General features: G+C 35.3%; 3 protein-coding genes across 4 annotated transcripts; 2 read left to right on the top strand and 1 right to left on the bottom strand.

The window, feature by feature from the left end:
- Positions 1 to 7,252: 7,252 nt before the first annotated feature.
- LOC148876600 (glutathione transferase GST 23-like) lies at positions 7,253 to 8,481 on the top strand. Its single transcript, XM_088973510.1, has 2 exons — positions 7,253 to 7,841; positions 7,962 to 8,481. The coding sequence occupies exons 1-2, from the start codon at positions 7,530 to 7,532 to the stop codon at positions 8,322 to 8,324; spliced, it is 675 nt and encodes a 224-aa protein (XP_088829636.1). The 5' UTR covers positions 7,253 to 7,529; the 3' UTR covers positions 8,325 to 8,481.
- An 18,055-nt stretch (positions 8,482 to 26,536) lies between these two features.
- LOC148876599 (P-loop containing nucleoside triphosphate hydrolases superfamily protein) lies at positions 26,537 to 49,193 on the top strand. The gene is made up of 28 exons (XM_088973415.1): positions 26,537 to 26,673; positions 27,019 to 27,211; positions 27,359 to 27,505; positions 27,622 to 27,774; positions 27,897 to 28,150; positions 29,896 to 30,077; positions 30,166 to 30,290; positions 31,260 to 31,296; positions 31,441 to 31,532; positions 31,616 to 31,732; positions 31,818 to 31,931; positions 32,278 to 32,364; positions 32,466 to 32,676; positions 33,656 to 33,756; positions 34,440 to 34,538; positions 34,615 to 34,728; positions 34,807 to 34,923; positions 35,000 to 35,080; positions 38,414 to 38,485; positions 38,568 to 38,661; positions 38,736 to 38,767; positions 38,943 to 39,028; positions 40,122 to 40,193; positions 40,320 to 40,547; positions 41,275 to 41,419; positions 47,346 to 47,441; positions 47,539 to 48,126; positions 48,482 to 49,193. Exons 2-28 carry the CDS (start codon positions 27,050 to 27,052, stop codon positions 48,806 to 48,808), a joined length of 3,933 nt encoding a protein of 1,310 aa, XP_088829541.1. The 5' UTR covers positions 26,537 to 26,673; positions 27,019 to 27,049; the 3' UTR covers positions 48,809 to 49,193.
- Positions 49,194 to 56,033: 6,840 nt separating this feature from the next.
- LOC148876598 (uncharacterized) lies at positions 56,034 to 61,650 on the bottom strand. 2 transcript variants are annotated; one of them, XM_088973234.1, is made up of 5 exons: positions 60,349 to 61,650; positions 60,172 to 60,267; positions 57,323 to 57,363; positions 57,042 to 57,159; positions 56,034 to 56,346 (listed from the first exon to the last, which is right to left on the bottom strand). In XM_088973234.1, the coding sequence occupies exons 1-5, from the start codon at positions 60,532 to 60,534 to the stop codon at positions 56,152 to 56,154; spliced, it is 636 nt and encodes a 211-aa protein (XP_088829360.1). In that variant the 5' UTR covers positions 60,535 to 61,650; the 3' UTR covers positions 56,034 to 56,151. The 2 variants fall into 2 exon arrangements, with proteins under 2 accessions (XP_088829360.1, XP_088829436.1); XM_088973310.1 differs by lacking the exon at positions 60,172 to 60,267 and having other exon boundaries at positions 60,349 to 60,699.
- Between the last annotated feature and the right edge of the window lie 2,700 nt (positions 61,651 to 64,350).

The following is a 64,350-nucleotide window of genomic DNA, read 5'->3' as shown; positions in this document are numbered from 1 at the left end:
TGGATTAGTGTGTAGTCTTGTTGTTGTCTTTTCATGGTTACCGGGGAAGGAAGAAGAAACTAATCTATACTATATATAAAAGTGTGGATATATAGTGAAAGTTTTTTTTTTGACTAAAATTATCTTTTATTTCTTTGTTTGAGAAATAGCATGAAAATCATTTTATTATATATTTAATGTCAATTTTAATAGCTATTAAAATATCCATATGTGTGTATTTAATCCATCTCTAATTGTAACTATTGAAAATGTAACTTTAACTATTACTTTCTACTATATTTAAACCCCTCTCATTAAGTCTTACACTTAAGCTATGTTTAGTTTGAAGGAAAAAGTAGGGAAAGGAAATGAAAGCTAAGGAAAGATTTACAAATCTTGTATAGATTTTGATTCATTTCCCTTCCTTTCCCTACCTTTTCCTTCAAACCAAACATAACCTTATTGTATTAACTCCCATTTTCTCTTATTAAATACTATATCTAAATTATTTTTCACTAGTAAATGCTACTAATTAGATTTATGTAAATATTTTTTAATAATAAAAACACATATTTTAAAATGACTTAAAAAAAAACCATTATTTATCCAAATGGTAGTTAAGCAATTCAACCATCCAAATCAAATTGATCAACCTATGAAGTCTTAGTTAAGTAATAAAATTTTTAAAATATAAATAAATATAGAAAATTAGTAGCATTTATTTTCTTTTTCGATTCTAGATGATCAAAATGTATCCAATTTCTCAATGGTGTATCCAATTTAAATACTATCATAATTTAATTATTTCTTAATTTGATTAACAAAAATATTATTAATGCATTTCATTTAATTATTAGAAATAAAAGTTTTTTAAATAGATATAATTTAAAAAAAAATTAAAATGAGAATTTTTATAATAGAATTTAACGTACAAAATTAGTAGCATTTTTTTATTTCTAGATGATCATAATGTATCCAAGTAATAAAATTTTTAAAATAGAAAGAAATATAGAAAACTAGTGGCATTTTTTTTAATTCTATATGATCATAATATATAAAAAAATTTTAATGGTGCATCCAATTTAATTACTATCATAATTTAATTATTTTTTTAATTTGATTAAAATATATCATAAATATGTATAATTTAATTATATAAATAAAAACTTTTTAAATAAAAATAAAAAAATTAAATAATTTTTTTTAAAAAAATAAAAATAATAATTTTAAAATAATAAAAATAATTTATTTAAAAAAAATAAACTATTTTTTAAATTAAAATAAAATGTTTATAAATTTTATAATAGAAATAAATATAGAAAATTAGTAGCATTTTTTCAATTCTATATGATCATAATGTATCCAATTTAATAACTATCATAATTTAATTATTTTTTAATTTGATTAATAAAAATATCATAAATGTGTCTAATTTAACTATTACTATTATTATAATTATCTAGGGTTGCCACGTGAAAGCGTGTGCACACTTTCTAGTGTAAAGAAGTGGAATAGACTCTGCAACACAAACAAGAGACATAAGACTCATGTACTGGTCACTAGGGCAAGATTCAGGTATCCTTGAGAAGATTGATGGCATGAGATTCATCCATACTCCTTTACACATCTTTGTATTGGTGGGACTCACACACCTCACTCTCTCTAGAAATTATTAACCTGAAGCCTTCATTTGCTAGAAAGATAAACAAAAATGGACTTAACTTATCCACCTATGTATCTAATCAAGAAGTATCCCTATCTCCCATGTATTGATTGCGTCAATTTTTCCCATTTTCTTTTATTTAAATTTAAAAAATAAATATAGAAAGAAAAGAAAATAGAGTTCAAGATGAATAGGCATAACAGAGGGTGAAACAAAGAGAAACGGAGATTTTTATAAAAATTTTAAAATAAAAATTAAAATTTGTATAATAGAATTTAACATAGAAAATTAGTAGCATTTTTTTTTTCAACTCTAGATTATCATAATGTATCGAAGTAAATTTTTTTAAATAGAAATAAATATAGACAATTAGTAGCAGCTATTTTTTTAGTTCTAGATGATCATAATGTTTCCAAAATTTTCAATGGTGTATCCAATTTAATTACTATCATAATTTAATTATTTTTTAATTTGATAAAATAAAAATATCATAAATGTGTCTAATTTATGTATTATAAATAAAAGATTTTAAATAGAAATAAAAAGTTTAAAAATAAATTTTTTAAAGAATTAAAATAAATTTTATAATAGAAATAAATATACTAAATTAGTATTTTTTTAATTCTAGATGATCATAATATATCCAAAATTTTCAATAATGTATCTAATTTAATTACCATCATAATTTAATTATTTTTTATTTGATTAATAAAAAATATCATAAATGAGTCTAATTTAATTATTACTATTATCATCACTGTTTAGAATTGGCACGTGCAAAGCATGTGCACGCTTACTAGTAGATAGAAATGGGATAGACTCTACAGCTCAAGCAAGAGACACAAGACCCATGTACCAATCACTAAGGCAAGGCTCAAATATCCTTGAGAAGATTATTGGCATGTGGTTCGTCCATACTCCATTACAGATCTCTGTATTGGTTGGACTCACACACTTCACTCTTTAAAAATTATAAAGTTGAAGCCTTCATTTGCTAGAAAGATAAACACAAATGGGCTTAGTCCTATCCACATGCATCTAATCAAGAAGTATCCTTGTCTCCCATGTATCGATTGCATCAATTTATCCACTTTTGTTTTGTTTAACTTTAAAAAGTAAATATAGAAAGAAAAGAAAATAGAGTTCAAGATGAAGAGACATAACAGACATAGCAACAAAGAGTAACAGAGATTTTTATAAAGAGTAACAGAGAATTTTATAAAAATTTTAAAATAAAAATTAAAGTAAAAGGTTAACAAATTTAAAATAAAAAATTTTATAATAGAATTTAACATAGAAAATTAGTAGAATTTTTTTTCGGTTCTAGATTATCATAATGTATCCAAGTAATAAAATTTTTAAAATAGAAACGAAGATAGAAAATTAGTAGCCTTTATTTTTTTCAGTTCTAGATGATCATAATGTTTTCAAAATTTTCAATGGGGTATCCAATTTAATTACTATCATAATTTAATTAATAAAAATATCATAAATGTGTCTAATTTAATTATTAAAAATAAAACTTTTTAAATATAAATAAAAAGTTTAAAAATAAAATTAAAAAAAATATAATAAAAATAAATATATAAAATTAATAGGGTTTTTTTTCAATTCTATATGATCATAATGTATCCAATTTAATTACCAACTCCGAACTTTGCTCGAAAAGGTGATTATCAGAAATATCTCACCAGTTAGTAGCAAAGCCAATCCATTAGAACCCATTTACCTTGTAATTCTTGGAGTGGTCTCACAATGTGAGACTCCTACCATAACACAAATACCCCTTTATCTATTTTCTTGTATAAATATATCTTCTAGGGGTTTTGACGTACCCAAAGCAATTTTCTCTCTTTTTGCTTTCGCTGCAAATCATGGGGGCGAATCTTGAGGCCCCAAAATCTTCTTCGTGAACCATCCCCCTGTTGCAAGGATTGTAGGCTATCATCACAAGTATTAAATCCTGTAACAATCGTTTCAACTGTACCTTGATATTCATAAAAGTGGGAGACTCACATACTTGGAGCTGTTGGGTGAGCCTAGGAGGTGCTTCTTTTAGTGGATTGTGTTGTACCTTGATAGCATGAGTCAGTGGGTCTATATAGCAATTCTTTTAATGGATGTTGCCATGAACTTTGTCCCAAAACAAAGCTATAACTGGTGGATGATACAACCAACTTAATGTATTTGATTAAACCGGTGAGGAGTGTAGGTCTCAAGTAGATTGTTATTTGTACCATAAAGTCTTCCAAAGTGATTGGTATCCTTTAATTTCTTGTAATTTGAGAAATTATTTTCTCTTTTAGTTCATGAACTTTCCTTTGCACGCAGACTTGCCTCGATCATATTGCTGCCCCTAGAGTCTATAAATGCAAGGTACCGTCAAAGCTACATTAGGTGATTGCGAAACTTGGACCCATTTATTTGTCACTGGATTTGATTCTTTTACTTGTAACCTTTCCATGTGAGATGAAATTTTATGGTCGATACTTGTTTAAGCAAAACTACATACACTCGATGCAAGTGTCATCTATTGTCAAGGTATCATGAATTCAAATTTATTTCAACTAAACACATCTACTTAGGGCTTCACCACTTGACACATTTGTATGATTTCAATAGCATTAGACCCTCATAGATCTTCAATGGCCCCGGGGTCCCTAGTTCTGGAGTTTCGTAGATTTTTTTTGTCTAAAGTCTCTTAGGTTTAGGGAATAGCTTGTACAAAACTTTTTCACCAGCAAGTATGATACACAAAGCTTTCTTCTTCACCAAAGAGCCTAACATGCAGAGCTTCATCAATAGCAAGCCCTCACAGACCTTTAATGCTCTAGGGTCCCTAGGTCTAGAGCTTCGTAGACTTTTGAGTCCAAAGTCTCTTGAATTTAGTGATTAATTTGCATACAACTTTTTTACCAAAGAGTCACAACATGCAAAGCTTCATTAGCAGTAGGCCTTCACAGACCTCCGATAGTTTGAGGTCCATAGGAGCAAAGCTTTGTTGTCATCTTTTATACCTCCTCTAACAAAGAACTTGCCTCAAAAATGAAGGTTAGCAAAGCATGAGTACCTGACCTTAAAGGGGTGATCTCTCCACTTTCATTGCAGAACTGCCAACACAATTTATGCTTGTGACTGGTGGAGTTTTGATAAATCCTTATTGTCAACACAGAGTTGAGTAGGAGGAGCTCGTTGGACCTCTCCAACCAAAAGGAGTTGTCATAGATCATGCAATGCTAGAGTCTTTTATTTCTTTTAAGAGTCATCTCGTCTTCTAGAAGATCATATAGAATGTGATCACTCATTTAAAATGAAAGGGATAAGATTGTTCTTGACTTCTTTAAGGGAGCTTGTTGTAAAGATTTCTACACACATAAGTGGATGTCTATGACCAAACTACCCATGGTAACAAGGTTCTTGAAAAGGTCTACTATCTTAACATGTTGTCGTTTGTCCAAGAGGTTGGTTCCTCGTCGTCATGTGGAGAAGAGTACCTTGTTTATAGAAATAGAGTTAAATATGCTCCAACTAAAAAACAGAAAGAGGTACAAATTGGCAGATCTAGTTATTGAAGTAATGCATATGAATTGAACAAGTCATTTTCCAGCAATCAAAGGATTCAAATCACAATTGACATGACTTTCGCTGACAACAAGAAACCCCACATTGATGTAATGTCTTATACCTTTAAGAAGGAGTGACATGAAATATAGGAGCAATAAAAGAATGTGGAGCAATGCTTTTCCTTAACCTCCAAAGACAATACTTTAGTAAAAAGTAGTAGGAAGATAATGAAGCACCTGTAGTGGAAAAACTCAACATGGCAAGTTGAAACAATTGAAAATAACCAATAAGCAAGAAATGCAAGCCAATGTTAAGTGACAACACAACTTGTAGAAGCACCCTTGCTCTTTATAATAGTATATTTAATTATGTAAAACTCAAAGAAATGGTCTTTCTCTTGTAAATGAAATCACTTCTACATTGTAGTCAAATAATGTTGGAAATGGACTTGATATTTCCTTCTTTGTCTTCTAAGAGAGAAATTCCGATATTTGACATTTATTTTGTCATTCATAGTTTAGGCTCATGTGGGTCATGAGTGTTACAATGCAAAAGACTTTCTTTTTTTTTATGTTTTGTCGTTCACAATTTATGCTCATGTGGACCAAGAGCATTACAATGCAAAAGATTAGGGGTAGTACCTTTTAAAATACTTTCCATTAATGGGCCTAAAATGTAGATCCTCTGGTGTGACAAGGAGATAAGCACCATTAGTGTAGACTTCTTCCACCACATGAAGCCCATCTAATTTAGGGTTAAATTTCCTTCCTAAATGGTGTGAGAGAACAATAAGACAAAATCTCCTTTCTGAAAAGAGTGAAGATGAACCTTCTTGTTGAATGCACGAGCCAAACGAGCTTGGTAACACTATTCTTTGTTGAACTTCTAACCTCTTCTCGTCTAGCGCTTCGAGCTCAGTTAGTCATAGCTTTACATTCTCATCTTCTGTAATCCCCTCTTGGATAGCCATCCTTAGGAAGTTCATTTTTCTCTCTTGGGGGAATACAACTTCTACACCATATATTAAAGCAAAAGGAGTTGCATTTATAGTGTTGCGATAAGATGTTCGATACGCCCATAAGGCCTCATCCAAGTTGGCAAATAGTGTGGGTGAGTGTAAAGTTCATGAGGGGTTTTTTGTTGAAAATAAAAAGTTCACGAGGATAATTGGCAAGGCCAAGGGTAGAGGTGTAAATCGGACTGAGCTGGTCCATGGACCGAGCCTTAGGCCAGGTTAGGCCGTATATTGGGCCATGCCATGTCGTCGTGTATTGGCATTGCCTGCTCGATTGTTTCGTACCGTGCTGGCCCATGGGCTTAAAAACCCAAGCCTAGCATGGCCCGTGTGCCATTGTGCTGGGCCATGAATGGCACGGCCCAATTTACAGCTTTACCCAAGGGTAGTAAGTTGTAATTTACCCTAAAAATAATAAAGGAGAGGTCAGACCAACCTTTTCTATGACCAGACCTGCTCCTCGTATAGCGCTCCTCACACCCATCCTCATAGTGTGTTCTGGCCACACACGGTGGGATGTAGCTATGAGGTGGACGTGAGGAGCAGATCCCACTTCACCTTTTCTATTTACAATGTGGCAAGTAGTTTAGCCATGTCATAGTACGTCCAATTCGCCTATGGATGGATGACCTCAAACCTCGTCCCCATTTGATAGAAAAGCTTACAACTAGGCCCCACTTGCACATCTCAGCGTGCATTGAGAATATATAGTTTGCCCCAAAAACGCCCCACATGCACATCTCAACATGCATTGAAAACATTTCCCAAATTTATCATTGGGAGATGTTCCAAATATATGGTTGAAATGTGTTGGGGTGTTTTTGGGGCACACCCTATATGGGGCGCGGTCACGTCTATGCCCCACAGAGCCCGCCCCAAAAAGCCCCTCATGCACGTCTCAGTGGCATTGGGAACATCCATACGGGTGTTAGAAGCTTTCAATCAGATTTCGGCCAATCTGCAATAACCAATTTGATTGACCACAGAGCGCCCCCAACTGTGTATTAGAAACATCTCCCAATGAAAAATACGAGAAATGTTTCCAATGCACGCTGAGATGTGCATGTGGGGCGTTCTCCGTGGGGCGCAGATGTGAACGCTAAGACCGTAAAGGATTAGCAACGCCGAATTTACTTCTGTCTTCTGTTTTGTCTGTGGCAAGAAGAATTGAACATTCAAACGATAAGCTTGGTATCCAAGCATAATAAGCCAGATTTTTTTTACACAAAACAGCACCCCGATCGACTTTGATCAGTATAAATGAACATAACAGGGTAGAAGACCTTCCATATTGATCTGATCCGAGAAATGGAACAAGTTAAGCTATTTGGAGCTTTTCCAAGCCCATTCGTTTACAGAGTAATATGGGCTCTGAAGCTCAAGGGTGTACAATTTGAGTACATGGAAGAGGATCTCTCCAACAAGAGTGCTTTGCTCTTGGAGTACAACCCAGTTCACAAGAAGGTTCCTGTTCTTGTTCATGGTGGAGTTCCAATTGCAGAGTCCATCGTTATCCTCGAATACATCGAGGAGACATGGCCGAATGATCATCCGCTGCTGCCACAAGATCCTTATGGGAGAGCCCAAGCTCGGTTCTGGATTAAATATCTGGAAGACAAGGTAAATTATCTCTTAGTTTCTTCTTCTACGACACACATAGACCACCAGATGTTTGATTTTAAATATAGTTGAAATGATCCTCTGTTTGCCTTCTAGTATTCTGATGTTTTGGTCATGTAGCAAGGAACCTTCTTTGCAGTGTTTTGGTCTGTTAGGGAAGAACAGGAAAAGGCACTCAAAGAGGCCCCAGAAGTGTTGAAAACCATTGAGGAGCGTGCTCTTGGAGAGAAGAAGTTCTTCGGTGGAGAGACAGTTGGAATGGTGGATATAGCATTCGGGTGGCTTGCTCACTGGATCGGACCGATGGAAGAGCTCACAGGCGTGAAGTTGGTGGAAGCCCATGCGTTCCCTCGCCTGCATGCATGGATGGAGAATTTCAAGGAGGTCCCAGAAATCAGAGACAACCTTCCTGATCGCCATAGAATGTTGGCCTATTTGAAGCGTAGAATGGAGATGATTGCCACGATGGGTAAATCGCTGTAATGAGAAAAAAGTCAGAAACTAAACGTAGATTGTTGTTTGGTCTTTTGTGATTGGAGTACTCATGGCTCCCCTCTCTTGGGATTCTCTGTTCTCGCTTGGGCTTGAGATAGTTTCTTTGTTTAATGTTCAGGAACGACAATAAAGAGGAGTTTCTTTCTCTGTTTGCCTTTAGTATTCCAAAGTTACAGTTTAAAGAACTGATAAAGGAGAGTTTCAAGGGGACTCTTATTTATTCTTTACATAGAAGTTCCAAAATTTTTTCCGAAGTTGCAGACTTGTTCTTTGCAGTTGTTGCATTAGATATGTATAGAGTATAGTCGAAGGTTGATTCTAGGGGTGTCAATGGGCCGGTTTTGGGTTGGACTCCCTCTAAATCAAAATCCATTTGGACTAATTGAACGGACCAATAAGATATATTGAATTTGGACGGACTGAAAGGATCAATATAACATATTAGATTGAACCTGGTCCGTTCATAATTGTGACACCCCTAGAATGGTATGTGCCATGCACATGTGCACGTAACTAATTTTTAGGGCAAAATACAAAAACCTCCCCTCAAGTTATTGACAATAATAAAAACCTTCTCTTTAGTTTCATTTTAACAAACACCTCCCTTAAATTTTTAAAAAATTCAACAAAAACCTCCCTTCCATTACTGACCCCAATGGAAAATTATAAAGTTACAAAATTACCCCTGTTAATGTCAGAGCGTTTTTTGCATTGAATCTTTCAGAATTACAAAATGATGACACTCATCCACGTGTATGGTCTAAAACTAATATTTACGGACATCAATGGCTCTCCCACCTTCTTCTCCTTCCTATCCAATTTCACAAACTGGATTACATCAAAACCACAATTTTTTATTATCTCTCACAATCACAACAGCGTTATAATCATCTCCAATATTTCTGTTACGATCCATTTGTCCCATGTTTGTAGTATGGGATGCTATTATGGGGTATATATGTGTTTGGATTCCCTCCCTCTAACAGCTATCTTTTAAGGGTGAATTCTCCTAAGGCACATAACAATTTCTACTAAACCCAAGCATAGGCTCCTCCTCCTCCGATAACCAAGCAACTAATCTTCAACAAGTATCCGCTTATCTGCAAGTGATGAACTCCCACAAACAACAAAGCTCTACGGTTATTCCATGCTATATCGCCTTTCCATTCCTTCAAGTCTCACCATCGGCATGTATCAAAAGAAATGGATACTGATTAATTCTTGATTCACAACTCTTGCTTCTTTATCATGTTAGATGAACTTTTTCTTTCTCCACTTTACTACAAAAGTTCCATCGTGACTTGCCTCCAAAGATAGTATTCGCGTATGGGACCTCCTAAATGGCCGCTACTGCTCCCGGTCCCACAATCGAGACTCTCGTAAATAACCACCACTGTTCCCGGTCCCATGATTGAGACACTCTGAGGAGTACCAACTTATGTGATGTGGCAAAATGATCTCCCTCAAAATCACATACCCCCAATGGGATCGAACCGTCCCCACTGCCTTTCCCAAGAACGGTGGCGTTCTCACTTTCGTCCGTCTCCATGGCATGTCCACGAGTCACAAAGTGACGGCAACACCTTTGCCCGGTTCACCTCCATCTTCAGAGACATCGGACCCGCCTCGTCCTAGCAGATTTACACACTTACCCCAATGTCCAACATTCCGGAAACCTCAGGTACCACGATCATGCGCTTGTCTCTATAATGACATATGAGCTTCAAGAAAGCATCATTTTCTTCCCGAATTATAGAGGAATAAATCGAAGAAATGCCAAGTGGGGAAGCTAAAGAGGAAGAAGGGAAGATAAGTGTGACGTCTAATCGTACAATGAGACCAGATTGATATATACTTCTGATAAACAAGTGAAGCTTGTCATTTGTAACATCCTCCGTGATATGAGCGACAACAAGGTCACTCATTGCTCTGGTTCCTCTCCTAAACAGAGTTTTCATTCCTTGCAGAGTGGCCAAAGAATCCCAAACCCCAGTTTTCATTGCTGTTCTTGGCCTTGGTACAGATGCTGCCAATACCCAGGTTAGAATGGGTATTTGAAAAAAAAAAAATTGATGCATCAACTTAACGTTTTCTGTCTAAGTTAGTGATGAAAGGAGGTATTTGTTGATTTTTTTTTTATTTCAGGGGAGGTATTTGTTAAAATGAAATTAAAGGAGAGGTTTTTATTATTGTCAAAAACTTCAAGGAGGTTTTTATATTTTATTCATTTTTTTATTACATGGCGTGCAAGTTTCACTTATTTGTATCTATATCTATATCTATTTATCTATGTGTGTGTGAGATCACATGATTCAAATTCCTGATCTAATTATAATAAATTGATGGGTGCTCAAATTCAATTTAACTGGATCAAAAAAAAAAAAAAAAACTCAGGCCATTTGCAACCCTAGTGGCTCTTGATGGTGGAAATGGATGACATGGCGAATTAAGCAGATGGAATGAGGTGTCCTATATTTTGAGTGAAAGAGAAGGGGATATGGGAACAGTACCTCTTTTTATATTTTTCGTGATGGGGTCACACTCTTGAGAAGAGGTGCAACTTGGATATTATCACCTATATCATTTGTGAAAGCTTCAATAAACCTGAGCACAATGTAGTTGAAATTCTTCAAAACCAGCAACAGTGTTTGGAACCAATGGTGTTTTATTGAAAAATGATGCCACATCAGCGCTATGTTTGAAATTTGTTCTTTTCAGACAAGGCCTGATGTTTGATTATGCATTTTTTGAAAAACGTTTTCTTATGCCACACCTTGGGAATTAGGAAAGGTGTGGTTTGAGAAAACACACCTTTGAAAAACCCTAACATGGCATTGAAAAACCCTTATGCAAACATGGCATTGGAAAACCCTTATGTGGCAACAGCAGCAATGGTCCCAAACAGGAAAAAACATTTTCTAAGTGGCTGTTTGGCACCGATGTTGTTTTCTGAGAAAACGATACCGCATCAAAAAAAGCAGTGCTTCAGAAAACAACATCGGTACCATTTTTTAGGAAAAAAAAAAGTTGCTTTAGACCACGCCTTAGAAATTGGGAAAGGGTGGTTTGAAGCAACACCAAATTCAATATTTTCTCAGAAAACAACTCATTGTTGCTAGTGTACCTCTAAAAGGTCCCTAAAACTGTCTGCTAGATGGTAATTTTCTCAACTTGTATATGTGAGTGGAGTTAACGGTTCCAAACATCCTCCCATTCTATTTTTTTCCTTGTTAAAATTTACATTAAAATTTTCTCTTCCTCTTTTGCTAAAAGCTTTTCTCAACGAATGGAGTTCGTGTTCTGTGCACACATGGGTGCACTGGACGAGTGAACCTACAAATTAGAGTCCTCCACGTCAATCAGGAGAAGGAACGCATACCGTTAACATTCCAAGTGTGATTAGTTGGGTTTAGCGGTTCAACTAGCAGCAAAATGACAAAAAACAAACCTCATTTTTTACTTTTCCCTCCATGTTTTTCTCTTGGAGACTGAACCATCCACACTATGACTCGAACCAGTGGACGTCAACGGCAACGGCAACGACGAGAGCTCCAATGGTACATTTCTCTCTTCCTCTTCTTCTTCTTCTTCTTCAAATGCTGAGAAGAAACGCATACCGTTAACATTCCAAGTGCCATTAGTTGGGTTTGGTGGTTCAACTAGCGGCAAAATGACAAAAAAAGGAGATCAAAACCCCTAACAAACCTCATTTTTTACTTTCCCTCAAACCAGTGGTCGGCGACGGCGACGGCGATGGTGAGAGCTCCAATGGTACATTTATCTCTTCCTCTTCTTCTTCTTCTTCTTCTTCAAATGCTTTGGTTTTGTGTGCATTGCTTTATATTGATAGTAGACCTCTTCATGGCCAGGCTCGACCACAAGTTTGTTGCCGACCAACAAGATGTCGTCCAAACAAATCCCATCAGATGCGCCGCTCACGGTTCGGCCCTACCCCAAGAAGGAAGATGAGAACAACATGAGAATTGTTACTCCAGTGGAGATAAAGATCCTGAATAGCACATGTAACCCGCCCTCTTGTGATGTTACCCAAGACTTCCCTACCGTTATATTCGCTATCATTTACACTGACAACATCTACCATGAATTCAACGATATTGCCATCCCCCTTTTCCTCACATGTCGCCATTTTCAATTGCGCATAAGGTTCATTGTGACTAATTTCAAAGCCCGGTGGGTCACTAAATTCAACCCACTTCTCTCAGGCTTATTGAGCTATCCGACCAACAACGACAAAGTGCACTGCTTTCCTGTAGCTGTTGTTGGGCTCAAGTACCATTACAAGCAACACTAGCAGAATTCCTTGTGGTTACTCTATGCTATACTTCAAGCAGCTCCTTTGAGAATCGTTCAACTTGAGAGTTAAGCATGAGTCTGAGATACAAGAGTTGAATATGGTCCTTGTTTCAAGCAGAAGGACGAGAATGCTCGTGAATGAAGACGATCTGGTGAGGGTGGCAGAAGGATTGGGGTACCATGTGATTAGAGCTTCGCCTGATCAAATGGCGAATTTACGAGAACTTCCTGGGTTGTTGAACACATGTAGTGTTCTAGTGGGGTCTCACAGGGTAGGACTGACAAATAATGTGTTCTTGCCGGAAGGAGTTGTGGTGGTGCAAGTGGTGGAATGGGATCTGGAATGGGCTTCCGAAGCTTACTATGGTGGAGTTCGCATCCTCTAACCACCTCTCCTCCTAGGGGAAATCATTTATCCTTCCTGGAAGGGGCGAGTTCTAGGTTTGGGTTCAGTAGAGGAGAATCGCAGAAAATGGGAGGGAGTGAGAAATGAGTTTCGAAATGAGGAAAACAGCTTGTAAACTCGGGTTCTTTGTCTTTTTTCGTCCAGTTCGACCGGACACACCCAGATAATGGCCAAAGTCTCATTAACATCTGGATCTCCCAGCCCCATCAACGTGTCTTTGTTTGGTTGGCAGGTTCATGCGTCCAGTGCACCCACGGGTGCACAAAATGCGGACTCCAACAAATGGGCATGAGACAAACCAATAGAAAACCACATGCCTGAACATTGCATGCCATTGATCTAGAACGGAATGCTTGAGACGAAATATACACCAATAAAAAATAGGAGATAAGGGTTTCTTCTTATTCTTTCATTCAACACTTTTTGCAAGGAACTGAACATATCTGAAACAAACCAACGGAAATCTGCATGCCTGAGCATTGTGTACCACCGATGGAATCATGAAGCAAAAAATGTTGTGCTTAATATTTGTTCGAATGGTAAGGCCCATTACAACTACCATAGACAAAACCTTATGTGTCAATGTACCTTCAAAATCAATGGTCCCTTGAAAACCCTAGCCGTGTGTGTCTACAACCCAACCTCCCTTGTCTTCTAGTGAACGCATAAACTGATGTTATTGAAATTTAGTGGCAATCCTTTGATTGAATGCACTTTCAGAGAGAAGCTGAATCTACAATTCCAAACGTGTGATAAAGCTTTCAAGATGGAGACTTCTTGTCCTTCTGCAACGAGTCCTTGTTCTTGCACGACAAGTCTTCCTTGAGGAACCTAGGTTTTGGCTTTATGTCAGGGACATGGATTTTTCCAGTAGATTTGGGTCTATCATCAGAGTTTGAAATTATACCCTTTGAAGAATTTTTGTAGGGATAAAGGGCCCTGCTTTGCACCTCAAGTATCCTGTTACCGGGATCCCTACCATTTTTCTTCCCAAATTTAACTTTTGACATCATAAACAAATTTCAAACCTTGAACAATAATTGACAATGGAAAAGTGTTCAACAATAATTGATTTATACTCACTGAAACTCCCAATTTTTTGAATTGATTCAAATATATTACAAAACCTAAACTACTCTCCTTTTCATAATTTCCACATCTTGAACATGAATAAAGGGAGCAGAATAAAAAATGTACAAAGATCCTCAGTCAAAAGTCAAAGCCTTGCAATAATATTTCTGATGTAATTTAGCTGGTCTTTCTCGTCGATGGCATTAAATATTCTCAAGAAGAAAGCCTTTAAACCTTGATCTCGTGTTTTTATTTGATTTAAAATGTTCGCTATTATCACTTCCACATGCAAGTTCTGCCCATATTACGGTGTTAATATGTCACCCTCTTATTTGATGTACATAAAGATCTACAGGATCAATGTTAGGAGATCAAAGTGAAACATTGTTCTAATATTTCAGCCTGGAAAATCTCCCATCTCAAATTGAAACAAATGCAGCCTTTTAATAAATAAATAAATATAAGTCCAGCCTTATCTCAAAACCGAAGTTAAAAAGCAATATTCCCTTCTTTTGGAAGAAAAGGGTCCATTGTTTTGAGCAAACATCCTCATTTGCTCTCACCAATGGCTAGAAAAGAAAATATATAGCTGATCTAGCTTTGAAATGTTGGTTTAATTAAAATTTAACATCATTATTGGACCCACTGGATGAGCTGAAATTAAATATAACAAACAGACACACGAATAAATAAATAAAATGAGAGAGGCTAATAAATGCATTTCAACAATTTATAGATGATGTGGGCCATTGTTGAATGGTCATTCACTACTGCCTAAAATATAGGGGAAATTCTCGATCATTATCTTGTATTTTGGCTTGAGTGATAATTTGGTCCCTAGACTTTAAAATGCAACAATTCAGTACTCAAACTTTCAAAATGTGACAATCAAGTATCCGAACTTTCAAAATGTGACAATTCAGTACATGTTGTATTGTTGTTAATCAGTCCATTAATCAGCCGTTAAGTGACATTTAAAAAACCAAAAATACCCTTTGAATGTCATCTAACTCTCTTTATCAACCATCCAAACATTGACAATAGACTGAACAGTCCCAAATTCTATATTCTTCTAAACAATCACCAACCTTTTTTGAATAGAAGATGCTAGGATTTAGGATTATTCATTTTTTTGCCAACGTTTGGATGATTGTTAAAGAGAATTAGATGGCATTCAAATGGACATTTTTGACTTTTCAAATGTCACTTAACGACTGATTAACAAACTGGATAACGGCAAGTATTGGATTGCCACATTTTGAAAGTTTGAGTACTGAATTGTCACATTTTAAAGTTCGGAGACCAAATTATCACTCAAGCCAAAATACAAAGTAGTGATCAGGAATTTCCCATATATATATATATATATATATATATATATATATATATAATAAAATAAAACAGCATGATAATACTATAATAGACGACTATGGATCGTTTCGCTGGCCAGACGAAGATAGAATAAAAAATGTTTATTTGCATCTACCCTACAATTTATTTCTTTATTTATTATTTTTTTCCGTGGGTGGACATAATTAATCGGCATCTTGCTATTGGATCCTTTCAATTTGACTAGTTTGGTTTCTTGATATTGATAAATTCAGCCACGCTCCTAATGCGCTGCTATAGTGATAAACTTTAGTGGTGCAGTGCAACCTGGGTGGGGGTTGAGTTCGGGATTTGCTAAATTTTCAATTGGCCTCAGTCCTAATATAAGCCTGATGTAATTAAAATGATCGATATGATGTCGGGAAAAATTTATAACTAGTCAACCGATATCATAAAAACTGCATTTGGTGAACATTTGCTTTTCAATGTTGTAAAAAAAATTATTATTTTTATTTAATGGTTTATACAACGAATTTGAATCTATTCCTCACAGAGCGCATCTCTCCTTACAGTGCATCTGAGCCATGCATTTTGAACATCTTATCATGAATGATAATATATGTACGGGAGATGTTCTTAATGCATGTGATGTACTGTGAGGCATTCTTAAAGAACAAATCCAATTACTACAGAACAATGGTAGCCTTGCCCCAAGTGCACAAGCCCCTAGATACCTATCCCCGTTCCTCCCAAACCTCGATAAAGGTGGGACTCGATCAAGTCTTCGCGGCTCTGTCCCAACAGGCAATAGCTTGTTTTTATATAAATGACACTTTTTCTTTCAGATTTTATTGCCCCTCTTCTCTCTCTATCTCTATCAATCCAAGCCCAACCCTAACCTTAACTCTAACAAAACCTGAATTACTAAATATTAACCCTATCCAACCTAAAATCTCTCGATCCCAACCATTCCAAGGTTGATTTTGGGTTGGATTAGGCTTAGGTTGGACTTCGGAAGTACTCCCCATAGAGCGTGCCCCACAGTCAATCCGCCGTGCATTGGAAACATCTCCCATATGGAGGGGATGGGCTGTGATCTTTCTCTAATCTTCTTAAATTCTCATAAAATGCCTCAAATTCTCTTAATCTTTGGCCATGGGAGCCCACATTGAACTTTTATGACCATATTTTTATTGGTATTTGCTTGTTTTATGATTTTATTGTGTCACCCTTGCTCTCCTTTCTTCCTCTGTCCATTCTTACTTCATCAACTCTCCTTCCTTCATTACCCTTCCACCCTCCCATTAAACTAAGTCACGAGAGCTTTAACCTATCTTATTAAGTCACATCATCCTTCCTTTGAACTAAATCATCTCCTCTCTGGAAATTTTTTATAAAGAATCTTCCCCACCTAAAAGTTCATCTTAAAACATTTCCTATTCTATTTCACATGCCAAATAAACCATCTAATTTTAACATCTCCCCCCCCCCCCTCTTTATTTATTCTTATGTCCATCTCTCTCCACATTCACAATACATGCATTAATTTTTCATTTATATATTAAAATATTAATGTTTAAATTAAATTTTTTTAGAAAACCTTTTAAGTTAAAACTTAAATATTGAAATAATATGGGTAAAAATATCTAAAATACTAACAAGAGAAAAATAGATAATGCAACAAGACAAGTAATAAAAATAATGTAATAAAAATTAATAATTAATTAAATTATTATAATTATAAATAATAATTTAATATTGTCAATATAAAATCTACCTCTCTCTAGGGGATGTTTTAGGCCCCATACATCACTATTTATATTGATGCTGAAATTTGGTGAACACTACACCAAAAAGATGGGTCAAGAAAATATAAATTTTTAGTTACCATTTTGAACAAATATTGATTGATATGGTTTTGTCTACCATATTTGCTATATAATTTTTTTATAAAAACATGTCTTAAAAACAAATATTAGAAACATTACTAATTATGCTATTATTTAACATGTTTGTGTTAAAATATTAACTTCAATGTTAATTAAATGTTGGATAAAATATTTTCTATTATATTTTTCAAAAAATGTTAAAAATTCAATAAAAAATATATAAATTATGTAAAAACTTTTATTGATAATTTTCTAAAAATACTTTACGTGAACATGAATTGACTCCTTTGTCTTATAGCTTCTTTGCGACAAACTAAAGTTTTAGAAGCATCGAGTGGTATATCAAATGGATTAGGTTGCTTCCCTAGCTTTGCCAATTTCCCATGAGGTAAAAAAAAAAAAAAAAAACAAGAAGAAGAAATGAACCAATGGCTCAAAATTGATACACATCAAAAAGACGAAGTTCATGGTCGGGTTTTTTGAATACCTAAAAACCACCCAACCCCTAGTTTCAATTATCGGTTTATATTGAATGGAGTTGATTTGGTTTGATTGATTCGACTCGATTGTGCAATTTTGAAAATAAAAGAGTGAATAACTGAACAAGAGAGTTTTTTCATTGTTTTGAGATTTGGCTTGGACTAGACAATCAGATCGGTTGACCCAGGAACCAGATATGGCTCCAGGTCCAGTTTTGGACCCCAAAATTGTTCGATTGAGCTTTGGATTAGATATGGATCGTTCAACCTAGGAACCCATGGCAAAAATGGTTTCGTTTTCAAGTCTTTTTTAAAACCATGTGTATTTCACTAAAAAATAATTTTACAAATTAGAAAAATATCATACAAATAAGGGAAGCTAACAAAAAATATTAACAAACTTGTTGGTTAACTGAAAAACCAACAAAATTAATGGAAATTTTTTGAATAAAATAAGAGAAATTTTCACTAAAAATAATATATATTTTTTAATATATTAAAAGTGATATCTATCAAGAAAATATTAAAAATCAGTAAGTAAAAAAATATAAATAAGGGAAAGTTAAAAATTAGAAGCTTACTTTACACGATTAACTAATTAATTAAAACAAATTAAATAACAAATTAACATAATTAAAAACAATAAAATTTGTTAACAGGCTTAGCAAAATTTATTTTATTAGTTAAAATTGATACAAACTAATAAAAAATATAATTTAATTAAAATCAATAAAATCTTGTTTTTTAATTTAACTTAATAAAAAAGTAACTCTCCCTCTCCATAATTCCTTAGGCTGCATTTGTTTCCAGTGTAAATGCACTTTTACACCGATGGAGTTGAGACACGATGGTTCGGTGAGAGTGTATAATACGGACCGACCATTGTGCCCATTTACACTCGTCCTGTTTGGTTACATCAACGTAAATGGAGGTTACCTAGTTTTCTAGTTTGTTGCTGTGAGAGATTTATCACACACACACACACAGATGGTGTTTGTTTTGTAGTCTTGAACCAACTTTCAACTGGTTGCAATGGTTCAGATCTGGGTCCTCTCTGGCTCTCCCTTCAAAGGATGAGGTTGGGGTACTACTTGAAGACGATCTCTATTCTGGGTCCTCTCCGGCTCTCCCTTTGGAGGTGGGTTCAGATCTATCGCTGCAATCAGTTGCAGCGGCGGTGACGGAAAGAGAAAAAAAAAGGGGAGAAGAAGAAGAGAAGAGGAGGAGGAGGAGAGAGAGAGAGAGAGAGAGAGAGAGAGAGAGAGAGAAGAAGAAGAAGAAGAAGAAGAAGAAGAAGAAGAAGAAGAAGAATGAGAAGGAGAAGGAGAAGAGAGGGGAATAAAGAGCGGTTACCTATTACATCGATAATTTTGATGTATTTATTACATAAATTATTAATATAAATAAAATTCAAAGTATAATTTTACATCAAATTTTGGTGAAAAATTACATATTTACCAAACACCAGTAAAATCGAACCGAGGTGTAAAGTTTACCCCGATTTGATTTTCACCCCAAACAAATGTAGCCTTATAGATTTTTTGTTTTTTAATTTATTACTTTACATAACACAAGAATAATGCTAAGGTTGATAGGGTTCAGCTTGGCCCTATTAGAGATGTCTTAAGACTCGTGCCTAACTGCCTAAGTGTCAACTTAACAAGCCTGCACCACATTTAAGAGTAATAAAAATAATAAAATGTAATAGAAAAACAGTAAAATTAAGATAAACATTAAAAAAATAACACAAATTTAACTAAGACTCATGCCACAATTTCTCTTAACAACACCTTTACATTGCAAGGGGCCCGACTAGTTAGCACTTAAAGAGCTGAGACAAATTCTAGAATAACTATATAACACATATATACGGTAGCAATATTAGAGCTGAATTCGAGTTGTCCAATGGGTGTAAAATTTAACCCTTACCCTGAATTGATTATCAATCCAACCCAATCTTTTTTCGGGTTCAAGCTAACCCGACCCAAATTGTGGTCCTAAGTAAGTAGTTAAGTAGCTTCTTGATCATGCTATAGCATTTTCATGATGCTCTTGTTTATAATGGATGAATTTTTAATCTGATTGAAATTTGGGCTATTACTTACACGTTTTTATTTTAGAAAAGTTTTTTTTATTTGTTCAATTTATACTTGTTGAAAAAGAGAGGCGAAAAAAGCCTAACTTTGGGTTGAGTTAAGGTTTAGGCGTTGGAACTTGACTTGGAAGCTTTGTCCCCACCCTCTTAATCCCCCTATAACGTATAATGTTTAAAAAAGTTTGTATAAATATTATATAAATATGCTTTGGCCCACCCTCCCTCATGTAACTTATAATATTAATATCAAAAGAAATTTTGTGTATATAAATACGTATCCACACATGTATATACGTATGTACGTTATCAACACTTATTTTTATGAAGAAATCAACAATTTTAAATTTGAAGGAAAAAAGTTTATAATGCAAAGTTAAAGTGCTACTAAGACTCCCCTTGGAAAGAGTGCAAATATAAATGTGTACACCGAAAAACTTTGTATATGTGTTTGGTTCCGTGCTTATGTTTATTGAGTAAACGTTGTCACATAGGCACCTCACCAACAAATGTCTCATTAATTACATCCGTATATATTGATGTTTGCACAAACATCGATTTCTGTGCACCTCTCTCATTTCAGAAAGCTTCATTTTGGAGTGGTGGTCATTTATTGGCACTTTGTTGATGTGGTGCCTAATGGCGTTTATGTGTCATAAACTCCTAATTAATTATTTTTCTCGGTTTTACAATCACACAATTACAAAACGTTTACTCAATAAACGTAAACAAAACCAAACACCCACTGTATTTAGTATTTCTAAATTTTGTATTTGCACTATACCTATTTGCATTTATACTCTTCTCAAAGGAGTGTACATACAAATATGTACATGGTAAAACCTTGAATTTTGTTCTTTTAAACCTGTATTTACACGATGCATATTTGTATTTGTTTGAGATTTGTTTGAGATGGAAATATGTATTGCAAATCCATAAAATTTGCAACTATGTTGATGATTCCATTGACAATAGATAAAAAGTTTTCTTTGAAAAAATTGAAGTAAACTTTGCTCTCATATCTCTTCGAATAAAAAAAAGGAATATGCAATACCCTTCTTCATCTCAGCCATTTACGTTTACTAGAAAATGGAAAACATTGTTCTCTAGTTTTTCGTGAATCACCTACGGAGAAACACTAAATCGAGCAATGTTTGGCTTACTGTACTCCAAATCAATTTTTGGGTACCAATTGCTATTCCTATAATAGTAATATCTAACATCTATTTAGAACTAACATCTATTAGAACAACCATATATGCAAGAGTTGGGTTCCAACACTCCTTTTTTGGCTAATTCTGGTTCGGAGATGGGGGTTCCACTTTAGTAAAGAAGACTTGGGTGGGAGAGTTCCTTGCACATTCACTTGAAAATAGGAAACTAGTTGAAGCATTCAAAGGCAAGTGGGTGCAATTTTTGCGGGTTAGGATTGGGAATTTGTCAAATTTTCAATAGACCTAATCTAAAGACTGAACTCAAAGCATTGTAAATTGTTAGCTCGAGCCAAACCGACTTACACCCCCGTCTTAATCTTTGTCATCTGCGACGCAAGTAGCTTGATGGAGGAGGATATCATATTGGTCGATAGTCTAAGGTAGTAGATACCTTTTGATGAGAATAAACCGACCTCTGAACAATCAAACACGTGGCACGTTTGGGTGAACTTACAACCTTGCCTTTAGTTTGGAGATTGTCATATTGTCGTCATCTCAAAGGATACAAGTCACTTCAGCAACATATAAGACCACCTTAGGCTTCTCAACTCAACTCATACATACATGCATTATTGATCTCTAAGGAGAACTCTCTGTCAATACGAGCTCCCACCAAGGAGAGCTCCACACTCCAACACTTGTCCATCAAATGACCACATGGCGGCACGTGCAAAAAGATCATCAACACATAAAGTAAACATGCTAGGTAACTGGTCGTGGGCCCACATCATACATTAGAGACATGGAGGATAGATTACCACAACATGTCACAACTATGCACCAAGTGGCCAATGCATGCTATAGGTGGCTTAACGAGTAGCCCTGATTAGTCTCCAAGTGCCCGGGCCAGGTTTAAGTTGTCTTGACTAGATACCAGCCAACCTGAATCAGGCCACAGATGTCCAGGCCGAACACTGTGTGGCCAAGCTCAAGTAATAGGTGTCTTGACAGAGTCCCAGGTGTCCTACACTCCTACCTGCTCTCCACCAAGGCAAAGCAAGCTCCAGGTGTTTCAAGCTATGACAAGTGTTCTACATTTGACCAACATGTATATACTCTAACAGGCATCCCGAGTCCTATATAAGGGGCAAGTTAGAATTTAATTCATATTTTATGACTCACTGAATCTTCAACCACCCTCTGGACAACTTGACATATTAACATGACCGTTGGAGCTACAAGCCCAGAATATCACCCCGAGCCCTCTAACCTCATTTTCCTCCTTAAAGGATACATCCAAGTTGTACCAAGGACTTAAGCACTTTTCAAAGGCATCACCTTTGACACTGGAGATATCGTAAGGGAATCCCAAACCTAGAGATTCTACTATGTCCTATTGTGAAATATAATAGATTTGTGTTGTTAATAACTTAGGTTGTGTTTAGTTGTAGTGCAAATGAATTTGCACTGATGCAAAACTATGGTAATACAAATGATTTGGCTACAAATTTTTATTTATTATTGTTTCAAATTTTACCTTACTTTGTTTGATTGCATTTAAAATGAAGTACAATAAAACCTAAAGCAGAATAAAGTAAATTTCAAAACAAAATTAAACCAAAAATTGCATTTTTTTTCATTTGCACTTCCATACATTTGTACTAGTACAAATAAAATTGCATTGTAACCAAACACAACATTAGACTCAATTTGGAAAGAGTACAAATGTATATAAAATAATACAAATATAAGATTTTGCACCATACATATTTGTATTTGTACTCCTAGCCTAGTAAAACCTTTATAGAATTTAGTAGATTTCAAGTGAGTTTTTTCGTTAATGCATTTCTTAAAAGGGGAAGCAAAATTAACTCAATAAGAGTTCAATTTTCTTCTAGTTTTATTTTTAATGGAGTTCAATCTTCTTCTGGTTTTAATGAAGAAATGGGTTTTTATGGAATTGGATCTTATTCTAGTTTTAAATGAGGGAAATTGTTAGAATATCCTCGGTACATGTGCAAATTGCATTTGCTCCGATTTAAACAACTAAGGCTGTATTTGGACGCAATGTAAATCAAGATGTAAAATTTACATTAGTTTACTTTTATACGCATTTGGTAAAAAAGTGTAATCATTATCGATGTAAAATTACACTCCGGTTCAGTTTTGCATGCATTTGGATAGAGTGTAGTTTTACGTCGATGATAGATGTAAGACCTCATCAAGTTTTTATCAATGTAAAACTTAAACAATTTTGTACATCGATTTCAAGATACAACGGTCATATGTATTTAAGGTTCAATGTAAAACGTCATTAGTGTATTTTTACACTGATGACGTTTTACACCTCTTCCAAACGCAGCCTAAACACTCACGTTTTGCATTCAAATTTGCATTGTTCTTGTCCAAACAAAATGATTGCACTTGAGTCTTAAAATCCACACAATTGAATCATTCAAAAAAAATACTTATGTAATGTACATGTTTGCATTTGCCTCTAAACCAAACACAACCTAAGTATGAAAAAAAAAACACATTTTAACAAATTAAAGTGAAAAAAAAGGGACTAACTAAATCCCGAATTCACATCTCTGCCTCACAAAGGGTGCCCCACAAATGCCCCACATAATATCCCAACCGTGTAGTGAGAGCATCTCCCACTAACAATTTTGGGAGATGTTTCCAATGCACACTAAGATGTGCATATGGGGTGTTTGTGGGGCACAATGTGATCTCTCCAAATCCACATCATTCGAAACATAACCTACAAAACATATAATTTGATCGAGAAAGGGGAACACAATTTTTGAATCCAACAATCGGAGCGTATTTATCATTATCGCCTACAAAAATATTTTTTCCCTCTTCCTAATTTTCACTTACAATGTCTCCCATTGACAAGAATTTTCAATGGCAACTTTCTTAAACTATCCTTATGGTTCAGCTAATTGACCAACTCTACCCTTTCTGTTTACATATTGTCTTAGTGTACCCAAAGTTTTCTGGCAATTGTCCAAAACCCCATTGCTATTAATGTTCACTATTGGAAAGATAAAATTATTATTTTACCCTTTATTCTTCTTCGAATATTTAAATAAAATAGGGAAAAGGAAGAGGAAAGAGAATACAAGCCAAGAGAGAGAGAGAGAGAGAGGAGGAGGAGGGTGTGTGTGCGTTGAGACACCGTCTTCTACCTCTCTCTGTTTTTCACAGTATTGAAATCACGCTTTGGAAACTTTGCTGGTTTCTTTTGGTATTCATAGGGTTGGAAGGTAAAGGCAACATTGATAAAGGTAAAAAAGACCTCCCTCATTTTTTTCCTACTATTTCTGATTTATTTTACTCCAACCACTAGAGCACCGACTCAAACACTATGAACTTCGTGTACTCTTTGTACAACTCTGATTGTTGGAAAATAGTAAAGAAGACATAATGGAATTTATCGGTAATTGCTTTTCAAATCGAGAACTTGTGAATCTGTAGCATTGTAGAATTGTGAAACCGATAACTTATAGAGAGACGAAGGGCTGAGTTGTGCCACTTGGTCACTTTCCTTAAAATCGCATTTGCCCCTACAGTGTAGTCAAGTGATTGTGAATCGGTCGCCAAGATAAAACAGCCCATGGGCCACTGATAGGCATACACTTGCTTCCACGAACCACAAAGAATGATGCTCATAGAAGAACGATTGACAAAGAAAAGAATAATGGGCAAGTTAGTATTCATTCCCCCATGAAATCACGAACATGGCTACTCTTGAAGCAATAGATCGTCTCGAATCTGATTAGGATGTCTTTTTATTTTTTGTTTCCCTTTTTAGTTGCCCTATCTATTTATTCTTCTCTTCGAATAGAGTGTAATAGATCTTTAGATAATAGATTTTTGCCCATTCCGGTAATACTAGGCGGTGGTGTTTTATGTACAAGGTCTTGAATATAGGGTGAAAATCTCTCTAGTTCTCTATCCTGCTCCATTGCCATCAACGTCTTGAATATCTCTCTGTTTCAGGGCTGACGTAAGCTTAAAGTAAATACTAGGCAGTGGCGGAGTGGTATTTAACCTAATTGAGTTCTTTCCTGCCCCATCTATGCCGTTAACTTGAAGCAAATACTATGCGGTTAGGGAAATTTTCAAAGTTTTGTTTTTTTGGGAGTTTTAAGAAAAAATAAATAATATAAAAAGAAATACTTATTTTGTTTGATAGAGGATAATATTGGGTGTTAAAAAATTTATATGAGTATATGACACGTGGTGTCATGTGTGTGCAAATTTTAAAGGAATATTAACGGATGCTAACGACATGGATAGAGCTAGTTAATTGCCAAAAAATAGTAGGGGTGGTTTAAGGTAATGGTTAAACAATAAATATGCAATTTATCAATTAGTTAAACAATAGGGGTAGTTTAAGAAATTTGCTTTTTTTCTTCAAACTATCAAATGGGCGAGTAGTAGGGAGGGATCTGCTACCAATGAATGCTTCCAACAGTGTTTTATAGAGTTTGGATTTCCTACCCATGAGGACTCTACCCACACCTATCCACATGACATCCAACCATACATGGGAACATCTCATGCTCTTACATGTTATTATGCATGGGGAGATGTTCCCAATGGACGGATGTAGAGTTCTTGTAGGTAGGAGATCTAGTTGTCCCAGTAAGTGGAGAAAGAATTAACTGAATGTGTTGGTTGCTTATGGGTCCCATGTATTTTATTCAACCCGTTGAACAGCCTAATCTGAATTACAATAAGCTAACTGTAGTCACACATTGGAAACATTGTCCTTGTCATTCACGGGGAAGATGTTCTTTAGGCTGTTTTTGGTTGCATGCAATTTTTTTTTGCATTAGTACAAATGCATGGGAGTGCAAATGAAAAAAATATAAATTCTCTTTTAATTTTGTTTTGGATTTTACGTTATTTTGCTTTATGTCTTAATTTACTTCATTTGTACCGCAATCAAACAAAATAAACTAAATTTTGAAACAAAAATATATTAAAATTTACATTCAAATTATTTGCACTATTATAATTTTACATCAGTACAAATTTATTTGCATTGCAACCAAATACAGCCTTACGTGCAATTGTAACTTCTTGGGATAGAATTGAGACAGTTATTGGTAGCAGATCTAAACTCGGCGGGCAATGGCTCTTGATTTTCAACTATATTAAACCGGGTAGTGATCTGCTACAAAGGAACGCTACCAACACTGTTCCAAACATGTAATGCAGCTGACATTGACAGCATCTTCCTTATCGTTCATGGGGAGATGTTCCCGATGTATGTTGTTGGCTGCAATGCATTGTTTGCACTGTTTGTTAGTAGCTGATCCGAAATCTATTAAACCCTAGTCAAAGGTCAAGAAACTTCCTCCACATTCTCACGTGTAAGCAGATACCCAATCTCTCGATTCGCCATTCGCCCCGTTGATCTGCACGTGCAGGTTTCGTATTTTGAATTCGGACGCGGGCGCCTTTTCTCCGTTTCAATTAATTTCTCTCATCGCTCTTTCATCATTTCATCAGACATCGCTAACGCAAGCACCACCCCTTTCTAGCTTGTAGGACCGGAAAAGCCCTCGTTTTTCATCCTCTTCGCCGTGAGTTCTCTTTCTGACGATTTTTTTTTTCTGCAACTTCCTTACATTTATTCATTCAACTATTCGTCATTGATAGGTAATCTCGGGTCTAACTCTTCTCATGTTTTAACTGAAAAAATGTTTCGAACTTCCCTTGATTCTTGCTCAGATTTTCTTATTAGCTCATTCGTCAAATCTCACAGGATTTTGTTATCTTTTGTTAAATTTCAGATGTTATTCCGGTGCATTTCTACTGGTCTTTGATTAAAGATATCATCTTTTGCATTTTATTTATTTTTGTTATTAATGTAATTTTTGGTACATCTGTCTATTGATTTACTGCTGTAATGCTACTTATTTGCTCAGATCGGGGTTTACGAGCTCCATTAAACTTAAGATGGAGAATTCGGAAATGAAATCTTCAGGTGGAAGTGGAGCCTCGCACGAGAAGGATTCGTCTCAGTGCGTTAGAGTGGCCGTCAATATTAGGCCACTCATTACTACAGAGCTTCTGGTGGGATGTACGGATTGTATCACTGTTGTTCCCGGGGAACCACAAGTACCATATCGATCTTACTATTTTTTATCTAATTTGTTTACTTTCCTTTTTGGCTTTCCCCTTCTCATAATTATTGGAGGGTGAAGTGTGGTTTGAGATTGTAACCTTGACTTCTCGTTGTTGCTCGACTGGTTGATAATGATAAAGGTGCAAATTGGTTCGCATGCATTTACGTTTGACTATGTGTATGGGAGTACTGCTTCACCTTCTTCTTCAATATTTGAGGATTGCGTTGCCCCGTTGGTTGATGCACTTTTTCATGGCTATAATGCTACAGTTCTTGCTTATGGCCAGGTGATACATTTGATTATTGTTTATGTTCTTGATTTCATTTATTTTCTACCTTAGTAACATTTATCATGTTTATTGTTCTATTATTAACTTAAATGCTGTATTTTCCTTCTGCGCAGACTGGTTCGGGGAAGACTTATACAATGGGAACCAACTACACCGGGGAAGAAAATAGTTGTGGGATTATACCAAAAGTGATGGAAACTATATTTTCAAGGGTAGAGGCAAAGAATGAAAAAACGGAATTTCTTATTAGGGTATCATTTATTGAGGTTAGATACTTCGTTACTTCCCTTTTAGATTTTAGGCTTTCTGTTTATGTGCTTAATTTGTTTTATTGTTTTTTGGTTCATAGACTTTTTTTTTTTTTTTTTTTTTTATTGTTGGCTGACAGATTTTCAAAGAGGAAGTTTTTGATCTGCTTGATCCAAACCCAAATGTGTCTACAAAGGCTGAAGGGGTTTCTCTTGCCAAATCTTCTGTGCCTGCAAGAGTTCCTATTCAGATTAGAGAAACAGCAAGTGGGGGCATAACACTTGCTGGCGTTACTGAGCCAGAGGTGAGAACAAAAGAAGAGATGGCAGCATTTTTGTCGAAGGGTTCCTTGTCTCGTGCTACTGGAAGTACCAATATGAATAGTCAATCAAGGTTGGTATCCTTTATTGACCATATGGATATCTATGATAGTCTTTCTTGACTTGTTCTTTAATCTACATGTTGTCCCGTCATTTGTGTTTGTTTCTGAATAGTTTGCACTATGTACTTATCTAGAATGGGATCGCCTTTTAACTTACGTGCTTCTGTGCCTTTTCCTATAGAGTTCCTTATGGTCATGTTGATTCTATTTTGCATTCTTAGCCCATCTGATTTCACCTTGTTTTTGCACAAATGTCATGATTATGTTTCCTCTCAGCTGATCTGATGATTATTGATTGCATCTTTTACATCCCAAAGTTAACTTATACTTCATTCTATCCTAATCATGTTCTTGAAAATCATCATATGGCCTTTTTTGTGCTTCTCTTTGCTGATCTCATTTCATCTTGGCCTTGCTTCATGCTCCAACAGGCATGCATCATTACATTCTCCTTAAACTTTATTGCTTTACTTGCAACTTAATATTTGAATGAGTTCAAATTTCCTAACAACTGAAGGTTATATTTATATATAAATGCAAAGATACTAAAAAGGTACAAAGGAACTTGGAACCTTCCCTGTGGTACATTAATTTGGATGTAGGAAACTAAAAGAATTTTCCCCATGCTTCTTTTTCCACTCTTGACTCTGCATTTGTGGAATGTTTTGGCCCAAAAAACCTTGCCTCAACATAAGCCCATTTTAAGGGCATTTTGAATTTAAAAAAAGCAAGGTTAACAATATAATGTGGGGGCATAGGGCTGACGTGGACCATGGAGATGTGCATATGAATGATCCAGAGAGTTTTCTACTTTAGAACTATCTGGGTTGGCTGCAGGATTCCTCCATGTGGAAGAAATTGGTGTGGTCATTTTAGGGAGATTCTCTACTCGACCCACCTTTTCTTTTAGGATGGTCTAGGTTACGTGGTTCATTTTAGCATTATGCATATGTGGAATTTTTTATTTCTACTTTCAGTATATTTCGTTACATTTATCTCAATTCATAGTTACTTGCATTACATACAAGATTCTTTTGAAAGTTGAGTAGTTCCAAATGAACCAGTCTTCAAATACTGTAGTTACATTTAACAAAAAGAGAGATGTATAATGCATATGGCCTAATGAGCAAAAGGAACCTCAGTATGGTAAGTCTTGGTACTGCACATTGGTATACATTACAAAGTAACAAATGATTGACATAGTTTATCTTTTTGATTTGAACGCTAAATTGGCTCAAGAGGTTAATAAATAGGATCACTTATTTTGTCTATGCTGACATGCATGTAACACACACATGCATGTGCAAGTGTTTGTAGTACAGTGTTGCATGAACACAGACATGAATATTGGAAACAAGATACTTAGTAGTCTGACTTGGCAAGATGAGAAAACATGGATTCATAGACATGTCTATGAAAAAGTATATACTATTAAAATTGTTCATATTTTTTGAACTATGACATTAAATACCTGTAAAAAATGTTGTCTTTGTATCTAATTAGCATTTAACATGAAAAATGGTAATTTTTCTATATTATCTATTCATTTATGTCAAATTCGAATAAACTAGGGGATAAAAGGGAATTGTTACGTAGAAGTATCTTGAAGAATCCATAGTGTCAGATTCCAATGGATGTCCAGTGTGCACATGTCACCCGTTTAGGATAGTCCTTGCAATACTGCTGTAGTAGTAGTATCATGTCTTGGCTTACATTTTAATCCCTTCTCTTTGGTTTCTGTCATTCTGTCTTATAGTCGTTCCCATGCTATCTTCACAATATCTATGGAGCAAAAGAAAAATTCTCGCTGTGTTAACACGTTAGGAACCGATGATGACGCTGGTGATGATATTCTATGTGCAAAGCTTCACTTAGTGGATCTTGCTGGTTCTGAGCGTGCAAAACGGACAGGAGCAGATGGCTTGCGTTTCAAAGAAGGTGGCTATAAGTTAAATCATTCAAAGGTTAATCAGTTTCTCTTTTGATAAGCTGTTGGCTTATGGAGTACACTTCATATTGAACCTAGGAATTCATATCAACAAGGGATTATTGGCTCTTGGAAATGTGATAAGTGCTCTTGGCGATGACAAAAAGAGAAAGGAAGGAGGGCACGTTCCATATCGTGATAGCAAGCTAACACGGTTATTGCAGGTAAATTCCCCCTTCTGTTATAATCACTGATGGGGTCAAATTGTCCTAGTTGTAGTTTAATTGAAAATATTACCCTTTTCATGGTTTTGACAAAACTAATACATTCTATGTTTGATATTATTTCACCCTGGTCATTATTTAGTCAATGACTGGTTATGTTAAGTTGTAAAGAGTTCGTAAGATGCCAGTGCAAATTTTGTAAATACTTGTGATATAAAACTTTCTTCTATTATATACTTTTTTGTCAAATAAAATGTGCAATTTAAAATGAGTAAACTTTTCATCATTATTATTGATGGAGTTAAATACATCGAAGGAGACAAGTGAAGCTAGTATTGTTCATTAATCACTATTTAGTATTCTTTAAGAATTTGTTTTATCATAATGAATCCACGACTAGAATAATATTTGAAATCCAGTTATACCAAGTAAAATTGAAGTTTTGAAGAGAATTCAATGGCTTTTGATGCTACCTTTAAATAATATATGATTGTAATATAAAAATCAATTCATTTTTTCCCTTTCCGATTTCTCTTGACAAGTATCAAAAAATTTATTATCAGAAAGTCATAAAATGATATTTTTTTGATAAACAACTGAATATATATTAAATAAAGAAACTTTAACTACTCAAAAACAGAGCTGCAGAGCACCAAACAGAATACAAAGTAGAGAATTGTCCCTCAAAAAACACGCTACAACAAAGAGGGATGCACTCCTGTTCTATCTTGTCAATATTGGAACCTTTGAGGTGGTAAAACATGGGCTTGTATGTTTTAGCTGATGGCGTTAAGTTCAGATACTTTCCTTTGATAGGGTCTGCAACTATCATCAGCTGTAATTGTGCTATTTTGAGTGTTTCCAGTGCTGAAAATATTATAAAAAGTGTTATATTGAAATTTGGAAGTTGTGCTAAATGAAAGTAAATGATAAAGTTCTTACTGCTTATTGATGTTTTACATTTTGCAGGATTCTCTTGGAGGAAATAGCAAAACGGTTATGATTGGTGAGTTGCTTCTCATTTGTTCTTGCTTTTTTCCCATTTAATTGGGTAAGAATAAAATTATAGAGACTATAATTTCTATTTTGCACTTTCTAGAGTTCATTGCCCATTCTGCCTTTATTTTATTTTACTATATTCTTGTTATAGCTTGTGTGAGTCCTGCTGATACAAATGCTGAGGAAACATTAAACACCTTGAAGTATGCCAATCGAGCTCGCAACATTCAGAACAAGGCTATTGTAAGTCAAAATTTTAGATACCCTCCCTTGGATTTTTTCCCATCAAACTATCAAACTTAAGTATTTAACTGGTACTGTTGCAGGTCAATCGTGACCCAGTGGCAGCTCAGATGCAAAGAATGCGGAGCCAAATTGAACAGTTACAGGCTGAGCTTCTTTGTTTTCGTGGTGAAGGTGGTATATCTTTTGATGAGCTCGAGGTATAAAATCTACAAGATATGTTGATGAATGATATTGTTTTCATGGGAATCAAACTTATGAGAAAAAAAATCTTTCTGGTTCTAGATTCTTAAGCACAAAATCTCAGTACTTGAAGCAAGCAATGCAGAGCTACACCGGGAGCTTCAGGAACGTCAAATTGCTTGTGATCATCTATCACAACGGGCTATTGATGCTCAGGTTTGTCTAATTTGTTTGAATACTTGACTAAATGTTTCTTAAGGCTACTGCAAGGCTGCATTTTAATGCTACACCTACAAATGAAATATCCAACAGACCAACTTTGTTCTTTGGATTTTACCTGTACCCCTTAGAGTTTGCTGAGTTTGACGAGAATGCTCATTTTTAAGCAATGCAAAGAATAAGTTCTTGTTTAAGATGTTACTGTTTTCATATAATTTGATAGCATCTTTGCCTCATTATCGTTCTACATTGAGCAATTCTCCTCATGCAAGTTAGCAATGCTTATTTTAAACACGTTCAAATCCAATTAAAATCTTTCATGTATCTCATTTTAATTTCTCAGGTTGAGAAAGATAAATTGATTATGAAAATTGAATCAGCTCGAAATGCAAAATGTTGGGATGAGATTGATTGTGGTAATATGAAACAGGTTTGTTGAAACTTTTTTTATTTGGATCTATTTTTCTTGTGTAACCTCTATGATCAGAGATTCATGGCTTTACTTGTGTTCTAACATCTTTCCTTCTTCAGGAATTTGACCTAATGAAGGCCTATGTCTCAAAAATTCAAGAACTTGAAGGAGAACTGCTACGGCTACAGAGCCTGAATAACTCTAGTAGCACTCGTTTTATGGATTCTCTCAATTTGGAAGATGATGGTCTGCGGTCAAAACATGCCTATCTTGCAGCAGGTCTCCATGACCTTCCATCTGTTTGTGATAGAAAAGCCACTGAGGTTTCTGGTGAGCCTCTTGTTCTAATTGTGTTACATCATTTTATTGAAGTTTATCTTTTTGTGCTTGATTCGTTTGAGTGATCTGAAATTCTCTGATGCTTCATATTCACCAGTCTTCCTATGTTATTGCTATTCTTTATTAATATCATATCAAATCTAATCTCATTATATTTTGGATCAATGTTTTGAAAATCGTAGTCGTAGAGAAAGTTGAGTCGAATTGTGAATCGTATTGTAAATTGTAAGATTTTTTTTATAAACTTGTCAAAAAAATAAATATAAATATATTAAAGGGATAAATATATATAGGAAAATGACTTTACCCTATTTTTAATTTATATACCATATATGTACCTAAAATAATAGAATTAACCACTTATGCAATAGAAGCCTGAGATGATATAATCAATTTTGACTTGAAAGTCAAACAAATGCACATACAAAGGCTCTTTAACCTACATATGGTGGAAAATAAACTCAATTTGTAGTCTTAAATAACGTAAATAAATAATTTTCTAGTAAGGGCTTAAAAGAAAATCTCCCTTGACAAAACTAAATATAAACAAAAACATCACAAAGTAGAGAAATAATTCTTAATTGAATTTATTTGAATCGTATAAATCGTAAGATTTTTGCAGAAAAAGATTCGGACATAAGATTCAAATTGAAACCCTTGGGTTTCATGATTCAAATTGTGAATCGTAAGATTTTGACAACATTGTTTTGAATGGAACTACACATGGTTGGCCCAGGGGATGTGCACAGAAGACAACACTTGATATCTATTCTTTCCTCTCTTTCTCTCTCTCTCTCTCTCTCTCTGTAAATGTGTGTGCCTGTGATTGACTACATATGGTAGAATTTCTAAGTTTGTTTTAGTGTTTTAATGGAAGTGTTTTTGCTCAATTGTCATTGTCCAGTTTTCAAGTTTGAATTTCTCAGTGAAATCTTAGTGATATATGACTGGGTTCACAATTCACATGCAGATGAAATGGATGAAGTTGAAAAAGAGTTGGAACATACTTCCATTCAAGATCAACTGGACCGTGAGCTCCAAGAATTGGACAAGCGTCTTGAACAAAAGGAGGTTAATATGCTTTCTTTTCTAAACCATCAATATCACCTTTCAATCTTCACATTTAATTGCAGAGGATGACTTCACTCACCTTATATAGCTCAACTTGGTCTTTGGTTTTGATCTATGGCAAATGATTTGGAATTTTAGCATAACTTGATCACCTTGAGCTTCGTATTTAATTAGGGATGAGATATAAAGAAACTTCCATGATCTTAGATACAATATGAGTTTATGGGGTATGATTCTGTAGAATGCAAACTGTTTTTACTCTAAATTTATTTATGTTCTGAATTCACTACATAGTTTAGTGGGTATTTCTTGGTTGGTTGAGATATACTAGTTTCCTGAAACTTGAAACAATGTGGTAAAAAGCTTGCATTAAATATTGCTTTTCTTTGGCCTTCTTTTTTCATGCACACTGGTGAAGTCTCTAATTGGATTTGCTTTTCCAACTGGATTTTATTCCAAAGATGTGATCTTAGAGCTTGCTTACATTACAATAACTATACTATCAGTGGGAACTTTGCTTTCCAGTTTGGGTTTTGATGGATAAGCTTTGACTTGATCATTATTAGAAGAAGAAATGAAAAGTAAATATTGGAAGAACTGGTAGCAGATACATCTCTAAACATTCTTAGTTCTTGTTCGTACTGTTCCATTATTCATTCTGCCAATTTTTCTGTTTAATGAAGGCTGAAATGAAGCGATTTACAAAAGTCGATAATTCAGTCCTGAAACAACATTATGAGAAGAAAGTTCATGAGTTGGAGCAAGAAAAGAAAGCTTTGATGGTAAATTTGTTTGTGAAGCTTTGAAGTGAAGACTCTTGATGATTATTTCTTAATGGTTTTTGTTGTTATTTTGCAGAAAGAGATAGATGAACTGAAGTGCAATCTTGCAAATATTTCATCTGCTTCAGATGGTGGCGCTCAAAAGTTAAAGGAGGAATATCTTCAAAAATTGAATACTCTTGAAGCACAGGTTGGTCCTTTTTTCTTTACCTTCGTTAACTTCCATCACATTTTTGAAGCTTATTACCACTTTTTTTTGATGTTGCAGGTGTCAGAGTTGAAGAAGAAGCAAGATGCTCAATCTCAACTTTTGAGACAAAAGCAGAAGAGTGACGAAGCAGCAAAAAGATTACAAGAAGAGATTCAGAGAATAAAAACTCAAAAGGTGCACACTTATTGCAAGATATAATTTATCTAGTTGGTGAGATACCTACCAAGCTCTTAATCATTTTCATTTTCAGGTCCAGTTGCAACATAAGATCAAACAAGAGTCTGAACAGTTTCGGTCATGGAAAGCATCACGTGAAAAGGAAGTCCTTCAGGTATATGCATGTTGCTGATCTGTTAGGTCCAAGCATAATCTAGTGATATTTTTAGTACAGATCCAGATCTGCTTGGGTCGAACCTGGTTAATTTATTATAGCGATTCTAGTGTAGAACAAGTAGATCCTACCACTTTCAGATCTCATCATGGGCTTTGTAGTGTGAACTAAGACTATTTGGATGATCATGAGTTCATGATGAAGAATGAATATGGAGAAGCAAGTAAACAGCTTGCTGTCCACTTAAGAATGGGCAGGAGATTAGCAAGAAAGAGAAGAGCTCTTGCTACTTGATAAGACAGCAAAGAGACAGGTCACTCAGAAGAAGAAATAAGTAATGAAAAAAGGGAGAAAATACATTTCAACCATCAGAATCCACTAAGTTGAACTTTTATTCATTAAAAGAATTCCTCTAATGTGCAATAATGCAATTACAATGACCATTTTTAGTGTCTACACGAGGGCTCTTATATCCTCATATAGATCGCAAACTCAACTAGGAAATTAAGCCAAGATAACTTATAATTACTCAGGAACTGGTGAACTTGTAATTAACTGATAGGGACACTCAAATAATGACTCTAGCTCCTAAAACAACTCTAACAAACCATTACTAGTCCTAGCTAAACAAACCAAAACTAACACAACAGGTGAAGAAAAAATGTAGACTGAAATTTCATCATAGACTAACACCCTATTAGTAAAACAATCCCTGTTCTATCAAAAGACTTTAGATTTACAAGACATAATTCTAATTTGATGGATGAATCAATAACCAACAGATCGTTTGGTCCTTGAAAAATAGGCTTGAAGAAAAGTCATGTGATTACAACTTTAATTTCTCAAAATTCAAAGAATTCTTTAAGATAATTTACTCTATTACTAACAATGAATTCCTTTACTCAAAGACTTCAATCAGGGCCCATTGCTGGTTTAATGGTAAAATCTTGGGCTGACAGGAGTGAGGAAACAAGTTTGAGTATGAAAGCGGTCACTGTGTGCAAAATGCTAAATGTTCATGTTTGTATCCAGTCTACCTCTCCCAAGACCAAGATCCTAGATAGCTGGGACCAACACTAGAAATTGGCCTTTTACTCTTAAAACTTAAGTTGACCAATTCCTATGTTGCATGGATTTGCATCAGTGCTGTCAATGAGTGTGGTCTGCCACAGTTTATGGCAGACCCAGTCCCAATTCAGTGAGTAAATATGCAGAACCAGTTCCAAACCAGACCCTTTAGTGTTTGTAATTGGGAGTTTGGGACTATCAGGTCTGATTCATCTGACCTGATAAGACCTGATTATAATTGACAGCTGTAGTTTTAACCTGTAATTTGACAATAGACCTACTTGTTAGAATGGGAGTATCTTTGTAAATGCCAATGTCTTCACTCATTTCTTTTTCTCAAAGCCATTTGCTAGGAAATTATATGCTTCAAATGTTTTTCTTTGTTAAAGAACCGTTTAGCCTAAAAGCTTAAGCTGTTAGGTGAGGTCCCTGAATAGGTTTTTATTCTCTAACACGCCCCTCATGTGAAAGCCCATTGGGCTTGAAGCATGCACAAGCACAAACCCACCCATGTGAAAGAATCATTCAACTTAAAAGCTTAAGCTGTTAGGTGAGGTCACTGATTAGGTTTTATCTATAACAATCTTATTTATGTTGACCTTTCAATTTTTTTTCTATGACATCACTGTCCATGGGCTGTATACCTGTATCTAGTTTTCTTTAGATAGCTTACTCATTTGTTTCACCTGTCTATTTGTCTTTTTTTTTTTTTTTTTCTTTTGGGGATACAGTCTTATTTTTTCAGTTTCTTTCCTTTCAGTTGATGTGTTATATATTGTTGCTTTATAGCTAATGTATCACATGGCATTACCTGCTCTGATCTGCTTGTATCATTTAATAATAGCTGCTATAGATTTATGTTAATAATTTTGAGCTACTATTATCCAAGCTTTGATATTACTCCAAACCAATCCAGATTCTTTCGTTTTCCTTGTTCTTGTCTCTCCAAGTATAGATCAATAGACAGATCAATCTCATGCTTGTTCTAGTTCCCTAATTCCATCATGTGATTTATAAATTGACTTCGCTATGAACACTATAAATACATGTCATCATTTAACCATGTACGTTTTTGGCTACTATTTTTTCCTTCTTTGTCACTGAAGCTGTTGGGTTTCATTTTGGGGTTTGTTGAATTAATTGAAAGGGTTAGGGCCTGCATATCAACAAAATGAAAAAGTTGATGTCTATTCAAATGCAACAACCCTGCAATATTTAAATTCTAAAATAACAATCCTTGTGTCCCTTTTGGGCATTGAATGCTTTTGACTTTCAATAATTTCTGGTTGGCTTGACCTAGCTCCTTAGGTCTTCTCTGACCTACACTAGCCTGCCTAAGAAAGCAGCCTATGTGCAGCTACTAATATGATCAGCATCTAGTTTCAAGGCTTTTTGTGATCAACACTTGGCTAGTGTTGTCTCTAAGGCATCAAAGGGGCATATGTTACATTTATGCTAAATCCATACTCCATTGTTTTGGTTGACCTAATCACTGCTTTTTTTTTCAAAGATTTGAGACTGTTTATAGTATTAGAATGAATGTTTGTTTCAGTGTTCTGGTAATATGCTTTTATAATGTGGATGGGCTTTACACTTAAAAGGCTGGTTTGGAAACAGTGTAAATGCAATAATATGCTATAAATCATGACACCTCCAGTTCAGGTGCATGCAAAGTGGGACCGGATGGAAAGACTCCATGGATATTAAGAAATGATATCAAGAAAATTAAGCACATCACAAAAGACATCCAGTTAATAGTTCAGTGGACTCCAAGAGTAGCAAACGGGCTTGCGGATTAGCTAGCAAAGCAAGGGGCTAATAAGGAACAATGTTTCTGGGCTCTATTATAAGATTGTAAGGAAAATATTGGGTGGAATGTTATTGGGCATTTGGGGTAGCCGAGGCTACCCAATCTCTGTACTAATTCTCATATCCTTTTCTTTAATAAATTTACTTTTACTGATAAAAAATATTTACTTTGTTAAAATCAAAGTAGTTTTTTGCCCCAAGATTGAAGTAAACTCTGATAAGTTTGCAAGTTTACTTCGACCTTAAGGGTATTTTCATATCGTTTCCAAATATGTGCAAATCAGGACTGGGGTGCAATAATGCACCGAATCGGCATTTACGTTGTTTCCAAACACAGTATAAGTTACAGTAATAATCAGTTCCACCATCTTCATGCGAAAAATATATTCTCTGTTTTGTTGTGATTTATCTGTCATTCTGGATGGTCTAATAGGAATTTATCTTTTCAATTAATAGCTCAAAAAGGAGGGGAGAAGGAATGAGTATGAAATGCATAAGCTATTGGCCTTGAATCAGAGACAAAAGATGGTAAATGCATTATTATTCTAAGAAGTTAAAGACATTCCGCAAGTATACCGGTTGTATATTCAAATTTGCTTGTTCATGTCAGGTTTTGCAACGGAAGACTGAAGAAGCTTCTATGGCTACAAAACGACTAAAAGAGCTATTGGAAGCTAGGAAAGCTTCATCACGTGAAGTATCTGGTAAGAAGAATTATTGCTTTGTTCAGTATTTTTTTCTTAACATAATTATATCTTTGGATTTTATGATTTCATAGGTGCTGGAAATGCAAATGGTCCTGGAATTAAGGTATTGTAGTGAACCATGGATATTATTTAGCAAAAATATGTTATTGAGTTCCTTTTTTATTTTGCTAGGAGTAAGAACTAAGAAAGATATAATGTGCTTGTAACTTGCATAAGCCATATGCCTGAGCATACATGTGGACAAGGTGTATTTGCTAAAATGTATTTTTTTTTTCAAGGCATTGATGCAGGCAATTGAACATGAGCTTGAAGTCGCTGTACGAGTGCATGAAGTTCGTTCAGAGTATGAGCGGCAAATGGAAGCGTAAGCCCTAATTTGGGTTTTAGCTCTTTCAATTCTTCACTCAAAGCCGCCAATTGTATTTTTCTGGTTTGCTTGTGAACTGTTCTTACTTTCTACATCAAAGAGTTTAGTTTCTTTATGGATCCTGTCTACAAGAGATTCACATGGTTCAGAATGTGAAACTATTCTCAGTAATTATTATAGAAAAGAAAACTGATTAAAATCTCTTAATTGGACATGCATAGGAGAAGCATAAGTTACTGATAGATGGCCTTTACCTTAGTAGTGCAGATAGTTGAAAAGATCTGTCCCTCATCTGAAGTTAAATAATACAATTATTACTATTTCATGGTTTCACATGCACTTCTTTCCGTGTGATTCTAATTCATTTGTGTCAAGTTAGACTAGTCATATAACTACTAATCCACTTCCTCTGCCACGGTTCCTTAGTCATTGTCATCCCTGCCTTGTCCCAGCTATATGGGGTTGGCTACATGAATCCTAGTAGCTTGCAAAATTATTGAAATAGGATGCTAAGAAAAAATTGTAATTATACAACTCTTTTCTTTCTCAGTAATTTGGCTAGACGTTCTGCTTATAGACTTGTAGAACAAATTGTGGAATATTTGTTTCTGTTTAATTTCGATTTATCATTTTTCTGTGGGTGGGTTTACCGCTTTTCTGGTCAGCTTTGCTTTGCTTGTTTTTTTTTTTTTTTTCAATTTGACTTAAGTATCCACCTATCTATCTTTCTATCTATCTTTACAAACACACAAGGCTATTACCCAATGTTGGTCCTAGCTATCTGGGAGGGGGAGAGGGATCTTGGGATGGATGAATGGACTCCAATCTTTGGCACAAAGTGACCGGTCTCAGATAAGAACCTGCATTTTGTTCTTGTCACTCCAAGATTTTAGCATTACATCAAGCAATGACCCCTATATTGATATGACCGATGATTTAACAATGAATACGAGTATATGACACTGAATAGAATGGAATGGTGGAAGAGGATTCATCTAGGAAACTCTATATGGTTGGGTCAAAGTGTAGATGTTGATGATATATGTATAAATTCATGTATGTGATGATAAGTTGTCTACCTTGTTATTAGGAGGGCTGCCATGGCAAAGGAGGTAGCAAGCCTAAAGGAAGAAGCAGAATTGCTAAAACAGAAAAATATGAGGTAAATTCTCTTGCTGCTATGCCTTGTTTCTAGTGACCGGTTATGCTGTTGTCTGTTGCTACATTATTTGGTCTCTTGACTCTCATGCATAAAAACCTTGGTATGCAAAAATGGCAACCATTACAGTGACTGCCCTCAGACAATGTCTCCTGGTGCAAGAAATTCAAGGATTTTTGCACTTGAAAATATGTTGGCCACTTCATCTAGCACCCTGGTGTCCATGGCCTCACAGTTGTCAGAGGCAGAGGAGCGTGAACGTGTCTTCAGTGGGAGGGGCCGGTGGAATCAAATCCGATCCATTGGAGAAGCCAAAAATGTTATGAATTATTTGTTCAATTTGGCATCTTCTTCAAGGTACCTCTCTCTCATTTTCTATACATGTATGTGTAATATGTGTATATTTATATACCAGTGCATGTATTGAGTTTGTTCTTCTGCAATGATTTTGATGCAGTTGCATTTTGTTTTACCCACTATATCACTCCATATTTGGGTATTGTAGTTTATTTTGATGACTGATCTTTTGGTTGGTGGGGTGTAGAAACTATGACTTGGACAAGGTGGTTTCACATATATTGTTTTCATTTCTAGAGAATGGTTCCTTTTCATTTTATTTTCTTTGATTATCTAAATTTAACTTGTCTATTTACTAATAATTGTTTTAGCACACCTTTCTTTGTTTGTTTAGAGGTTAGTTTGTTAAAAGATCCAACTCCAATTCTTCATATTTGCTTGAGGTTTGAGCATTAACTTCATTATTCCTAATCAATTTGATATTGTCATTACAGCACATTGCTTAATTGAAAAAAAAAGTGTTCAATTAGGGAACTAGCGTGGTCTTGGTTAAAAGGAGATAATTCTATATGTTTGCTTTGTTCTCATTTTCCCTCAGGCTTCTAGGTTTTCTATTCTAAGTGATGCCATGTAAAGACTTCCTTTTATCATGACATTAAAAATATGTTAGAATTTGGGATCATGTTTAGGTGGAAATATAAGAAGTTTTCTTACTGATTTAGTTGTTCCATTTCCACTTAATGCCTGTTCTTTATACATTCTACCTTTCCATTGTTGGCTTTGTCAGATGTCAGTTACGAGATAAAGAGGTAGATTGCAGGGAGAAGGATTCTGTAATACAAGAGCTAAAGGAAAAGGTAGTGAACTTAACTAGTTGGGTTAAACAAATGGAAGTAGAAAAGACAGAAATTCTTCGTCAGCAAAAGTTACAGGTTTGTGCACTTTGCCTGTTTCTTTGACTTTTCAGATGTTTCTCAATTAGCTATTGGATATGATGTGATCTATGCTAATGTTATCCATATTATACCCATATCAGAAGACTGGCCATTTATTGTCACTTTCAAATTGCATGCTTTCTTCTTTTCATAGATATGAATGTAATCCATTGGCCTATTTTTACTTGTAAATGATATTATAAATATAGTATTTCTCGTTAAATAACATTTAGCTACAAAAGCTGCTTGTTTTGTTTCATATGTTCTGTTCAGATATTGGGTGCTTGGTCTAGCTGCTTATTTGACTATATACATGGCAATTGTCCTTGGTTGCTTTTAGTTGCAGCATACGGCCAGGTGGTATTATTATGGCTACTAGTTCTACATGATATCTGAAAACAAATGGTTGATAACCATTAGAGATTTGCAAACACCATCGATTTTCTAACAAGTTGCAAGGAATTGATCTATACTGTTCCCTGATACTCATTGTCACATGAATATCATTAGTTCTTTGAAAAGTGGTAGACGGACTAGAATTTGTCCTTATTGATAAAAAAACTAGAAATTGTTTTTTTTTTGATAGTTAAAACTAGAATTTGTCTTTCGTTATATGCAAAGTTCTCTCCCTGGGTTTATGGAACATATTTGACACTACACTAAAAGCTGCTCCTATTTGCAATTATTGGGGTTATAATATGTTATAACTCTTTATTATTAGTAGTATTAAGCTTTTATACGTGCAAGATTTAAGGCCCATGGATGCCTCTAAGGTATTGTTTGGTAGGGGACTAGGACACAACTAAAATTTGGTATTGAATGGATCTGCATCACTAGATAAGTTTAAATATGCAAGCCCATGCATACATCAAAGGTACAACAAGGGCATGTCTCTTGCAATATAAATATGTTATCTATATTTATGTATGCATTTTTTTTTTATATTAATGAAGTGGAAATTTCAGTGAAATATGAAAGATTACATTTGATAGGTGAAATGATTTCAGCTTGCAAGTAACCAAGCATACATCTGACTTGACATAAGCATCAATTACATCTTTAAAATCTCCATAAAGTCTAAAGTTGAGCATAAGCTTGCCTCAGAATATATATTAAAAAATGCATCATTAGCTGAGAATCTTGGCTATAAAAAAGATCTCTATTGGAACAATGGGTCCAATAAACTTTGCCTAAATGCTTGGAATTGAAAATCTCTTGATTTCAAATGGTCAACATTGGATGCTGTCAAATGCTAACATCCAACCAAATGCTCCAACTCTAGGTGGAATTAGGCTACTACAAATTCCTTCAATCATCAATGTTACTCTCTGATTTTTAATTATTATTTTTTTGATCAATAACACTTTCATTAATTCATCAGTAGAAAATTTACAAGTGGAAGACAAACACACTTATCTTTCAAGAGTCACAAAGAAAATACAAAGATACAAGGACACTAACATTACAACTTAGCCCAAAACAAGGAATCCCTTTCTGCCCCTTGTTTTGCTAAACCGTCAGCTAGGGAATTAGCTGATCTCTTAATCCAACATGTCTTAAATTCCATCTCCCGCACCAGCCATTTGAATTTCCTCTTCTCATTGTTAAAAATTCTCTGATTTTTAATTATCATTTCATAGAAAATGATTGGAAAATTTTGTCAAAACATTTTTTCCACTATCTTGCAATTGGCATTTTAGGGTTAATTTTCAATAATGGCCTTCCAAAAACCAGGCACTAAACAATGTGCTTTCCCCTCTCTTCAAAACATTGAGCCAAAATTTCACCTTGCAACTTCTGCATAGAATCTCATCATTCCTTGCATAAATTGTTTTAGTCTCACTCAAATCTTACAAATTCCTTCTTCACAAAACATGGCTCTCTTTTCGAAACCTCTATAACCATTTTTATAATAATACATCATCTAGTTATTTAATTCTTCTAACCCTCAAACACCATACTCCATGGTCCTGCATGCTTTATCCCACTTCACAAAACGTATTTTCTTCCTTCTACCACCATTCTACTAAAAATCCTGTTGATTTTTTTCCTAACTGATAAGTCTGATCTGCTATTTTGCTAGAAAATTTAAAACAAATAGGAAAAAAATAGAGAAATTGGAAAAACCATTCTTAATAACAGTAGTCCTATCAACCAACAAAATTGTTTTACATTTCTAAGTCGCCAATCTATTTTCCATTCTATCCACCACTGATTGCCTTGTAAAACTTGTAGATGCTTTAGCTTCAATTGGAATTCCCAAATCTATACTATATATAAAAGTGTGGATGTAGAGTGGAAGTTTTTTGGACTAAATTACCCTCTATTTCTTTGTTTGTGAAAGGGTATAAAAGTTATTTTATTACAGTTTTAATGCCAGCCTTAATGGCTACTAAAATGCCCATATTTGTCTATTTAGTCAATCTCTGATTGTAAGAGTTAAAAATATAACATCAATTATTACTTTCCACCTCATTCAATCCCCTACCTTTAAGTCTTATACTTAAGGTATTAACTCCCATTTTCTCTTATTAAATCCTATATTTAAGGTAGTTTTCACTAATAAATGATACTGATTAGATCTATGTCAACCTTTTTAAACTATAAACTCATATATTTTAAAACTAACTGAAAAATAAGACCATTCTTTATCCAAGTGGTGGGTAAGCAATTCAACCATCCGAATCAAATTGATCAACCTATGGAGTCACATTTAGGTAATAAAAAATTTAAAATAGAAATAAATATAGAGAATTACAGAAATGTAGAAACGAATAGACACATTTCAAATATTTTTATCAATCAAATTAAAAATAAGTGTAATAAACAAGAATTATTTTTGTTGATAATGAAAATGAAATACATAATTTAGAACCAAGAAAAAATTACATTATTTTACTGTTTGCTAAGACCAATTGTTCAACTTTTGGGTCAAACGTGTTAACATTTAATGTCATAAATAAAAATAAAAATTAATAAAATATAAAAACACAAAATTTGAAAAGGAAACATTCAGACATGTATAAATACATGTGACATTAGAAACTCAGAATTATTTTTACACACATAAATACACAAAAATTATAGAAAAATTGAGCACATCTATAATTCTACATTTACACTACTATTAAAAATGTGAATAAGATTGTGGAACTTTCTTTTGACTAAAATACTTATTTTTGAATTTAGTCCTTATTTAATTAGGAGGGTTAACTTGTAAATTGAATTACTACTTTTCACCTCATTCAATTTGCTATATTTAAATCTTACATTTCTTTGATAAATGAACAAACCAACAAAGATACACAAAAAAGATAAAACATTACAAAAAGGTCCTTTTATCACATATTTGGATGAGGTGTTTATGTAATCAGATTTGGATTTTGCAATTTTCATCTGATTAATATTAAAAAACAAAAAATAAAAAACATATTAATAGAAAAATTTTGATACATTAATACTATCATTATTATTATCTAGAATTGACATGTGCAAAGCATGTGCATGCTTAGTAGTATATTAAAAGAACTCCCAACTTCACATCCCAATACTCTTGAGCCTATCCCTGTCTTGGCACTCTTGGTGTGTTTTACATTATGTTGTGGATGATGGTTCTTTTGGCAACTATGAGAACTTGATAGGTTTCTTCTGTTGTCACTCTTTAATGTTTATATCTCATGCTCTCAGTGTTCATCCTCTTCATATCAAAGAAAAGCTTTTGCAATTATAACAAATACAAATGCTAATACTCATGTGAAACGTATTTTGTAATTCCTATAGGATGGTGCTTAATTTTCTAGTTTACAAATTCTTTATTTCTTTTTCAGTGCATCTCCATTTTTCATAAAGGTGACAACCCCCTAATCATGATACTGGAAATCATTGTTTTTTATTATACTGGAAACCATTATTTTGATTATAAGCCCATGAAATGAATATTTTAGTTTAATAATGTCTATTTTATTATTATAACCTCTAAAAGTAAAGAATATAAAAGTGTTCCATACTCCATAGCAGTATGTACTATGTGCAAAATAGATGGACAGTTAAGCGAGGTGAGTACATGACCCTTCATGGGTACCTTGTTGGCTAGGCATCACCTTGACAACTATGTATAATATGTAACAAATAATATATGCATAAATCTTATGTTATACTTTATGTAATATAAAATATTTTATATAGTACATATTATGTGTTATAGTGTATCTATTTATATATAATATTAATATAAAATAAAATGAGTCATAAATGTATGCATATTATTTTTAATATATAAATAACTGTGGCTCATACTAGGCCTAAGCCCGTCCCAGAAATTTGCTGGCTTGGGCCTGAACGCAACCTAGGTCCAAGCTGGGGTGATCATTTCCAGCCTAGACTAGAAGCCAGGAAATTTCCATGCTCGAGCCTAGGTCTTGCGTCTAGGCTTGGCCTGGGCCCACTTCAGGCCCAGAAATTTCAGGGTTGAGCCTAGGCCCAATGCTTCAAGCTCAGTCCAACCCACAACATATATTATATATTTTACATACTATATTTATATTATAAAATATTATATTATTATAATATATATATATATATATAATTATATGTATATATTATATTTTATGTATAATACATATACAAATGTTCTCTCATACACATGAGTCAACTCATGTATGAGAGAATAGCTTGTTCTCTATTTTGTCCTTATAGGCCTTTATTCTAATAATTAGGCAATGTGGGACAATACTCAGTATTGAGTGAAAGCCTTGCTTTGATCTATATAAGGATAGACAGACATGAGTGTTGAAGCTCATATTTCTTAATGGCATAGGCACAAAGCCAAGCCAAGTCTTACCCAGCCCAGCTCGTGCAATATATTTTTTTTGTGTTGTACATCATATGATATAAAATATTATAAATAAATAATTTTTTATTAATTTATGTCATAGGCCCAAAGCCTGGCCCAGGCCTGTACAAACCTGATCCTGGGCTTATATTTCAGGCCCTGGGGTATGGGCTGGGTCGGGTTTGGGCCTTTGACTATAACCCATATCATAGGTACTAAGCCCAACCAAGTCCATGATGACCCATTGCCCAAGTGCAGAATTTCTAGGCCAGGCTGAAACTGATCACCCCTAATTCAATGGTATTGGAAATAAAATTAATTGGGTTGCATCAAGTTTGTACAAATTTGCTGCTCCTATTCAATGAATAACTTCATTCAACAAAATTGTAACTTGAAACCTATTTTAATTTAAATAAAGGCACTGCTTGGAAGTAGTTTGATAGATATGAGCTGTGTTGGGGGAGCTCAACTTCCTGAATGGTTGTTTGGGGAAGGGGAAAGAGGGAAAGAGAGAAGAGGGAACTTGGGAAAATTCAGGTCTACCTCCAGCTGATGGAGAGGTAGTCTTATATACTCAATCGTTGCAGTTTGTTAGAGGGTTACAACCATCAGAGATTAAGGCTAATGTGTCCTTCTAGTGTAATCAAACTTCAGTGGTGCTATCAGATTTGAAAAACCTTTGCTGTTAGCATGTGCACAGCTGTTAGAATTTCCCTTGGTGTCCATCTGAGTTGAGCTGCTAGCATTGGGTATGAAATGTGAACTATGCCTGCCAACTCTTGGATCAAGCAATATAATAACAGTTAAAACGGATTCTTATAACTGCACTTTGGAAAGAATGCTTAACTGTCTTATTGTCTTGTATACTTGGTAAATTTCTACTTTTTCTTGTTTCCTATGAAAATTGGTTAACCTATTTTGCTTCATTGTATCCTATTATGCTGTACAGAAAGTTCTAAATGTTATCAGGTTGCATGTCATAAACTTTTATTTTTGTTCTTCATTCTGATTTCCTCCATGCAAACTATTCCATCATACAATCTATCTTCTCTCTTCAATCTGCTCTACTGCACATTGATAGAAGTATGTTAGAAACTAACATTGAAGAGCTGCCCTATTGATAATGCGACAAACTCTCTGGATCACATCCCAAACATTGGGGAAGGACACATCTATGACCTGCGCAAGGTACTCCCCTTTTCTATCCCTTTATATTCATTAGGGTAAGATTTGTCATTGAGACAGGCCATGATCTGCTGCTTATGCTTGCTCTGATTGGCATAAGGGTCCTCGAAGCTCCATTATCTTCAGTTATGGTGGAGTGAACCCAGAGTTGTTGGATATGGACATATCTGAATCAGATTGTTCTAGTGGGGAAGAATCTGAGTCAATCGATGATGAGTGGGTGGAATCTGGCAAACGCCGTGTCAAGAAGAGTTCTAAAACTAGAGTGCGAACAACAGTTACAACCCATCCCTTGGATGTCAGTGCTCCAGATGGCATTAACCTAGAGACCACATGTGAGGAAACAATCTCTAAACTTGGACCAGTATCAAGTGCATGTAGCTGTAGTAGAGCTTCCTCATGCAAGACTGCAAAATGTGAATGCCGTGCTGCGGGGGCCACTTGTGGTGTAGCTTGTGGCTGTAAAGAAGCTAAGTGTGCAAATAGAGGAGCTGTTAAAATAAAGATGGATGAATCACTTCCATCAGATGTGACTGAAGGCAGTGGAAACTGTAGTGGTAATGATGAAATAGAGAAGAATAGAGCCCTTGTCTCCCATGGTACAATGCTGCTTCAAGGTGCACTAACTGAAGCGAATGAAGATGGTGGGACACAGAGGAAGCCCCTATCTGACATTGGGAACACAATGGTATGTTTGACTTTTACTTGTAAAGATTTAGTAGTTTTTTCATTTCTGAAATTATTGGTATGCTTCTTATTGCATATTATATTTAATTTGACCTTTTATCAAGGGTTTGATACTTTTGAAAGTTTTTCATGTCTCTGATTTTTCTGTTAAATTCAGGTCATGCCAATCTCTTGGTGTAATATTTCTCTTCTTTTGTTATCTTTTCTAGAGATTTCCATCTTTGTGTTAATGGTGGATTCCTAATCGCATGGCAGGCTATGGCAGTTCTAACTAAACTCCTTTCATGGGTCTACTTATCAAACACTTTGTTCGTAATTCTACATTCCTATGCTAACGCAAGTCTAAATTCATGCAGCCCAAGTCAAATGCACCAAAGCCAATCCAAAGAAAGAAATGGCGGAAAACATCCCTTCAACTTGTTCCAGTTGCTCCACCCTTGGACCAACCAGAAAACAGTGAAGCCCCAATTAATGCAGAGAGTAATATGGTTGAGTCGGATGTTCCCTTGAAGTTGCCACGGGCAATGAGATCTGCAACCATGAACAATTCTAATACCTTGAAAGAGAAGAATTGTGACCATATAGATGAATCAATTGTCAACAAAGAGGTGGGAACTGCTGCTCCAAAAAGTCCTGTTCGGCAGGCAAGAATGTTAGATGAGAAAGAGAACCACATGATCTGATTCACATTTGTTTGTTTCGGTTGGTGAAACCCATGACTACAAGTCTAACAACCCATTGAAAGTCATGATGCCACCTTGATTGACAGGTACCTGAAACAGAAGTTTGGACCTTACAAACTGCAAGTTGTTGTAAGCCTACCAGAATTGATCAAATTCACGTAACCAATATGGAATTATAACTCTCTTGGCAACGAGCAAGGGTTGATCAATCTTCTCCCAAGATATGGGTCATTTCATGCAGAAAGGAGATGGTAGATCTCAATTGTAATGTAATTTGTAATTTGAACGGATGATTATGTTTGGGACGGTTTGTTCCAATTCTCTCTTGTTTAAATTCGTTTTTTTTTTTTTACTTCAGATCTATGATTCTAAGTTCTTGTTGTCATTTCTCATTTTCACAATTGATAGGTTGCAGCCTTGCAAATAATCTTCATCCATTAGGCCATCAGGGTGATTCCAGCTTCAGGAGTGATCACTTCAGAGTTCAGATCCGAAATCTAAGATGAGTGTTAAATAAAACCAAACCAATCCGAAATCTGATAGAAATCCTGAATAGCTCAAGGCTTCAAATTGTTGAAAGGCTATTAGTTGTAGTGTTGCACAGTTCAAGAGAGCATATGCTGCTAGCACGATGCATGTGTTTTATGTCCACGAGTAAATAGGTTTTCTTATTAGAATTCGAACTCCCATTTCCAGCTCTATTTTTTGGACGAACAATTCGTTAAGCTTAAAAGAGCATAGCGCTTCATAACAAATATTAATTCTCTTTGCATGTTAGGGTATTCGAATATACTTGAGCCTAAAGCATCAACTCAGACCAAGTTTCTCCCTTGCATGGCCCGGATTTCAGTTTAAGGTGTGAAATTGAGCTCAGGAAACCCTAGGGAATCATGTCAAGGTGATTACTGAAAGCGCTGTCCAGCCTAGAACATAATGTAGTAGCTGATGTGAACAAAGCTTCCAAAACATATGAAGGATTGGCCCCTTGTGGAAGGAAGCATCAAATTTTCATAAACAACCCCCATAACTGAAATGAAACAAAAAGGAAAAAAAAAAAAGAAAAATAGATTACTGCACATACATGGGAACCATACAAGAGGGTTTTGCAAGACATGAAATTTTTAATTATCACTAGGTTCAAGCTTGGTTTTGATACAGTCCAAACCTTTGGCATGTTTTTTGCACAAAGTGGCTGCTCTCAGACTTGAACTGCCACTCATAGGTTGATTTGTTTGGTCTGGACGGTTGAACTACTGGCCCGTCACTCATAGGGAAATGTGGTTTTAATTGGTTTTTTATCAGTTCTTTTTAACCTGAAGTTGTATCAACTGGTCAGACCAGTCAACCCAACACAGGAGCAGGGATTTCAAGTCCATATAACCACTAAATTGCTTTCCTGTAAAAAAATTTCTTGACTCAAATAACAACCTAGTGACTCTACTGGTTGAACTATTAAACCATTAGATATTAATTATTTTTTATTGTATTCCATTACCATCGTTAATAAAAAATTCTTATTTATCACACTTATTTTTGTTTAACATGTTTTTTTGGGTTCTAGGTTACTATGATGAATGCATTATTTTATAGATGTCCCCAATTTTTTTTAATAAATTTCCTTTATGTTTTTGTAATTATTTGTTTTTCTATCTACTTTTAAAATTTTATTATTTAATTATGACATCATAGGTTGAACCCTTGTCATGTTGCCTAGATGGAAAACTGGTTTTGTCTTATACCAATATGGGGTATAGAGTTAATTAGTGGAACTTAATGGTGAGAGAATAGGATGAACCAAAATGTAGTAGTTCAAATTATGTTCTCGGCCAAATTCAGGAATATGGGTATTTCAATCAAGGAGAAGTCCATAAATATTCAAGGTTCATTCCTACTTTTTATGTAGCACAGATGAGTGGCTTTGGATAAATAAACTGATCAACAAAAATAGATCAAATTGTACCAGTTAAAGACCCTACAAATTGAAGGTCTGATATTAGTTGTAGAACATCTTTTTTAGATGAGGGAGAGAGATGGTATGTGTTAGGGGTATTTTTTTGTTAAACCAAAAAATAGATGAAATGAAAAGTGAATTTTAAAATTTATTTTTATGATACTAAAGAAAGAATGGCATAAGGGAAGAATATGATTCATAGAATCTTCTGACAAGAGATTCCTTGGAGGTAAATCACAGGAAGTTGTAGTAGACATTGTCAATAAAATAATAAGAGGTTTTAGATAATTTCCCTAAATTTATTCCATTGAAGATTTTAAAACAAGAGCCTCTTAAAAAATTATAAAAGAAACAAGGTAATGACAAGATAGAACACATTTTCAATTGAATTGACTTGAATTGCATGAATTTTATAAAATTAAAGTTTAGATAATGAATTTTAAGATTTGAGTGGTAAACTAGATACATATAAGGATTCAGGCTAAGATTTGAACAAGATATCTTGAGGTTCAGAACTTGAATTCTAAATGGTATCATAAACTGTAAGATCTTAACAACTATGACTCCAACTGAAATCAATCCTGTTAGTGGAGTAGTCAGTCCACCTAGTTGATGGCAAGCTTATTTTGTAACCTAGCAATTTCATATTGCCTAAAAAGTAAAACAGAAGATAGAAAATATAATTTACAGAACATGATTTTTACAAGCCCATTAACTTAACTTCTTAATCATCAAGTCAACTTGTTGAGTGATGGTATGGAAAATTGTTCTAACTGGCATGCATCCCTTGGTTTGTATCAGATTGAAACTGGGGACTTTGTTGTCTGAGCTTTAAATCATTGATGCTCAAAAGTCAAAAGTAAAGTGGTTTATTTGTACTTTTTGTTATAACTGACATAAAAATAAAGAGAGTAAAAAAGGAAGAAAAATAAGGGAAAAAGGAGTGGAAAGATGTCTTGAACAGTAGAGAACAAGAAGAAAAGAAGATGCGAGAGAAAAAGGGTCTAAAGGAAGAAGATACAGACTGAACTCTTCTCCCTTGTCGACCTGAGCTGTTAACCGTTTCTTTTTTTCATATGAAAAATTACAGAAATGCCCCTGTTAAGAGATTTTTTACAGGAAAATACAATGCCATACTCAAAGGACAAAAATGTCCCTTTTGATAGATAAAATATAATATTTCCATTATATCAAAGAGAGAGATTACATGAACAGTCCCTTGGGAAGGTGTGAGATGCCACCTCTCCAAACAGAATACACATAAGCTAAAGCAAAAAGTACATTAGTGCTAATACAAAAAATGCAGTTGAGCCTAGAACAAAGTTTCCCTATTTATCCCTTGTTTTTCCAAGATATTAGCAAAGGCATTAGCTGAAATCCCCATCCACTGTATTGTAACAGACATATTCCTCATCAGCCATTTGAATTCTTTAGCTTATTCTTGTAACCCCATGCGACATCCTCCAGATTATTTAACCATTCTACCACTACCTTAGACTCCCCTTCAATAAGCAAGTGCTCCATGCCCAATTCTTTTGCAAGAAGTACTCCTTGTATGACAGCTACCAATTCTGCCCTAACAGAATTCCAAATGCCCAATGGGCCAAAGAGAAGAATAACCTCTCCAGCCTCATTTCTCAAAACACTCCCAACCTAAAGGGCCCTGGCTGTTCCCATCAAAATTCAGCTTCATTAAGCCTTGAGGGGGGGGGGGGGGTTTGTAAAAATACTTAACTTTGAGGAGGAACAGCTTGCTACTGCTAACCAGTTCCGTAGTCTTTAACCAGTGCATTGCCCTATACATAATGCAATCCTTCAACGCCTGATAGCTCCTCCCCTTTTCTTGGAAGATTCTAGCACTCCTTTCTTCCCAAACTGTCCAAATCAAAGATGCTCTTGCACACCTCCACGTGCTTCTTCCACTTTTATGGGGCCAAGAGAAAGTAGACGGGTTAAACATCATGCTTACTTTTGCTGGCATATCCCACCTACACCCAACCCAAACAAGGAGAAAAGCCAAGCCCAAATCTCTGCAGTGGCATTACAAGATAAAAATAAGTGGAAACAATCCTCACCATGAGATCTGCAAAGAGTACACTAGTTGGGTGAATACAAAGGAAGGGACTTCTGTTTTGTAGGTATCCATAGTGTTTACTTTCCCATGGCACTCTTCCCAATACAAAGCCATAACCTTAGGGGGAATTGGCCTACACTAGAATTCTTTGAAAGGGAAAACCTGTTGATAGGAAGTTTGGCAAAGGAAATTAAAAAGGAACCACAAGAAAAAATCCCTTTGGTATGAGGGGCCCAAATCCTCTTATCTAACTTCAAGGAGTCCAACCAAACCTTATTAAGGAGGCAAAGAAAATTAGACAAACACTCAACTTCCTCATCTCTTAACCCTTTACAGAAACCAAAGTCCCAAGTCAAGGCCAACAGGTTTAACAAAGAAGGAAGGAATTTTAAGATCACCTATTTTTTGTACAAAGGAACAAAGAACAAAGATGGAAAAAAGGTCTTTTAGAGGAAGATCTCCAATCCAAGTGTCCTCCCAAAATCGAATAGAATTACCGGAACAAACATCATACCTGACACAATTGAGAAACTGTGGGAGAAGTCTGTGAATTGCCTTCCATGTTGTTGCCAAGTTAGCCCTCCTTGATGCACCATCATCCCATCCATTCTCTGAGCATCCATGAGTACTCTTCACCACAACATGCTAAAGCCTTTCTCTCTCTCTATCCAAAGGCCACCATCACAACCACTTCCATAATGCCAAATTCTTTTTAACCACATTTCCTAAACCTAATCTCCCTCTTTGCTTCTACCACAACCTCCCATCTGATTAAATGATCTCTTTTACCCTCTTCTGGTTCCCAAAGAAAGTCTCTCATAATTTTTTTCTAACTTCTTCGCTTCCCTAGGCGGCATCCACAAAGCTAACCTCTTCTCAAATTTCTTTATGATTGGAATCCAGAACCTACTCTCCCTAGGATTCGCCCCTAACTGATGCCCTAAATAGGACATAGGCCAAGAGGATATAGAACACTCAAGACAAATTGCAACAGCCTCAATCTCCTCAATCTTCAAGTTGATTCTTGCTATGCAACTCTTTTCTAGATTGATTTTCAAATTGGAAAATTCTTCAAAGGCTTTAATCAACTCCTTCAAGTTTCTCACCTTCTCACTATAGCCTACATCATAGAAAATCATCAAATCATCTGCAAACTGAAGATGGGTAGCTAGAACTCGGTTTATTCTCCATCCCCTTATAATATCTTCCCTATTATCCCTAGTGATAATTCGATTGAACACATCATCTACCAGAGTAAAAAGGAAAGGTGAAAGGGATCCCCTTGTCTAATACCCCTACAGGCTGGAAAAAATAATCCCTTACCACCCCATTTACTAGGAGGAGTAATAACAAGTACTAACATAACCAAAATTTGAAGTAATAAAATGATCATTCTAGGGTTGGCATATCCTCCAGATGTGAGAGAACACTTGAGAAAGGGAAGGAAGATCATTACTTCCCCAAATTTGAGCTCTCGTCGGCTCAAACTCAGACTTCATCTTGAAAGGAACCTGGCAACATCTAAGTACTCCCTTTAAATCAGGAGAGAGTGGCCGGTAAACATTCAACTCATTTTGTAGATTTTTCAAGGTAGCATAATACTCTTATACACTCGTATCATACTGTTGAGGAGAGAAATAATCTTGATATAGTTGGTAGATCCTTGTCACATTGTCTTGCCCTGAATACAACTGTCAGGCATGTTCCCAAATTTCCTTAGCAGTGTCTAGAACATGAGATTAACATTGATGCTGTTTCCCATACTGTTCCATAAGGAAGCCATAATCTTAGAATTTTCTTGCACGCATTCAACTTCCCTCGCAATTAAGGAGACTTCCACAAACTTAGCCCATGGTACATAATTGTTATCATTGAGCTTAACAGTAATTAACTAGGTGTTCTAAAGTAGTAAAGTCTGATTGCACAACTACAGTAGACTTGGAGCTACTACTGCAGGCAGCCATAGGTAGGAAAAGACATCAAACAGTGAAGAAAAATAGCTACAATCACCAAACACGAGATCAAACACTCTACAAAAATTTAAGCTCAAAAAGATTATTATAATCCATTGTTCAGTAGTTTGCAGCCCCCCCCCCCCACCCCCCCCACAAAAAAAAAAAAAAAAAAAAAAGATCACACAAACACTTGTAGGGTACCAAAAATCCTCCACACACCAGATGAAGTAAATTCCGACACAAAAATACACCAACCTACACACCATAAACTGCCAAAAACCAGTTGCACTCAGTAATTGCACTCAGTACGCATACATGTACTCACGTCTAGGGCTGCAGCAAGGTAGAGCTTAGTACACCATCAAAATTACTTCAAACCAACCACCTTATAGCATTAAAGCCTTTTTTTTTGTAAGGGACGACCAGTCCTTTTAAGCCACTTTAGCTGTTTGTTTTGAAAAGAAGGAATTCTCAACTCCTAGGGCACAAAAAAGGAGTGTGAACAGTGACAGTCGAGTTCATTGCTCTGATACCATATTATAACATAAAAATAAAGAGAGAAAAGGGAAGCAAAAGAAAGGAAAAAGGTGTGGAAATATGTCTTGAACAGTAGATAACAAGAAGAAAAGAAGATGTGAGAGAAAAAGGGTCTAAAGGAAGAAGAGACAAACTGAACTCTTCTCCCTTGTCGACCTGAGCTGTTTACCTTTTCTTTTTAATATGCAAAATTATATAAGTGCCCCTATTAAGAGATTCTTACCAGGGGAAATACAATGCCATACTCAAAGGACAAAAATGCCCCTTATAGGCATACACTTCAACACTTATGAAATAACTGTTTGGGAAGGTCATCCTAAATGAGACCAGCTTGTATTTGGGAAGGTCATCCTGAATGAGCAGAAATGGCATTAAGTAGAGAAATTTAACATAACATTGACCTTTTCAGTAGATGTATTGTAATGATGTTAAGGGTGTTCTGGTTCATTTTCATTCTGTTTCTATAACACACTGGAGTAATTGAAACAAATGCATTATGGTCCCCCTACAATATGGGCTTGAGAATTATAAAGCTCCAAAACATGAAAAATACAAGCAACAGGAAACCAAATCAGACCCCACCAAAAAGCAATAATGTAGAAGATCAAGACTGTAATCAGTCTTGAATCCTAAAAGGTTTTAGGTTTGTAAAACAGAAGAGAAGATGAGAGAAAAGGAGAGAATAGAAGAGAAACAAGAGAACGCAAGTTGCTGAAAGGAGGGACAGATTCTAACTCATCTGCCGCCGCCACTTCAACTTAATATTTATATGTTATGCTAGTTACAGGAAAGGACACATCTGCCCTTGGTGTTTACATCATAACACTTAACAATATGAAACTGAAAAGTAAATAACAACTAGAATAACAGAAAAACATAACAAATAGACTAGGTACATTCTAGTATACAGTGAACTCTCCATAACTGCATAATGGCTTACCTCCAAATCCTTTACTGCTTGCTCCCTTGTGATTTCTTTTTGTTCCCGAGCACGTTTAAGAAAACCAATGCATAATATACCCTGAATTTGATTTTCCAAACATGTACCAAATATCAATACTTTTAAATACAGAAGCTCAATCTAACTAGTTGGTGCAGAGACACAGGTTGAAGTTGCCTTAGGAAGTATTACATATGAAAACTAGCTTAAAATAAATGGTTACAAAAATAAAGAGATTTCTACATGCTGCACAGATATACATAGATAATATATTTTAGAGCCCTGCCAGGCTTCAGAAAATTGTGGAAAACTTTTCAAAGTCATCAAAAGTTCAAGGGAAAAATAATTTTGAGCATGCAGCTTATTTGAATTTCATTGACTCAATAGAGTCAACATGCTTGACACATATAATTTATAAATTCAATGGATTAAAAAGTTCTTACTGAGTCGATTAGATTTTCCATGCTCAATCAACCAGTTTCTTTTGTTTGGGATATTAATACAGTTAAAAGAAAAGGAACAAATATTGATAAAAAATACCATGATTTTGCATCTAGCATGATGTTTTGATGCTCGACACATATAGTTTATAAACTCAATGGATTAAAAACTTCTCACTGAGTCAACTAGACTTTCTATGCTCAATCAACCAGTTTCTTTGTTTGGGATATTAATACAGTTAAAAGAAAAAGAACAAATATTGATAAAAATACCATAATGCTGCATCTAGCATGATCCTTTTATTTTATAGCTTTTTGGTGAAAACATAATCATACCGAAATAACATAGACCAGGCCACAAGCAAGAAGCAGATAGCTAGCTATATTCTGAAGGAGCACAAGATCTTTCCTTTCTCCACTATCATCAGGAAAAGCTCTTGTCATCACAGCAACACTGGAAAAGAAAACTCATCACTTACAACTTAAACAATAAAATATAATAAGATTTATTGGTTCTTAACATCTTAGGTGACGAAATATCCTTTTTAACAATGTAAGCAACTTTTAAAAATAAGAACAAAAAAAAAAAAAAATCTTTATGGTAACAGGAGACATACAAAATCTGCAGCATGCCCCTGCCAACCCAATACTCCAGTACCTGCAGCATGACAATTGACATTGATATTAGACAACACGACTATAAGAATGAAATGTAAAAAGAATAGATCTGTTTGAAGAATTAACACCCTAAAATGTTAGATGCATCGTCAATCATAGATTACTACAATGAAAATACAAATAATAAATTAATAGGATGGAGAATGGATCTACCTTGAATAATTTGTTTGTTTGTTTTTTTTTTTTTTTGACAAAATTGGTAACAGCCCATAATTTGGCATGCAAACATAACAATAACAGCAACATATTAGAATTGGACTAGAAAATAGAAATACCATTGAACTGCTCAGCTGTCGCCTAGGCTTTGGATTGGATTGGGTTCAATTCCCTAATCAATGTTCTTTCGGTTGTCAGTTTCACAAAAAACTGTTAGCTTGGAGGGTTTAACCAAAATTCAACCAATGCTGTTTTATTGATTTACATGGGTCCTATTTATGCATTTAGTAATAGAAAGAAACAAAACCAAAAGTTATGCATGTGCAGTAACTTTTTGTTTTACTGAAACTTACCGTTGGAAATCACAATAAAAGCATTAAACAAAAGACCTATCCCCCTCTATACTATCTTTTTGTAACTTTACATGTCTTGGAGGAGTTTGAAAAGTAGAAGAAGAAGGTCAGTGCATGGAACAAAAATAAATTTACATTATACAACTATTCATGCATATATACATGTGCAAAAAAAATATTTCTTTGCACAAATTTACTCAAATCAACAAAAAAGATGAAATCTCAAAAAAAAATCTTTATTTGTACATCTTGTGGCATTTTTTTTCGTGTGATACTTTTTCATTAATTGGAAACCCACATTGTTATTTTGTTGATCAGTAATTGTGTAATGTGTGACATTATTTTTTTTTTTTGAAAAGTGATATTTCATTGATGATGGAAATATAAAATATAAAAGAATAAGGTCATTATGTAACATTATTACTTTCAATAAAAGAATATTATGTACAAGATGCCTTGCATCTTGTGGTATAGGCAGGAAACCCACCTAATCTTTTATATTTATATCACATTAGAGTCCAGAAAAGTTGTTCCCTATCGATTCCTAATTTGACTAGCATATCAGCTATAACATTTGCCATTCTTTTCACCCACATAATGTTGTTTCGACCTCCCTTGCAAGACATTTGATTTCCTTTATAGTTTGTCACTTTGTCTATAGACACCAACGCCTTGACTGTTGCTATGGCAATGCACATTATTATCATAACATGATTCTTTTACATTTTTGTCTTATGCTTGACATAAGATTTATTAACTCATGCTAGTTTTTTAATATTCACTATTCTTTTGTATCCTTCACCTATTATTAATTATGAAAAGCTTGAGTACTTATTTATTTTGGCAAGTATGAGTTTAATACATTGCATGTGAACTGGTTTTTGATCTCTTCTTCCATGATCCATTAAGTTTAATTTTTGGCATCCTTTTTCTTTTTCAAAAATTTTTACATTCTCTTTCTTGGATATCCTTCAAGTACTCTGAATTATGACAAACTGAGGAGGGCTCTCTGGATATCCTTCAAGTATTCTTTTTCAAAAGCTTGAGTACTTATTTGTTTTGGCAAGTATGAGTTTAATACATTGCATGTGAACTGGTTTTTGATCTCTTCTTCCATGATCCATTAAGTTTAATTTTTGGCATCCTTTTTCTTTTTCAAAAATTTTTACATTCTCTTTCTTGGATATCCTTCAAGTACTCTGAATTATGACGAACTGAGGAGGGCTCTGTGAACTATGAAGCAGGCATGCGGCATAAAACTTTTTCCATATCTTTTATCAAAAATTCTGATCCACATTTGTAAATCATGCTAGGGGTTTCTCCAAATATGACATGATAGCTCATTCTCGTATGGAATATATCACCCTATATTGTGTAAAGTAGGAAAAAAAGCATCTGATTCCACACTAGGAGCATTGGGATGATTAAAATGAAAGCCAGACATAACATATAAAGATATACATCGCCCTAAGCTTCACAAGGAAGCAAGGAAGGTAATTTCCTAAAGGAAGCTTAGTTGTAAACTTGTAAGAACATTGAGACTGTATAAGCTAAATTGAGAAAGGGAGTTGATCTCTATGAATTTGAATTTTTCTGTGCTTAAAAACAATTTGTGCTGCCTGTTATAGATTACTCCTACTCACTGTAATTGTCCGTTACTTTCCTTTATACAACAGTCCTATCTCATCCCTAAGACACCAAACCAGTTAGTCTAACCATCTAACCATATATCCTGAAAGAGTTTGTCCAACCAACCAAAATCCTGAAAGTACAAGTCCTAGCTTTTCCTTGCTCAACTGTTATTTCTAATTGGTAACACAATCAATTTGGATTATATTAGTTTTATACATACTAAGTAAAAATAACGAGAGAAGGAGAAGCAAGCCTCCTTGCTAACCTGGTATATCCCCAACAAAAGCTAATCTAGTAGTGGCGTAGTGCCAACAGCAACTCCTACAAGCCATTGGCCAAGCAATCCATAAATCTGGGCCTAAGACTCAGATATGCAGCAGAGTAGAAGGTGGTTTTCTCCTCAAACTACCTAAATATTCTTAATCACCAGTATATGGTTCATGCCACATGCTATGATAGGTTAATGCCCTCAAGACAGGCCCCATATAAGAATTTTACATCCGTAGCAGAACGTCGAAAAGGAACGAAAAGTACGAGTAACATAATTGTACCAGGAAAAACTTCAAACACTTTAAATCGAAAATGCAAATAAGAGGCCGTCATAAGAAAAACAAGCTAGAGAAATAACGAAATGAATAAAATCTCACTTTCCAGAATTTGAGAACAAATTCCCACTCTGTCTCTGCAATAACCACAAAAAAAGCGATGGCAACTGCGTAACACCGAAAGATCCCATCGAAAATCTGTTAATGGATGATGGTAATGTAAACATCTCATACATGCAGACAAAGGAGAGCTAATGCAGAAACGACACTGTTGCTTACGTCAGATTCATTCTTGAAAGACCTGACGGCGGAGAGAACATTGACGGAAATGCATAGAATTGCCGTTAAAGAAGTCAAGACGCTGAAGCATCTACAGGCCAGCAGGAAAGGATCCGCTCTTAACCTAAGCCTGGCCGACGGCATGGAAACTCTTTGCGAGCTCTCCTCGTCTCCGTTTGTCGACATTTTAAACAGAAATTGTTCATGTACGGATTTTCACTTCTAAAACCCTGAAAATGAAAACCTGACGTTCAATTCGAAGCTGAAACCCTAAAAATGAAAACCTTCGGACTTCGGTTCAATTCGAAATTGCTCCTTCTTTCTGATGGCAGCTTTTGCTTTCGTATTTTCGCGGGATGGATTCTCTCTTCACCGGCCATTCAAAGTTATAGTTGGCATATGACACGTGTCAGACAAATCGGACGGGAGCGTTAGGCCTTCTGGGGCTCTGTTTTGCCTTGCAAAATGAATCAGGTAATTGGCATAAATCACCCACCAAGGATTCCAATCCAACGGGTGATATAATTCGTTCTTACGTAAAATAGGAGCATTTGACAAGTGTCGTTTCCTCCTTTCTCGGAGCCAAGTATGGGGCTCAGTTTTGCCCTGCAAGATGAATTCGGTCACGTTGCACACGTATTTGACGGATATCTAACGTTGACTAACAGTTATTTGAGCCTCCTTGACCAAGTTGCTCTTACCGGTTACGATGACGAAGCTCGAGATTTATTTAAAATGATAAATAAATAAAATACTCATCGGACGGCTATATTCCCTCTGTTTAATTGGGTGGGAGTGGGACCCATTCTATTTATTGGTGCAAAACCAGTCATCAGAGGAGTGATCAGAGGATTCTCAACGGAGTCACTACGAACAGGTGTCTCATGGCGGAGATGAATCAGATCGCACGCTCTACAAAACGCAAACAAATAGATGAGACAAGAGTATTTGATGACTTGATGCCTTCTCTTATTGACCTTATCGTCGATGATTCTGCGTGTTATCCAGAAGCGAGGAGGACGTTTCGATTTGAACCTCTTATCTTCCGGGCAAAATTTCCCTCTGGTTTTCACCTTTTACTTGAAAATTTTGGTTAAGATCCCTTGTTTGTATGTGTTATCGCGGCATCGCTATCAAATCCGCATGATTATAAATAGATAATTCCATTGATTTACTGTTGGATAGTAACGAAGGAAATTGTTTCCGGTTTCTCGATCATCTGTTGCTGGCCTAAACTGTGGAAGAGTACTTGATCATCCAGTCGCTCTTCCGGAATCTGTTACTGCTCTTTCTTCTGAGTTCTGAACATGAATTTGGCTTGTAGATATCTCTTATTATTCAACTGAAGTGAATGCAGTAAGAGGGGGCCATTTTTGTCTGTCAAGTGATCGAAGGTAGAGAAGGATTCATTCGATTAGAGTGCCGGCCAAAGTTTGTGGTTTGGATTATTCCAGTGATGACCGTGCGCAATTGCACATCTGACGACAACTCCCTACAAGGTTTAGTCGAATTGAGGCTCGATGTCGGGTAGGATGAGCCGGTTTTAGCTCAACCCAGGCTCAATTTAATTATTGGGTCTAATATCTGAATCCGATGTCAAATCCATAATATCCAATTTGAGCTTATTCCGTTCGTATTTAAACTTCATGCATTCAGATTTGAATTGGGCCCGCGGATTGAGTTTGGATTGGTCAATTAATTCAAACTAAAAATTAGTATGTATGTGTATATACATATATAATTTATTAAAAAAATTATGTATATATATATAAATATATAATATATAGATATATATATAATTGAGTGAGACTCAGGTAAGACAAGGATTATATAATTGAGTGAGACTCAGGTAAGACAAGGATTAGGCCAGAGCTCAGCTCAAAAAATTAAAAGGCCCGAACTTCTAATTTCAGACTCAGCTTGAAGACCAAAAACCCAAGTCCAGATCTTCTAAAATTGCAGGCTGGGTTGGTCCAGTTCATCTTACAAACATTAGATAAGATGAGGAGAAACACAAGAATGAAGGCTGGAGGATCTGTTCAAATGATTTGCGTGAATATGTGATGGCCATAAAGAATTGCACCTTCCAAACCATGGAAATCTTGTACCCCTCATGTTGGTGACCATGGCTTGGATCTTGTGTAAGGTAGAAATTGAAAGTAATGGTGTTAAATTTCACGGGACCAGGCTACAACAATAATCATATTCATAAAATTCAAGTAGTTTGACAATCCAATGGCCCATTTGGTTTGTAGGAATAGAGATATGGAATCGGAATCAGAATGGGCCATTATAATTTTTACTGTTTGATTGGGTGGAAGTGGAATTCCATTCCTATTCCTAGTGGAATAGTGTATGATGAAGGAGAATTTGGCCTAACTTCGTGACAGGGAGACACGTGGACATGATTCAATACGAGTGATAGCTTAGCATAAATCAGTTTGCTACAAAGCGAGCTCGGGTAAGTTGGTACCCCGAACTAAAGTCACTTCGACCTAAGATCGTCTCGATACTAGATCGCGACAAGCGAAACCAAGTTCGTTACAAATCATGCCCGGACCGATGGATCACTTCGGTCCAAGGGCACTTCAGCATTCGTGTCAAGGCAGACCTAAGGAGCGCAAGCTCGAGGAGCTCGCTACCAGCCAGCTCACCATCGAACAACTCGATATCCTACAAGCGACTCGCCTACTGTTCAGACCTCTGAATGGCAACCTTGAGGAGCACACTACAGTACTCTGTATTCTACAGGGTTGTACCTCACGGTCACATTGGTTCACCAACTCCCCAGTTCTGACGAGAAGGGACAATATTATCGTTTGACGGCGTATGACAGTATTACCATTGATGACATGTAACAGTATTACCGTTTGACGGCATTTCGCCCACCTAACACGCAGCTGGGGCGAGGTACGTTAATCTCTAGCTCTCTAGTTCTCTCACTGTTATCATCATCAAGCTCTCTCCACTACTACTGTGCTCTAACTTAGCCATTGGAGTATCCTCACCGGGTGAGCCACCTCGGGATCTCTGACTCGTCTCTTTCAGGAACCCAGTTTTCATTGTTGCTGGCAGCCAGATCACATCCAGTAGAGAGTAGCCGGATTACACCACATTAGTATATATTCTCCTATTTGAGGGTATGTCCATTCCCTCTCTCTTTCTTGAGAATGAAACCCCATTCTAGATGATTTCAATTCCTGTATGAACCAAACATACTATGGAAATACACCATTCCAATTCCATTTTCAAGGGATTTTGATTCCGACTATAAACCGAATGGACCTTAAGAGTCACATAGATAAAGGGGGTGATTGTTTCTAGCCTAGGCTGGTCGACATATTTCTATTCTTGGGCCTAGATTATGTCGAGGCTTGGCCTGTGTGCAGCCCAGGCCTAGGTAGTATGCCCTTCTTCTTCTTCTTCTTCTTCTTCTTCGACCATGCTTGGGAGTGTTTAAAAATAAGTGCTTATTTGGGCCATTAAGCACTTATTAGTATTTGGAAAATAAGCCTGAAATAGGTGCTTATTTTAAAAATGAGGGCTTATTTTTTTTAAGCCCAAATTTGCAGCTTTTTTTAAGTGCTTATACAATAAGCACTTATTCAATTTTTTTTCTTCCAAAATTATCTCTACTTGAATTTTAAAATACCACTTATAGTATTATCCTTAGTTGAATTTTATAAAAGCACTTTTACAAAAGTAGTACTTTTATGAAAGCACTTTTAGAAAGTACTTTTATGAAAGCACTTTTAGAAAGTACTTTTACAAAAGCACTTTTATGAAATCACTTTTACAAAAGTACTTTCTTAAATGTGTTTTCAAAAAAGTGATTTTGTAAAAATACTTTCACAAAAGTGCTTTTATACAATTAGAGAAAAAGTGAAAGCACTCTTATTTAAGTGCTTATTAGAGAAAAAGACTACCAAACGCCTAATTTAAAAAAGTTGGATGCCAAATGCAAATAAGTGCTTATTCGAATAAGCACAAGTGACAACATGT

Source organism: Nelumbo lutea, chromosome 1, assembly GCF_056320005.1.
Source record: "Nelumbo lutea isolate HS-2025 chromosome 1, American lotus-T2T, whole genome shotgun sequence".
NCBI lineage: Eukaryota > Viridiplantae > Streptophyta > Magnoliopsida > Proteales > Nelumbonaceae > Nelumbo > Nelumbo lutea.
This window is presented reverse-complemented; position numbering and strand designations above follow the sequence as displayed.

Excerpts from the sequence above, each read along its gene's own strand:
- LOC148876600 (XM_088973510.1), top strand. The coding sequence starts at position 7,530 with ATGGAACAAGTTAAGCTATTTGGAGCTTTTCCAAGCCCATTCGTTTAC. Across the intron at positions 7,842-7,961 it reads TTAAATATCTGGAAGACAAG|CAAGGAACCTTCTTTGCAGT; the intron begins GTAAATTATCTC and ends TTGGTCATGTAG.
- LOC148876599 (XM_088973415.1), top strand. The coding sequence starts at position 27,050 with ATGGAGAATTCGGAAATGAAATCTTCAGGTGGAAGTGGAGCCTCGCAC. Across the intron at positions 35,081-38,413 it reads GTGAAAAGGAAGTCCTTCAG|CTCAAAAAGGAGGGGAGAAG; the intron begins GTATATGCATGT and ends TTCAATTAATAG. Across the intron at positions 39,029-40,121 it reads TATGAGCGGCAAATGGAAGC|GAGGGCTGCCATGGCAAAGG; the intron begins GTAAGCCCTAAT and ends CCTTGTTATTAG.
- LOC148876598 (XM_088973234.1), bottom strand. The coding sequence starts at position 60,534 with ATGTCGACAAACGGAGACGAGGAGAGCTCGCAAAGAGTTTCCATGCCG. Across the intron at positions 57,160-57,322 it reads AGGGGCATGCTGCAGATTTT|TGTTGCTGTGATGACAAGAG; the intron begins GTATGTCTCCTG and ends TTTCTTTTCCAG. Across the intron at positions 56,347-57,041 it reads GCCTGGTCTATGTTATTTCG|GGTATATTATGCATTGGTTT; the intron begins GTATGATTATGT and ends AATCAAATTCAG.